Source organism: Pleurodeles waltl, chromosome 2_2 (assembly GCF_031143425.1).
Source record: "Pleurodeles waltl isolate 20211129_DDA chromosome 2_2, aPleWal1.hap1.20221129, whole genome shotgun sequence".
In the NCBI taxonomy this organism is placed as follows: domain Eukaryota; kingdom Metazoa; phylum Chordata; class Amphibia; order Caudata; family Salamandridae; genus Pleurodeles; species Pleurodeles waltl.
Window position 1 is genome coordinate 551527341 of NC_090439.1, and position 72089 is coordinate 551599429.

Consider the following 72089-nt stretch of genomic DNA (forward strand, 5'->3'; position numbering starts at 1 on the left):
TAAACACTGATGTATATACTCTCACACTGTCATGCATACACTGGCACACCCCGGCATACACTGATGAATAAACTAACACACCAAGTTGCACACTGAAGGATACACTAACACATACAGGCACATACTTTTGCATACACTAACACACCCAGACACACACTTACCCGTACAGTAACACACCCAAACACACAATCATGCTTATATCGACATACCCAGGCATACACTTATACATACACTGATACACCCAGACACACACTCATCCATAAACTGACACACCCAGGCACACTCTGATGCATACACACACACACACACAGACACACTCTGATGCATACGATGATATGCCTAGGCACACATTCATGGATACACTGACACACCGTTGTACACACTGATGTGTACACTCACACCCCTAGAAACACTGTGATGCAGATACTGAAACACCCAGAAACATACTGATGCATACACTGATACACCCATGCATACAATTATTATCAACACACATACTAACAGGTGCATACAATGACATACAAACAAAAAACATATAGTTCATCTTTACTTTAATCAGAAAAGGCAATTCTGAAAATATCCTTTTTTCTAGGTTTCAAGAACATTTTTTATTTCATAACTCTTTTGTTGGGTGTTTTTTGTTTTTTAAACTGCAGAAACTGTGTCAAGAAAGCACAAAAACAATCTGCAAAGAACTAGTGCATTTGGATCAAACATAAAAAAAAGAAATTAACACTTTTGGAAATGTTTTGCTGCAAGGATGGCGGAAAATGATTGTTCACCTTATTTCCTATATCTTTTAACTCTGAAATAGTGGCAGGGAAAACACCTGTGCCAGGTACATGAACCTTTTGCTGTGTGCTGTGTTTTTGCTGTGTTGCTGCCACTCACTCTTTTTCTGCATGAAACAAATGTCTTGGGTGAAATACCTGTAGGTGCTTTAACATTGCACCTGCCATGCAACACATTTGCCCTTTTTCACTCATTATATCTGCTCAACAGTGTTCCACCGAAAAATTGTGTCAAGATTATTGTGATACACAAATACTATGTTTTTATTACTATGAGGTCAAATATTTTGTGGGACAGAAGATAACAGGTAAGATTAAAAGTTTCAAATCTTGATGTTAAAAAAACACTGAAAAAAACAAAGGTTACAGGGACATTATAGTTAGCAAATAGAATAAAAAAAACGTAATGAATTCACTGGAAAAATAAAAGGTTACAGGCATGTTATAGTTACTTTACTATGACTTACACCCCACAATGCACTGCTTATGACCTCACATATTACATCACTCATGACATGGTCAGTAACATCACCTATGACAACGCTGATGACATCTCAAATGATATCACTGAGGACATTCCTAAAACCTTTGATTCATACCTCGTGCCCTAAGGTAACTATAACTTGCACCCTCGCCACTCTGCACGCCCCCCTCCCCTGGCCAATCTTGGCCCTGTGGACCCCATTCCCTGGTGCGTGGCTGAATTATTTATTTGGTTTTGGGGAGGGGATGCCACATTCCCTCTTCCCCAGGGTTGATCTAGGCAAGGGAATCAAATCCCCTGGTGCCTGGCCATGTGACCTGTGTGCCCTCCAGGGCAACCAGTCATAATGTTGTGGCCTTTCTTCTCGTCTTTCCGTCTCCTGCTTTCATTTCTCCTTGTGTCTTGCTCTTTCTACGGGTGCTGCATTCTGCAGCACCCATAGAAGGAGCAAATCACAATTAAAGACTGTTTTTGTGTATGAAGTTCTCCCTTCTTGCACAAAAACAATCTCGCCCGCAATGCAGCCATCCTTGCACAATGGTATTCTTTTAAGTATGGCTCATCACTGTGTTTTAGAAGTGACGCAGTGCTGACAATTTTGGTGCAGTGGCTGCGCTGAGCCACTTCTAGTACATATGCCCTAAAATCTGTACATTTTGCATGTGTTTAAGCTATCACACAAAGAGGTGCAAGCTCATAAAGGATCTGAGGAAGAACAGTGGGACTTAACTAGGAGGCCTAAAGTGACGACTTCTGTAGAAAATTGGATGTCAACCTACCTTATTTTTGCAAGTGTCTACTGTGAGCAACATCCTGAATGGGGTCGCTCTTTTCAAATATACACAAGTGGTCTGTTGGGCCCAAATAGATTAGGGAGGTTTAGGATGGTTCAGGTATGATGAGCAGTTCTAGGCTCTGTGGCAATAGACCCAGAAACATAATAGGGCAAAATTGGCAATGAGTTATGGATGCAGTGGCTGCAAATGCGAAGAATGTTCCAGTTTTACACACAGCCAATGGGCTACCTTTACAATACAAGCCCTTTCAGGGACGTACCACCCAATTTGGGGTGGGGAGTTTTGCTATTGGACAGTTTCCCCGAACCGGCTTATGGTGGTCCTTCATATACTCGCCTCCAAAGTAAATTCAAGCACAATTGCTTAAATTGTGGGGGAAAACGGCCATTGGTTCAGTGCCTTGGAGGAGTGCATTGGGCTTGGCAGGGCAACTCTGGAAGAGGTAGAGAGAGGGGCAGTGGTCAAATGCAGCAAGTAGTGTGAAAAAGGCCCTACTCCTATTACAGGGAGTGCAGAATTATTAGGCAAATGAGTATTTTGACCACATCATCCTCTTTATGCATGTTGTCTTACTCCAAGCTGTATAGGCTCGAAAGCCTACTACCAATTAAGCATATTAGGTGATGTGCATCTCTGTAATGAGAAGGGGTGTGGTCTAATGACATCAACACCCTATATCAGGTGTGCATAATTATTAGGCAACTTCCTTTCCTTTGGCAAAATGGGTCAAAAGAAGGACTTGACAGGCTCAGAAAAGTCAAAAATAGTGAGAGATCTTGCAGAGGGATGCAGCACTCTTAAAATTGCAAAGCTTCTGAAGCGTGATCATCGAACAATCAAGCGTTTCATTCAAAATAGTCAACAGGGTCGCAAGAAGCGTGTGGAAAAACCAAGGCGCAAAATAACTGCCCATCAACTGAGAAAAGTCAAGCGTGCAGCTGCCACGATGCCACTTGCCACCAGTTTGGCCATATTTCAGAGCTGCAACATCACTGGAGTGCCCAAAAGCACAAGGTGTGCAATACTCAGAGACATGGCCAAGGTAAGAAAGGCTGAAAGACGACCACCACTGAACAAGACACACAAGCTGTAACGTCAAGACTGGGCCAAGAAATATCTCAAGACTGATTTTTCTAAGGTTTTATGGACTGATGAAATGAGAGTGAGTCTTGATGGGCCAGATGGATGGGCCCGTGGCTGGATTGGTAAAGGGCAGAGAGCTCCAGTCCGACTCAGACGCCAGCAAGGTGGAGGTGGAGTACTGGTTTGGGCTGGTATCATCAAAGATGAGCTTGTGGGGCCTTTTCGGGTTCAGGATGGAGTCAAGCTCAACTCCCAGTCCTACTGCCAGTTCCTGGAAGACACCTTCTTCAAGCAGTGGTACAGGAAGAAGTCTGCATCCTTCAAGAAAAACATGATTTTCATGCAGGACAATGCTCCATCACACGCGTCCAAGTACTCCACAGCGTGGCTGGCAAGAAAGGGTATAAAAGAAGGAAATCTAATGACATGGCCTCCTTGTTCACCTGATCTGAACCCCATTGAGAACCTGTGGTCCATCATCAAATGTGAGATTTACAAGGAGGGAAAACAGTACACCTCTCTGAACAGTGTCTGGGAGGCTGTGGTTGCTGCTGCACGCAATGTTGATGGTGAACAGATCAAAACACTGACAGAATCCATGGATGGCAGGCTTTTGAGTGTCCTTGCAAAGAAAGGTGGCTATATTGGTCACTGATTTGTTTTTGTTTTGTTTTTGAATGTCAGAAATGTATATTTGTGAATGTTGAGATGTTATATTGGTTTCACTGGTAATGATAAATAATTGAAATGGGTATATATTTTTTTTTGTTAAGTTGCCTAATAATTATGCACAGTGATAGTCACCTGAACACACAGATATCCCCCTAACATAGCTAAAACTAAAAACTACTTCCCAAAATATTCAGTTTTGATATTAATGAGTTTTTTGGGTTCATTGAGAACATGGTTGTTGTTCAATAATAAAATTAATCCTCAAAAATACAACTTGCCTAATAATTCTGCACTCCCTGTAAATTAGATATATTGATTTATTGGTCACAGTTGTATCCTCCAGTGGAGGAAGCTAAAACATTTTATATGGGATTTTTTAAAGGTTTTAGGTTGTGCTATCAAGGTCCTAGAGTATGTCGCTGGACAAAAAACCTGAGGCCTGCTTTGTAAAAACCTAAAATGGTAGGACCAAAACTCAAGAAGGAACTGGAACATGGCAGGATTGTAGGTCCATTTGATTTATGGCTATACTGGATTTAACCATTACCCCCTGGAAGTGGTCCCCAAAAAAAAGGAATGAGAATTTAGGCTTATTCCCCATTTGGGGGAGTTGATACATGATTTTATTGCACAGTGGGATTCTATAGTGCATTATGCATCAGTTGATGAAGCCATTACTTTGGTGAGGGCCTGTGGAATAGGTACTGACATGGCAAAGTCTGACATTCAATCTGTATGTCGGCTCTTTCCAATGCATCCTGATGATTTTTGGGTCTACAGTTTGATAATGTCATATACATAAATAGAATGTTGCCAAATGGATGCTCTGTTTAATGTTCCCTTTTTGAAAAATGTAGTTGTTTTTTTACAATGGTACTTTCAATATCAGACAGGTTTTTGTCATGTTACCCATTGCTTAGTTTACTTTTTTCTGGTGGGGCGGAGTGGCTCAATTGAATGTCAGAGAAGCTTGGAGAGCTTTCAGCGAGCCATGAAAGATTTGGGCGGTGTCATTAGCACCTGAAAAAACTGAAGGTCCTACTACTTGTATTACCTTTCTGGGGGTTGAGTTGCATTCTACTAAGATAGAAGGTTGGTTACCGTTGGACAAAGTTGACAAGTTGTTTTCCCTTTTGGAGGAAGCAGTCAGCAAACCCAAGTTTATTGGTTTACTTGATTTTTGCATGTCATGTAGTGAGAGTTGGTCGATCTTTTTGCAGAAGGCTAGGCTTTACAATCAAACCTGAATTGTTGCCACACAATCACATAGGGCTTAAGGCTAGCGTTAAAAGCTGACCTTAGGATGTGGATTTCTTTTCTCAGGGGATTTAATGGAGTGACACTGTTGGCTGATGATGAAGATTGGTTGTGGCAGGTACAACCTTTTTCAGATGCTTCTAGCGCTCATGGCTTCAGTATGTTTTGGGATGGGCCTTGGGCTGCTGAGACTTGGCCACCGTCATGGACGTCAGCATGGGACAATATTGACTTTTTAGAGTTTTTGCCCTGACTTGCTGCATTGGTGTTTGGGGTAATACATTGGCAAAGAGATGTGTGATGTTTAATGTTTATCACCAAACAGTAGTTAATTTGGTAAATTAAAAAAAAAACATGCGAGGAAAAGGTTTTGAAGTTATTGAGGCTCTTTTTGCATAGTTGCTTGAAGTTTAACATTTTGTTCAAGGCCAGATATGTTCTGGGTGTGAATAATGATATCATGTTGTGTAGCCATGATAGTGATGTCTCTGGGCACATTATTTTAGCAACTAGGCCTGCTGCGTGTGCCCTTTTGCCTAGTAACATATTTATTCTGCTTCATTTTATTATTTTAGAATCGGCCAAATTTGTGGTGTTGTTTTCTTTTCTTTACCTAGTTGTTGTTTCTCCTAGGAAAGCATTGCATTTCTTAGCAAGACATTTTTTTCACTTTGTGCCTCCGTCAAGGTTGGAGCGAGATGGGATTGTCGGCATAAGTGGTACACTGCAGCTCTAAACAGAAACAAATGTATCCTTATGTTGGGACATTTCTCAGAATATCAGCTGTATTATTATAAAAAAAAATCCCTGTGCCATGCATGTTGGAGGGAGGTTCCAGCTAGATTACCACAACCTCATGCTCATTGACTTTGTTACAGCTGCATGCTGAGACTACCAGTTCCCTGGCTTACATGGGGATGGTATCTCCATAGACGACAGGCTTCCTTGCAACTGTCATACTCAGATATGAGGAATGATGTCTTCCTAGGGGGTTATTATGAAGGGCAGATTAGGGCTTATCCTTCTGTGTTCTAACATAACTTAGATAGGAATCGCATATATTGTGCATAGTGACAGTATAGTGGGTCTTTTCCTGTCTTTTCCTGTGTTTCACTTTCCTTGTCACCATGTTGCATCTAGAATGTTTTATCATTCTAATTATTGCATTTCATGCCTTCTTATCTAAAAATGCAGCAGGTTCAATAAATCTTATTGAACCATTTTCTGCCTCTCTTTGTCTTTGCATGTGTAAAATTAATATAAATGAGAGAAAAGAATGAGATCTGATCCACCGTGATTTCCCGAGAAGTCATTATGCCATGCACCCGGTTGCCACAAATCATCCCTGCTTTTGAACAGAGATGAGGAACTGCTAGTTGGCCAGAAACGGATTAGGCTGACATTTGTCATACAGTGTGGGATTGGACTCAGGTCTCCACAATTCAGGTGATGCTGCCACCCAAATCCTGCAGCCTCATTTGGATAATGAGAGCCCGCGTAAAAATCGGTCTTATGTTATCTCATTCACAGTGCCTGAGAGTCCGTGGGCTGGCAAGGGACAGACGATGGCTCTGCCACAGATCTGGGAATCTAAAGATCTTACAGTTGATTTGACAGCCCATAGCTCCATCTACTTGCAAGAGTTATGATCAGGCCTGCTCAGAATTCATTCAGTCAGGTGCAGGTAGGAGGGTGAAGTTTGACCATGATCAATGAACATGAAAGTTATTAATAGAGAGTAAAAATGGGGGGGGGCATTGTGGCAACTTTGGGAAGCCAATCATACAGTGATTTACTGATTTCTGTCATTACTTGTGTATGTCAGAAAATGTATGTGGGCTCCACTATTCAACCAGCAAAAGAGAGGTGGGAAGAACATCTTAGGGCTTTCAAAAAACCTGATGACATCTATCCTATGGCTATTTATTTATGCAATGTTGCTGTGACTTTTCCACTGGGCCAGCGGATGGAAACACTCTTACCATTCGCTGGCCCAGCGGAAAAGTCATAATATGGAGCCAGATATACCACCAGCCCTGGCAGTATACTGGCGCCCACAGCTTTGGCTGTCTTTTGGAAAGACCGCCGAAGTTGTATTGAGGGCCTTAGTTATCTGTAGTGAGCACAAAACAATGTTAATTTAAAATAACGTACTATGCACTTATGTTTTTTTTTTTTGCAGTCTACATGTTTGTGTTCCCTCCCACTGTTCAGTGATGAGTATCTACACAACACATTATTTATGGTGTAAAAAGTATAGAAGCTGAGAACAGTGAGGAAGGGAAAGTAAGATGCTTAAACAATATGTGTAAGTAATATACAAAGATGTACATTTCTTATGTTTTATTATTAATATGCATTTTATATTACAGATTATAAAAGAAGACTGGGAAAATTTATAATATGAAACTTTAACTTCTATTAATGCTTTTTTTCTTTTTACTCGGGTTAACTGACTTATATATTCCTGTGCTGTAGTTAACGGATTCCACCTTTATACTTTTATATACACTAACTCATCAAATGAAAGACTCATCTATGTACTAACACACCCTTGCATACACTGATGCATACACTAACACACACAGATTATAGACTAAACAACACACTGATACAGCCACACAAACAGTGGTGCATACACTGAGACACCCAAGTAAACACTAATACGTGCACTGATCCACCAAAGCACACACCGATATCTACACTAACACACCCAGGCACACACTTATACATAGAATGACACACCCAGGCACACACTGAAGTATATGCTGACACACCCAGACAGACACTGATATATACACTGACATTACCAGGAAAACACTGATGCATATACTGACACATTAAATATATACCCATGCATACATTGCCACACCCAGGCACACACCAATCCATATGCTGACATAACCAGACACACACTGATTCATACACTAACACACACAAATTCACACTAATGCACACACTTATACACCTAGACACACACTGATGCATACTGGCACAAACAGACACTGATGAATACACTGACATACCCAGACAAAAACCTATGCATACACTAACGCACCAGGGCACACACACATTCATCGACTGATATACTCAAGTGTACCCTAATGCATACTGTGAGACATCCAGGTAAACACTCATGTATACACTGCTACACTTCATCACACACATGCATACACTAACACACCCAAAAAAGCACTAATGCATAGACTGACACACCCAGGCATAGACTGATACATACACTAACACACACGGACATACACTGATATATACACTGACACACCCAGGTACACACTGATGCATATACTAACACACACACACATACACACTGCTACACATTGATACACCAAGACAGACAAAGGTGCATTTGCTGACATACCCATGCAAACACTGAAGCACACACTGACGCACACAGATACACACTGACATATATTGACACACCCAGGTAAATATAGATGCATACACTAACACACACAGACACACACTGATACACATTGACACACCCAGACAGACACTGATGCATACACTGACATACCAAGGCAAAGACTGATGCACTCACTACCACACTAATACATATGCAAACACAGGCAGTGACACACTGATACATAGGCTGACACCCCCAGACACATACTGATACATACATTAACACACCCAGATACACACTCACCCATACACTGACACACACGTAGATAAATGCTCATGCTTACACTGGCACACCCAGGCACACACTGACACATACAGTTACACCCCCAGGCACACTCATGTATACACTGACACACCCTCCCAGACATCAATACATACACTGTCATACGTAGACATACAATGATGCATATCCTGACAACCCCAGGCACACACTGTTCCACACAATGAGACACCTAGCAACATATTGGGGCATACATTGAAATACCTTGGCACACACTGATGTATACACTGAAACACTGAGGTTTCACACTGAAGTATACACTGGCATACTCGGGCACACAGTGATGCATATATTGCTACACACAGCCAGACAGAGATGCATACACTCACACCCCGTAGCATACTCCAACACATATGCTGACACATTCAGGCACACACTCATACAGATGCTGAAAAACACAGGCACAAACTGATGCATCAACTCATCCAAAAAACCACCACCAGACTCCTCCTGAACCTTCTCCACCAGGAACACATGTCCCAATACCTGAGACTCCTGCATTGGCTCCCGGTGGAGAAGCAAATCAACTTCAAACTACTCACTCACACCTACAAGGACCTTCACCACATCGGACCGGCTTACCTGAATCATCCTACCTCTTTCCATAACCCCGCTAGACCCCTCTGATCTGCCCAGCAGACACTAGCCTCCATTCCACATATCTGGAAAACCACCGCTGGAGGAAGATCTTTCACCGAGCTCACAGCCAAGAGCTGGAACAACCCACCCATGCACCTCAGACAAAACCAATCCCTCACCATCTTCAGGAAGAACCTCAAGACATAGCTCTTTGAATGAGGCCCAGACCCACCACCAGTGCCTTGTGACCCTCATGGGTGAGGAGCTGCGCTTTATAAAATTGATTGATTGATTGATGTATATACTGAGACACCTAGGTAAACACTGATGTATATACTCTCACACTGTCATGCATACACTGGCACACCCCGGCATACACTGATGCATAAACTAACACACCAAGTTACACACTGAAGGATACACTAACACATACAGGCACATACTTTTGCATACACTAACACACCCAGACACACACTTACCCGTACAGTAACACACCCAAACACACAATCATGCTTATATCGACATACCCAGGCATACACTTATACATACACTGATACACCCAGACACACACTCATCCATAAACTGACACACCCAGGCACACGCTGATGCATACACACACACACAGACACACTCTGATGCATACGATGATATGCCTAGGCACACATTCATGCATACACTGACACACCGTTGTACACACTGATCTGTACACTCACACCCCTAGACACACTGTGATGCAGATACTGACACACCCAGAAACATACTGATGCATACACTGATACACCCATGCATACAATTATTATCAACACACATACTAACAGGTGCATACAATGACATACAAACAAAAAACATATAGTTCATCTTTACTTTAATCAGAAAAGGCAATTCTGAAAATATCCTTTTTTCTAGGTTTCAAGAACATTTTTTATTTCATAACTCTTTTGTTGGGTGTTTTTTGTTTTTTAAACTGCAGAAACTGTGTCAAGAAAGCACAAAAACAATCTGCACAGAACTGGTGCATTTGGATCAAACATATAAAAAAGAAATTAACACTTTTGGAAATGTTTTGCTGCAAGGATGGCGGAAAATGATTGTTCACCTTATTTCCTATATCTTTTAACTCTGAAATAGTGGCAGGGAAAACACCTGTGCCAGGTACATGAACCTTTTGCTGTGTGCTGTGTTTTTGCTGTGTTGCTGCCACTCACTCTTTTTCTGCATGAAACAAATGTCTTGGGTGAAATACCTGTAGGTGCTTTAACATTGCACCTGCCATGCAACACATTTGCCCTTTTTCACTCATTATATCGGCTCAACAGTGTTCCACCGAAAAATTGTGTCAAGATTATTGTGATACACAAATACTATGTTTTTATTACTATGAGGTCAAATATATGGTGGGACAGAAGATAACAGGTAAGATTAAAAGTTTCAAATCTTGATGTTAAAAAAACACTGAAAAAAACAAAGGTTACAGGGACATTATAGTTAGCAAATAGAATAAAAAAAACTTAATGAATTCACTGGAAAAATAAAAGGTTACAGGGATGTTATAGTTAAGTTACTATGACTTACACCCCACAATGCACTGCTTATGACCTTACATATTACATCACTCATGACATGGTCAGTAACATCACCTATGACAACGCTGATGACATCTCAAATGATATCACTGAGGACATTCCTAAAACCTTTAATTCATACCTCGTGCCCTAAGGTAACTATAACTTGCACCCTCGCCACTCTGCACGCCCCCCTCCCCTGGCCAATCTTGGCCCTGTGGACCCCATTCCCTGGTGCGTGGCTGAATTATTTATTTGGTTTTGGGGAGGGGATGCCACATTCCCTCCTCCCCAGGGTTGATCTAGGCAAGGGAATCGAATCCCCTGGGGCCTGGCCATGTGACCTGTGTGCCCTCCAGGGCAACCAGTCATAATGTTGGGGACTGGCTTCTCGTCTTTCTGTCTCCTGCTTTCATTTCTCCTTGTGTCTTGCTCTTTCTACGGGTGCTGCATTCTGCAGCACCCATAGAAGGAGCAAATCACAATTAAAGACTGTTTTTGTGTATGAAGTTCTCCCTTCCTGCACAAAAACAATCTCGCCCGCAATGCAGCCATCCTTGCACAATGGTATTCTTTTAAATATGGTGCATTACTGTGTTTTAGAAGTGACGCAGCGCTGACAATTTTGGTGCAGTGGCTGCGCTGAGCCACTTCTAGTACATATGCCCTAAAATCTGTACATTTTGCATGTGTTTAAGCTATCACACAAAGAGGTGAAAGCTCATAAAGGATCTGAGGAAGAACAGTGCGACTTAACTAGGAGGCCTAAAGTGACGACTTCTGTAGAAAATTGGATGTCAACCTACCTTATTTTTGCAAGTGTCTACTGTGAGCAACATCCTGAATGGGGTCGCTCTTTTCAGATATATACAAGTGGTCTGTTGGGCCCAAATGGATTAGGGAGGTTTAGGATGGTTCAGGTATGATGAGCAGTTCCAGGCTCGGTGGCAATAGACCCAGAAACATAATAGGGCAAAATTGGCAATGAGTTATGGATGCAGTGGCTGCAAATGCGAAGAATGTTCCAGTTTTACACACAGCCAATGGGCTACCTTTACAATACAAGCCCTTTCAGGGACGTACCACCCACTTTGGGGTGGTGAGTTTTGCTATTGGACAGTTTCCCCGAACCGGCTTATGGTGGTCTTTCATATACTCGCCTCCAAAGTAAATTCAAGCACAATTGCTTAAATTGTTGGGGAAAACAGACATTGGTTCAGTGCCTTGGAGGAGTGCATTGGGCTTGGCAGGGCAACTCTGGAAGAGGTAGAGAGAGGGGCAGTGGTCAAATGCAGCAAGTAGTGTGAAAAAGGCCCTACTCCTATTAAATTAGATATATTGATTTATTGGTCACAGTTGTATCCTCCAGTGGAGGAAGCTAAAACATTTTATATGGGATTTCTTAAAGGATTTAGGTTGTGCTATCAAGGTCATAGAGTATGTCGCTGGACAAAAAACCTGAGGCCTGCTTTGTAAAAACCTAAAATGGTAGGACCAAAACTCAAGAAGGAACTGGAACATGGCAGGATTGTAGGTCCATTTGATTTGTGGCTATACTGAATTTAACCATTACCCCCTGGAAGTGGTCCCCAAAAAACAGGAAGGAGAATTTAGGCTTATTCCCCATTTGGGGGAGTTGATACATGATTTTATTGCACAGTGGGATTCTATAGTGCATTATGCATCAGTTGATGAAGCCATTACTTTGGTGAGGGCCTGTGGAATAGGTACTGACATGGCAAAGTCTGACATTCAATCTGTATGTCGGCTCTTTCCAATGCATCCTGATGATTTTTGGGTCTACAGTTTGATAATGTCATATACATAAATAGAATGTTGCCAAATGGATGCTCTGTTTAATGTTCCCTTTTTGAAAAATGTAGTTGTTTTTTACAATGGTACCTTCAATATCAGACAGGTTTTTGTCATGTTACCCATTACTTAGTTGACTTTTTTCTGGTGGGGCGGAGTGGCTCAATTGAATGTCAGAGAGGCTTGGAGAGCTTTCAGCGAGCCATGAAAGATTTGGGCGGTGTCATTAGCACCTGAAAAAACTGAAGGTCCTACTACTTGTATTACCTTTCTGGGGGTTGAGTTGCATTCTACTAAGATAGAAGGTTGGTTACCGTTGGACAAAGTTGACAAGTTGATTTCCCTTTTGGAGGAAGCAGTCAGCAAACCCAAGTTTATTGGTTTACTTGATTTTTGCATGTCATGTAGTGAGAGTTGGTCGATCTTTTTGCTGAAGGCTAGGCTTTGCAATCAAACCTGAATTGTTGCCACACAATCACATAGGGCTTAAGGCTAGCGTTAAAAGCTGACCTTAGGATGTGGATTTCTTTTCTCAGGGGATTTAATGGAGTGACAATGTTGGCTGATGATGAAGATTGTTTGTGGCAGGTACAACCTTTTTCAGATGCTTCTAGCGCTCATGGCTTCAGTATGTTTTGGGATGGGCATTGGGCTGCCGAGACTTGGCCACCGTCATGGACGTCAGCATGGGACAATATTGACTTTTTAAAGTTTTTGCCCTGACTTGCTGCATTGGTGTTTGGGGTAATACATTGGCAAAGAGATGTGTGATGTTTAATGTTGATCACCAAACAGTAGTTAATTTGGTAAATTTAAAAAAAAACATGCGAGGAAAAGGTTTTGAAGTTATTGAGGCTCTTTTTGCATAGTTGCTTGAAGTTTAACATTTTGTTCAAGGCCAGATATGTTCTGAGTGTGAATAATGATATCATGTTGTGTAGCCATGTTAGTGATGTCTCTGGGCACATTATTTTAGCAACTAGGCCTGCTGCTTGTGCCCTTTTGCCTAGTAACATATTTATTCTGCTTCATTTTATTATTTTAGAATCGGCCAGATTTGTGGTGTTGTTTTATTTTCTTTACCTAGTTGTTGTTTCTCCTAGGAAAGCATTGCATTTCTTAGCAAGAAATTTTTTTCACTTTGTGCCTCCGTCAAGGATGGAGCGAGATGGGATTGTCGGCATAAGTGGTACACTGCAGCTCTAAACAGAAACAAATGTATCCTTATGTGGGGACATTTCTCAGAATATCAGCTGTATTATTAAAAAAAAATGTCCCTGTGCCATGCATGTTGGAGGGAGGTTCCAGCTAGATTACCACAACCACATGCTCATTGACTTTGTTACAGCTGCATGCTGAGACTAACAGTTCCCTGGCTTACATGGAAATGGTATCTCCATAGACGACAGGCTTCCTTGCAACTGTCATACTCAGATATGAGGAATGATGTCTTCATAGGTGGTTATCATGAAGGGCAGATTAGGGCTTATCCTTCTGTGTTCTAACATAACTTAGATAGGAATCGCATATATTGTGCATAGTGACAGTATAGTGGGTCTTTTCCTGTCTTTTCCTGTGTTTCACTTTCCTTGTCACCATGTTGCATCTAGAATGTTTTATCATTCTAATTATTGCATTTCATGCCATCTTATCTAAAAATGCAGCAGGTTCAATAAATCTTATTGAACCATTTTCTGCCTCTCTTTGTCTTTGCATGTGTAAAATTAATATAAATGAGAGAAAAGAATGAGATCTGATCCACCATGATTTCCCGAGAAGTCATTATGCCATGCACCCGGTTGCCACAAATCATCCCTGCTCTTGAACAGAGATGAGGAACTGCTAGTTGGCCAGAAACGGATTAGGCTGACATTTGTCATACAGTGTGGGATTGGACTCAGGTCTCCACAATTCAGGTGATGCTGCCACCCAAATCCTGCAGCCTCATTTGGATAATGAGAGCCCACGTAAAAATCGGTGTTATGTTATCTCATTCACAGTGCCTGAGAGTCCGTGGGCTGGCAAGGGACAGACGATGGCTCTGCCACAGATCTGGGAATCTAAAGATCTTACAGTTGATTTGACAGCCCATAGCTCCATCTACTTGCAAGAGCTATGATCAGGCCTGCTCAGAATTCATTCAGTCAGGTGCAGGTAGGAGGGTGAAGTTTGACCATGATCAATGAACATGAAAGTTATTATTAGAGAGTAAAAATGGGGGGGGGCATTGTGGCAACTTTGGGAAGCCAATCATACAGTGATTTACTGATTTCTGTAATTACTTGTGTATGTCAGAAAATGTATGTGGGCTCCACTATTCAACCAGCAAATGAGAGGAGGGAAGAACATCTTAGGGCTTTCAGAAAACCTGATGACATCTATCCTATGGCTATTTATTTATGTGATTCCTATGTTTGTCAATGTTTTTTTCACCCCAGATTCTAACTGAACATTTTTCTGTAGTTCAACATATGTGCTTACAATACTAATACCAATCAATTAATTTGGTCCTGGTATGCCTGTATTACTGTAATATTAACCTCACTTCCAGGTTTCAAAGACCATGAACCAGTCAGTCAGAGTTTGACTTAGCTTACATAAGTGAGTCAACATTAGATTTGCCTTGGATGCCTTGGAAGCACTCTGCTTCCTTCCAGTTAATGCTAGAGTCAAAATCTGAAAGCTCTGCATCATTTATAAAGAGTACACTGGTAAAGTGTCAGAATACCCGATGGAACAGTCACTTGCTATGCACATTTCAGAACCCCATGATCAGTATCTGCTTGCCTGAACTACATCAATACATTACATCAATGAACAAGGTGGTTGACCCTTGAACATTAAAGAATCTGGACTGTGGAGTGCCCTCATTTTAATTTGAGATCATTCTGCTGTCACAAAAAAATGACTTCCTTAAAGTACTCTTTGCAAAAAACATTCTTTGTTTCTATCAGCACAAAGAGCCTTAATGAAAACAGCAAAAAAGAAAATCTTTAATCAATTATTGAGCCATAATGCTTGCACTACTCTCTTTCTTAGCCACTTGCATTCACACTCAAGAAGGCCATCCGTTATGAGCTCTCCCTCCTAACTCCCATAAATTCAATCAGGATCATTCAGATTGATACTACTAGTCTTGCTATACCGCTTCAACTGTCAACCAGATGATCTGTCTACAAATACCAGTCTTTTTCTACAGGGACAGACTAGCTTAAATGAACTAGCTGCAAAGAAAGAGAAGTACCCACTGCCCTGGCTACATTACAAAGGGCACTACCTGTGCATCTTCCAGAGACTGCTCTCTCAATACTGCAGAAATCATAAAAGAATACCACCACATCGGAAACTCTTGCCAGACAGCAAAAACAGAATCTACAACTGCACTTTGGTACACCATCAAAGTCTAACTTCAACATTGACATCCAGAGGACAGGACATCAAGGGTGTCACAAGAAGGATTGGTTGAGTACTTTCATTTAACTGAGATCTTGCCTCCTAAGAGCACCCTTACCTTGTCACCACCTGGATCTACTCCCCTTTCGAGTAAGCTAACCCAGTCCAGTTAAATCAGTCCTGATCCTAGGGCAAGCATTAAGCTTGATAAGGTAGGCCTTAGAAATCAATGCATTGAAATGCAAACCTATGAATTAAAAAATAGACCCTGCAACAGTTCTCTGTACATAAAATAAGCTAGAGCCTAACACCCTTGTGCTTCACTCTGCAGTGTATCATTTTACTAATGAGTTGTTGGATCATGGCTCCTCAACTAAATAGCAGCTCATCCTGGCCAACCTTGTAGTGGCCCTCCAGTAACTGTCCATAGTGCTTACCGCATCACAACTGACTGACAGAGGATCTTATTGTCATTTGAATTGCTTCAACACAACACTGTCTAATGCCTTATGATGGCCAACATGATTAGCTCATCTTCCATGCAATAAATTCAAGTGAATACCTCACACAAAATGTGTGAAGCCCAATATGTTCTCCAAGATATTTGCAAAGCTCCTTCAACTAGTGTATGGTGAATAGGTACTTTAGATTTTAAGCTTTTCTGCCATCCTTCAAAATGCGATGGCTGCCACCTGCTAAGAACTCTTCCAACTATCCACTCCAGCAGTTTAGATACAGAAGCATCACTGGCTAACCAAATATGGGTAATTAACCTGACATAATCAGATCCACTCTCTCTCTTTCATGTTCTTATTAAAGCAGTTTTAATGACTTTCAAGCACTTTCCATATACCTTTGCAAGAACATGATTTAAGGGTGGCAAGGGGATGCAGGTGTGAAAGCTAGATTGTCCCTTGTGATCCCTGGCACTGCCTTTGTGATGTGCATTGTTTACAGCTCGAATTGTTACCTGAGGCATTAACCCCTTCTGTGCCCAGGACGTAATGGTTACCTCCTGAGGCACAGTGCTGCTGTGCCCAGGACGTAACCATTACGTCCTGTGCACAGAGCCCAGAGGGAGCGCTCTCGCTCCCTCTGTGGGGTTCCCCCCCACCCCCCCAAGTCAGGGATGGAAGGGGAAGCCCTTCCCCTCCCACCCCGACCCCCCCCAACCCCCCCTGTGACGTCAGCGCGCGAGCGCGCGCTGATTAGTCACAGGGTCTCCCCCATCGCGCTGGAAGCAGAGCTTCCAGCGCGATTGAAAAAGAAATGCTTTTGCATTTCTTTTTCAATCCCATGGGGGAGGCCCCGAGAGGCTTCAAAGGGAAGGAAATGTATTTCCTTCCCTTTGAAGTCTCTCACAGGTTTCAAAAGCCGGATTGCTTGCAATCCGGCTTTTGAAACCCCACTAGACACCAGGGATTTTTTTTTTTTCCTTGAAATTGGCAAAAGGGAGCGACCCCTTGGGCAAGGGTCGCTCCCAGGGGGGCATTTTTTTAGGAAGGCCTTTTCTGCCCCCCTGGGGGCAGATTGGCCTATTATTAGGCCGATCTGCCCCCAGGGGGGGCAGAAACCTCTAGGCACCAGGGACCTTTTTTTTTTTTTTTTTTTTTGTGATGATTTCTTTTTTTTTAGGTGGGGAGCGATCCCTTAGGCAAGGGTCGCTCCCCTACGGGGCAATATATATTTAGGCCATTTCTGCCCCCCTTGGGGGCAGATTGGCCTATTTTGATAAGGCCAATCTTCCCCCAAGGGGGGCAGAAACCATTAGACACCAGGGAGTTTGTTTTTGCGCGCGTATGTCACGCAACAAAGCGACCCCTTTGGCAAGGGTCGCTCCCAGGGGCGGACATTTTTTGGGAAGGCCTTTTCTGCCCCCCCCTGGGGACAGATCGGCCTATTATTAGGCCGATCTGCCCCCAGGGGGGGCAGAAACCTCTAGGCACCAGGGATCTTTTTTTTTTTTTTTCTTTTTGTTATGTTTTCTTTTTTTTTAAGGTGTGGAGCGACCCCTTAGGCAAGGGTTGCTCCCCTAGGGGGCAAATTATATTTAGGCCATTTCTGCCCCCCTTGGGGGCAGATTGGCCTATTTTGATGAGGCCAATCTGCCCCCAAGGGGGACAGAAACCATTAGACACCAGGGAGTTTTTTTTTTTTGCGTGAATTTCACGCAAGGGGAGCGACCCCTTAGGCAAGGGTCGCTCCCTGGGGGGGGGTGGGGGGGGGATTATTTTAGGTTGGGGGCAGAAACCACTAGGCACCAGGGATTTTTTTTTTTTTCTGTTTTACAGATGGGGAGTGACCCCCTTGGACAAGGGTCGCTCCCCTGGAGGGGCAAAATGTATTTAGGCCATTTCTGCCCGCTTTGGGGGCAGATCGGGCGATTTTAGGTCAATCTGCCCCCAAGGGGGGCAGAAACCACTAGGCACCAGGGATCTTTTTTTTGCGCCGTCACACAAGGGGAGCGACCTTGTAGTCAAGGGTCGCTCCCCGGGGGGGGGGTAGGGGTGGGGGGGCAAAATTATTTTAGGCCATCTCTGCCCCCCCTGGGGGCAGATCGGCCTATTGGTATTAGGCCGGTCTACCCCCAGGGGGGGCAGAAACCTCTAGGCGCCAGGGCAAATATTTTTTTTGTGTTTTTTTTATTGGTTTGGTGTTTTTTTTAGAGAAGGGGAGCGACCCATCAGGCAAGGGTCGCTCCCCTGTGGGGCAAATTGTGTTTAGCCCATTTCTGCCCCCCTTGGGGGCAGATTGGTCGATTTTAGGTCAATCTGCCCCAAGGGGGCAGAAACCACTAGGCACCGGGGATTTGTTTTTTGGCGCCAATGTCACGCAGGGGGAGCGACCCCGTAGGCAATGGTTGCTCTGGGGGGGGGGGGGGGGGTTCAGGGGGCAAATTTATTTTAGGCCATTTCTGCCCCCAGGGGAGGCAGAAACCTCTTGTTGCCAGGGCAAAAAAAAAAATTGTGTTTTTTTTTTGTTTGTTTGTTTTTTTTTAGAGATGGGGAGCGGCCCATCAGGCAAGGGTCGCTCCCCTGGGGGGCAAATTGTGTTTAGACCATGTCTGCCCCCCTTGGGGGCAGATTGGTCGATTTTAGGTCAATCTGCCCCAAGGGGGCAGAAACCACTAGGCACCGGGGATTTGTTTTTTGGCGCCAATGTCACGCAGGGAGAGCGACCCCGTAGGCAAGGGTCGCTCCGGGGGGGGGGGGGGGATGGGTGTTCGGGGGGCAAATTTATTTTAGGCCATTTCTGCCCCCCCTGGGGGCAGAAACCTCTTGTTGCCAGGGCAATTTTTTTTTTTGTGTTTTTTTTTTTGTTTGTTCGGTTTTTTTTAGAGATGGGGAGCGACCCATCAGGCAAGGGTCGCTCCCCTGGGGGGCAAATTGTGTTTAGACCATTTCTGCCCCCCTTGGGGGCAGATTGGTAGATTTTAGGTCAATCTGCCCCAAGGGGACAGAAACCACTAGGCACCGGGGATTTGTTTTTTGGCGCCAATGTCACGCAGGGGGAGCGACCCCGTAGGCAAGGGTCCCTCCGGGGGGGGGGGGAGTGGGTGTTCGGGGGGCAAATTTATTTTAGGCCATTTCTGCCCCCCCTGGGGGCAGATCGGCCTTTTATAAGGCCGATCTGCCCCCAGGGGGGGCAGAAACCTCTTGTTGCCAGGGCAAATTTTTTTGTGTGTTTTTTTTTTGTTTGTTTGGTTTTTTTTAGAGATGGGGAGCGACCCATCAGGCAAGGGTCGCTCCCCTGGGGGGCAAATTGTGTTTAGACCATTTCTGCCCCCCTTGGGGGCAGATTGGTAGATTTTAGGTCAATCTGCCCCAAGGGGGCAGAAACCACTAGGCACTGGGGATTTGTTTTTTGGCGCCAATGTCACGCAGGGGGAGCGACCCCATAGACAAGGGTCGCTCCGGGGGCGGGGTGTGGATGTTCGGGGGGCAAATTTATTTTAGGCCATTTCTGCCCCCCCTGGGGGCAGATCGGCCTATTATTAGGCCGATCTGCCACCAGGGGGGGGCAGAAACCTCTAGGCGCCAGGGCAAATATTTTTTGTGTGTTTTTTTTTTTTGTATGTTTGTTTTTTTAGAGATGGGGAGCGACCCATCAGGCAAGGGTCGCTCCCCTGGGGGGCAAACTGTGTTTAGACCATTCCTGCCCCCCTTGGGGCAGATTGGTGGATTTTAGGTCAATCTGCCCCCAAGGGGGCAGAAACCACTAGGCACCGGGAATTTGTTTTTTGGCGCCAATGTCACGCAGGGGTAGCGACCTTGTAGGCAAGGGTCGCACCTGGGCAGGGGGGGTTTGGGGGGGTGGGGGGTCAAATTTATTTTAGGGCATTTCCCCCCCCCCCCGGGGCTGGCTGAGCTAGAGGCCAAAATCCACAGGTAGGCACTTTGCAAAAAACACCTCTGTTTTCTGTGAAAAAATATGTTGTGTTTTGGGCCATTTCCTTTTGTGGGCGCTAGGCCTACCCACACAAGTGAGGTACCATTTTTATGGAGAGACTTAGGGGAACGCTGGGTGGAAGGAAATTTGTGGCTCCTCTCAGATTCCAGAACTTTCTGTCACCGAAATGAGAGGAAAAAGTGTTTTTTAGCCAGATTTTGATGTTTGCAAAGAATTCTGGGTAACAGAACCTGGTCAGAGCCCCGCAAATCACCCCATCTTGGATTCCCCTAGGTCTCTAGTTTTCAAAAATGCGCTGGTTTGCTAGGTTTCCCCAGGTGCCGGCTGAGCTAGAGGCCAAAATCCACACGTAGGCACTGTTTTCTATGAAAAAATGTGATGTGTCCACGTTGTGTTTTGGGCCATTTCCTGTCGCGAGCGCTAGGCCTACCCACACAAGTGAGGTATCATTTTTATCGGGAGACGTGGGGGAACGCTGGGTGGAAGGAAATTTGTGGCTCTTCTCAGATTGTAGAACTTTCTGCCACAGAAATGTGAGGAACATGTGTTTTTTTAGCCATATTTTGAGGTTTGCAAAGGATTCTGGGTAACAGAACCTGGTCCGAGCCACACAAGTCACCCCATCTTGGATTCCCCTAGGTCTCTAGTTTTCAGAAATGCACAGGTTTGGTAGGTTTCCCTAGGTGGCGGCTGAGCTACAGGCCAAAATCTACAGGTAGGCACTTCGCAAAAAACACCTCTGTTTTTTTCCAAAATTTAGGATGTGTCCACGTTGCGCTTTGGGGTGTTTCCTGTCTCCGGCGCTAGGCCTACCCACGCAAGTGAGGTATCATTTTTATCGGGAGACTTGGGGGAACGCTGGGTGGAAGGAAATTTGTAGCTCCTCTCAGATTCCAGAACTTTCTGCCACAAAAATGTGAGGGACATGTGTTTTTTTAGCCAAATTTTGAGGTTTGCAAAGGATTCTGGGTAATAGAACCTGGTCCGAGCCCTGCAAGTCACCCCTCCTTGGATTCCCCTAGGTCTCTAGTTTTCAGAAATGCACTGGTTTGGTAGGTTTCCCTAGGTGCCGGCTGAGCTAGAGGCCAAAATCTACAGGTAGGCACTTCGCAAAAAACACCTCTGTTTTTTTCCAAAATTTAGGATGTGTCCACGTTGCGCTTTGGGGGGTTTCCTGTCGCCGGCGCTAGGCCTACCCACGTAAGTGAGGTATCATTTTTATCGGGAGACTTGGGGGAACGCTGGGTGGAAAGAAATTTGTAGCTCCTCTCAGATTCTAGAACTTTCTGCCACAGAAATGTGAGGGACATGTGTTTTTTTAGCCAAATTTTGAGGTTTGCAAAGGATTCTGGGTAACAGAACCTGGTCCGAGCCCCGCAAGTCACCCCTCCTTGGATTCCCCTAGGTCTCTAGTTTTCAGAAATGCACAGGTTTGGTAGGTTTCCCTAGGTGCCGGCTGAGCTAGAGGCCAAAATCTACAGGTAGGCACTTCGCAAAAAACACCTCTGTTTTTTTCCAAAATTTAGGATGTGTCCACGTTGCGCTTTGGGGTGTTTCCTGTCACCGGCGCTAGGCCTACCCACGCAAGTGAGGTGTCATTTTTATCGGGAGACTTGGGGGAAGGCTGGGTGGAAGGAAATTTGTAGCTCCTCTCAGATTCCAGAACTTTCTGCCACAGAAATGTGAGGGACATGTGTTTTTTTAGCCAAATTTTGAGGTTTGCAAAGGATTCTGGGTAACAGAACCTGGTCCGAGCCCCGCAAGTCACCCCTCCTTAGATTCCTCTAGGTCTCTAGTTTTCAGAAATGCACAGGTTTGGTAGGTTTCCCTAGGTGCCGGCTGAGCTAGAGGCCAAAATCTACAGGTAGGCACTTCGCAAAAAACACCTCTGTTTTTTTCCAAAATTTAGGATGTGTCCACGTTGCGCTTTGGGGTGTTTCCTGTCGCCGGCGCTAGGCCTACCCACGCAAGTGAGGTATCATTTTTATCGGGAGACTTGGGGAACGCTGGGCGGAAGGAAATTTGTAGCTCCTCTCAGATTCCAGAACTTTCTGCCACAAAAATGTGAGGGACATGTGTTTTTTTAGCCAAATTTTGAGGTTTGCAAAGGATTCTGGGTAACAGAACCTGGTCCGAGCCCCGCAAGTCACCCCTCCTTGGATTCCCCTAGGTCTCTAGTTTTCAGAAATGCACAGGTTTGGTAGGTTTCCCTAGGTGCCGGCTGAGCTAGAGGCCAAAATCTACAGGTAGGCACTTCGCAAAAAACACCTCTGTTTTTTTCCAAAATTTAGGATGTGTCCACGTTGCGCTTTGGGGTGTTTCCTGTCGCCGGCGCTAGGCCTACCCACGCAAGTGAGGTATCATTTTTATCGGGAGACTTGGGGGAACGCTGGGTGGAAGGAAATTTGTAGCTCCTCTCAGATTCCAGAACTTTCTGCCACAGAAATGTGAGGAACATGTGTTTTTTTAGCCAAATTTTGAGGTTTGCAAAGGATTCTGGGTAACAGAACCTGGTCCGAGCCACACAAGTCACCCCATCTTGGATTCCTCTAGGTCTCTAGTTTTCAGAAATGCACAGGTTTGGTAGGTTTCCCTAGGTGCCGGCTGAGCTAGAGGCCAAAATCTACAGGTAGGCACTTCGCAAAAAACACCTCTGTTTTTTTCCAAAATTTAGGATGTGTCCACGTTGCGCTTTGGGGTGTTTCCTGTCGCCGGCGCTAGGCCTACCCACGCAAGTGAGGTATCATTTTTATCGGGAGACTTGGGGAACGCTGGGCGGAAGGAAATTTGTAGCTCCTCTCAGATTCCAGAACTTTCTGCCACAAAAATGTGAGGGACATGTGTTTTTTTAGCCAAATTTTGAGGTTTGCAAAGGATTCTGGGTAACAGAACCTGGTCCGAGCCCCGCAAGTCACCCCTCCTTGGATTCCCCTAGGTCTCTAGTTTTCAGAAATGCACAGGTTTGGTAGGTTTCCCTAGGTGCCGGCTGAGCTAGAGGCCAAAATCTACAGGAAGGCACTTCGCAAAAAACACCTCTGTTTTTTTCCAAAATTTAGGATGTGTCCACGTTGCGCTTTGGGGTGTTTCCTGTCGCCGGCGCTAGGCCTACCCACGCAAGTGAGGTATCATTTTTATCGGGAGACTTGGGGGAACGCTGGGTGGAAGGAAATTTGTAGCTCCTCTCAGATTCCAGAACTTTCTGCCACAGAAATGTGAGGAACATGTGTTTTTTTAGCCAAATTTTGAGGTTTGCAAAGGATTCTGGGTAACAGAACCTGGTCCGAGCCCCGCAAGTCACCCCTCCTTGGATTCCCCTAGGTCTTTAGTTTTCAGAAATGCACAGGTTTGGTAGGTTTCCATAGGTGCCGGCTGAGCTAGAGGCCAAAATCTACAGGTAGGCACTTCGCAAAAAACACCTCTGTTTTCTTCCAAAAATGTGGATGTGTCCACGTTGCGCTTTGGGGCGTTTCCTGTCGCGGGCGCTAGGCCTACCCACACAAGTGAGGTATCTTTTTTATCGGGAGACTTGGGGGAACATAGATTAGCAAAACAAGTGTTATTGCCCCTTGTCTTTCTCTACATTTTTTCCTTCCAAATATAGGAGAGTGTGTAAAAAAGACATCTATTTGAGAAATGCCCTGTAATTCACATGCTAGTTTGGTCACCCCGGAATTCAGATATGTGCAAATAACCACTGCTCCTCAACACCTTATCTTGTGCCCTTTTTGGAAATAGAAAGGTTTTCTTGATAGCAGTTTTTTACTCTTTATATTTCAGCAAATGAATTGCTTTATACCCGGTATAGATTGAAAACGCACGTCAGGGTGCAGCTCATTTATTGGCTCTGGGTTCCTTGGGTTCTTGATGAACCTACAAGCCCTATATATCCCCGCAACCAGAGGAGTCCAGCAGACGTAACGGTATATTGCTTTCGATAATCTGACATTGCAGGGAAAAGTTACAGAGTAAAACGTAGAGAAACATTTATGTTTTTTTCACCTCAATTTCAATATTTTTCTTTTTCAGTTGTTATTTTCTGTAGGAAACCCTTGTAGGATCTACACAAATGACCCCTTGCTGAATTCAGAATTTTGTCTACTTTTCAGAAATGTTTAGGTTTCTGGGATCCAGCATTGGTTTCATGCCCATTTCTGTCACAGACTGGAAGGAGGCTGAAAGCACAAAAAACTGCAAAAATGGGGTATGCCCCAGTAAAATGCCAAAATTGTGTTGAAAAATTGGGTTTTCTGATTCAAGTCTGCCTGTTCCTGAAAGCTGGGAAGCTGCTGAGTTTAGCACCGCAAACCCTTTGTTGATGCCATTTTCAGGGGAAAAACCTCAAGCCTTTTTCTGCAGCCACTTTTTCCAATTTTTTTGAAAAAAACGAAATTTTCACTGTATTTTGGCCAATTTCTTGGCCTACTTCAAGGGAACCCACAAAGTCTGGGTACCTCTAGAATCCCTAGGATGTTGGAAAAAAAGGACGCAAATTTGGCTTGGTTAGCTTATGTGGACAAAAAGTTATGAGGGCCTAAGCGCGAATTGCCCCAAATAGGCAAAAAAAGGCCCAGCACAGGAGGGGGAAAAGGCCTGGCAGCGAAGGGGTTAAACTATCTATTCTGTAAAACGAACTACAGCAGTGCAAGTTAATAAAATAAGAAACATAAATGAAACATACACTTTTTTTAAACACAGTGTGATATGTTTGAATAAAAACACACCTGTGCATTTTCAATGAGCAATTAACAATGCTAAGAATAATTTATGTCAATAACATTGTTCACGTTCAGTATATGGCCCACATCAAATAACACAGGTGGACAAAACCAGTATTTTTTTAAATCTTTTTGTTTGTCTTTCTGTAATTTCTCAGTACATTTCATGCTTTGTGTATACACTAGGGAACCACTAAATCATGACAGTGTTATAAATAATGTGGCTTCTCAGTGTTTGGGTGTTCTTTGTTCTTCATCTCCCAACAAACAAATAATTTTGATCACAGTAAAAAAAAAGAAATGTGTAATGTTCCTATCATGTTAAGTTCATATTTAACATGTAGGTCATATCTGAAATGAAAATGTATCTATTTTAGTAACTGTTGTATTATTAAATAATTGCACTCCTAATAGCCTCTCAGCCGTGTTAGTTGCAGTACCTTTTCAGAAATCCATTCCACACCAGATACTTAAGCTGTGGAAAGAGCCAGGAGGAAATATGTTTTTGCTAAGCTAAGCTAAAGATCCACCAGGACCTGTAGGGTTCAAATGTGAGCCAAATGGAATTAGATTGTTTTTTCTTAATAAATTATAACAAACACTACCAGATTTTGAAAAGCTAAATTAGATGTGGTTGGAGACTGCGATGTCACTGTTGACCCTATACTGGGCAGATCAGGCAGACCTGATTTTGGTAATGATAAAGACACAAACATCAAAAAATGTAGTAGGCGACCACTCCCTGCTGGATATTTGGAAACTCTTACACCCCTGAGGGTGGGCACATACATTTCTGTCAGTATACACAGAACGAGTATGGGTACAACTTGTTTTTTACTGTCCCATATCATGCTGTCCAACTTGACTTCTTGTGATATTTTAGAGGGTGGCATTTAGGATCATGTCCTAATGGTTTTGTGATTGGAAGTAAGCTTGCTGGTACCGCCACCCAAAATTTGGATAATTGCAACAGATAGATCTAAAATGTTGATGGAAAAGCAGCTTCTGCAACAGCTTTTAAGTAACTACTTATCTAACAATAAGGGCTTGGTCTTTGCAGCACAGGTTGGGCAGAGTGTATTTAACCTCCTAATGTGATGAGAGATGCTGCACTAAGATGCTTGCAGGGAGGCCCAAATAAAATCTGGAGTCCAAAATCATCATACTCACATTGTCATAAATGTCATGTGTTTATTCCCCTTGAGATGAAAGGGTCTTGTGACAATCACTGTTTGAATGTTTATCCTGAATGTCTTCAACAAACTTCAGAATAATATTATATAAACTGCACATAGAGAGCTAAAAGTCAAAGATGTTCATCAGGCCAGGTGACAGAAAGACAGACACTATGGCACACCCGCCTAAACTTAAGCAGGGAGATTGCCTTCACTTGGAGTCTCGGCCAGTTGATTTGCTGGCTGTGTTCATCATTTTTACACATCAGTCTTTGTGAGCTGAAAAGGGAATTTATCATTATGGAATCAAATATGCAGGTGTGAACCTTCTTTGAAACTCAGAATAGGCTTTTATTTACTAAAGTGCTAAAACTGGCATTGCAGTTAGTAGTAGTAAATGGGGGTGCTAGTGCCACAGAATTGATAGCAATAATGTTTGAGTACTTTTACTGTTCATCTTACTCATAAACTTTCTGGGTGCCTTAATGTTTATCTTTATTGTGGTATAAACTCATATAGGGTGCACTTAATTAGGGCTTCAGTTTTAAAATAATATTTTAAAGTATATATTCTGTTCTCTAGTAAACCTGTAGTGTATTATTAATAAATAAAAGTGGAGTTTCTGCTCCACCAATAGTCCCCGTAAGGTCTCATGGTCTGAAGGTTGCATGACACACACACATTAGGCGATCTTTGCTTAGTGGGCAGAGTATGGGTTGCAGTCCAACTGCTTTTCTGATTCTGATTGGCACAGTGGCCACAGTGTCAGTGGGTCTGAAATCAAAACCCCTCAACTCTAGAAGATTCTAGCAAATGTAACAGCAATTAGGTGTAATACTGTGCCAATGAAGGACATGCTGAGTGAGCGCACAACATCCTGATTTGTCCTAAATACTTGCTTTTCAACACTGGCTGAATGTCTGCGGTCACACATTAAATGGAAACAATATGAACACAGAAATAAAACGACCCCATTGTTTGCTATGCAGCTGCGAAACCTGGAAGTTAACTGACCCATCCCAACAATTAAGTTTGAGGATAGAACACTTTTTACATATCACCTAGATAGTGGCTGAAATCTGAGGAATATTTCAGAAAGCTTTAGAGCTCACAACATAATTGCACAGGTCACTTGGAGGAGAATTTCCTTGCTTCTGTAAATCTCCCCAAAGTAGCTAGGCATATGAAAGAGGCCCTTGATGGGGTGATAGGTCTACAGAAGATATAAACATAGATAGAAGAAATAAACCTTGCAAATCTAAAACCCATGGATTTCCTACAGAATTTTACAACATTAATAAATCACTGACAACCTTAATGATCTAGGCTGTGTTCACGAAGTCAGAAAAGACTTGGGGGCATATTTATACTCTGTTTGCGCCGGAATTGCGTCGTTTTTTTTTACGCAATTTCGACGCAAAACTAACTCCATATTTATACTTTGGCGTTAGACGCGTCTAGCGCCAAAGTCCATGGAGTTTGCGTCATTTTTTTGCGTGGACACCTACTTTGCGTTAATGAGATGCAAGGTAGGCGTTCCCGTCTAAAAAATTGACTCCGAGGCATGTGCGCCGTATTTACACTCCCGGGCAAAATTCACGGCCGGGAGTAGGCGGGTCAAAAAAAATGACGTACGGCCGCTTTTGCTCCGTTTTTTAGCGCCTGGAAAAGGCAGGCGTTAAGGGACCTGTGGGCTTTGAAGGAGCCCAGAGGTGCCCTCCCATGCCCCCAGGGACACCCCCTGTCACCCTTGCCCACCCCAGGAGGACACCCAAGGCTGGAGGGACCCATCCCAGGGACATTAAGGTAAGTTCAGGTAGGTATTTTTTTTTTTTTTTTTGTGGCATAGGGGGCCTGATTTGTGCCCCCCTACATGCCACTATGCCCAATGACCATGCCCAGGGGACATAAGTCCCCTGGGCATGGCCATTGGGCAAGGGGGCATGACTCCTGTCTTTGCTAAGACAGGAGTCATTTCCATGGGGTTTGGGAGTCGGAAAAAATGGCGCAAATCGGGTTGAGGTGAAAAATTTGCCTCAGCCTGACTTGCCCCATTTTTTGGCGCCCAAGCTCCATATCCCCCTACGCCGGCGCTGCCTAGTGTACATCGTTTTTTTCCACGCACACCAGGCAGCGCCGGCGGCTAACGCCGGCTAACGTCATTGATTAAATACGGCGCCCGCATGGCGCTTCAGAATGGCGTTAGCCGGCGCTAATTTTTTTGACGCAAAACTGCGTTAGCGCAGTTTTGCGTCAAAAAGTATAAATATGGCTCTTGATGTTTCATCCAGATATCAACTGAGCTCTAACTACAGTACACCCAAGCCTGGAAACAATTCCCTACATCGTTCTAGTTATAGACCAGTTTACATACACCAAAATGTTTGCAAAGGTCTTAGCCAACAGGATGGAAAATATGTATTGCCCATCTAATCCACCCTGCCCAGGTGTGGTTTGTCCTAGGAATCTCATCTAGTGACAAGATAAAAACAATATCCCACAAACTGTTGCAAGTGTGTCATGAACCAGCCTGCTGGATGCAGAAAAACCTTTTGAAAACATAAAATGAGGTTCTTTGCTAAGGGTTTATGTCCACATTTGAAATCAGACCACCATTTGACAAGTGTCCAACGGTTATATGTTACCAACAACTAGGATCAGTTGCAGAGGGATATTGTTGGAAACATTTCCAATACAACAATCCAGCAAATATAGTTGTCCCTTGTCCCTGTTATTGTTTAATTTGTCAAATTAGACACTTACAACAGCTATGAGACAGAATGCAACAATGGAGGGCATTATTTTTGTGACACAACCTCCTAATCAACTGGTCAAAAAGTTAAATCCTACCATTCACATCACACACTGGAAATCGCTGCATAGAGAATTGCCTTTTATTTTTGTTAGCAAAAACTTAAAACATCTAGGTATTATGATAACTAACGGTTACATAATATAATACAAGACACAGTGAGGCCTCTTCTGAATACATTGACTAGGAATATCGACAAATAAGGCTACCTTTCTTTTTTAGATAGACCTTAAGTTGTGTCGATGAATGTGGCACCACTTTTCAATTTTATTTTCAGCATGATGACAATGATGGTACACATACCCCTACTGAGAGAAACTGCACCACAATAAAGAGATCTGTTTGGCATGGAGGATGAATAGACACAGAAATCAAAAAAGTCTAATCAACCCCTAAGATGAGGGGCTTGTGAACAGATATACGTACTCATATTTCCCATGTGGGAAAGTCATCCTTTTTGCCCTGATCAGCTCTAAACGTTTGACTGATACTAGTGGTTACAGTCTCTAACTGTGCCCTGGGCACTGCTAACCAGTCCCAGGGCCAGTGGTCTGTGTAAAATTGTATATGCAAATTAAACCTAATAATAATTGGCACAGACATCCTACCTATAAGTCCCTAGTATATGGTAGGGCATGTAGGTTTAGGGAGCCCAAGGAAGATAGGCCACCCCTGGTTGCACTGCTGTGGTCCCTGGTGTCATCGTAAAGGCAGGTCTCACTTGCTGGCTGCTTTTAAGTTAAAATTAACCACAAATTCGACTTCGGAATTCAAAGTACTTCCAATGTTTTAACCCACCTTATTTTTGCATATAAAACACCCCTGAGGTCTGCCATATCTGCCCCCAGGGTTGGGTGCAGGGTAAATATAAGCAGCTACCTTATAAAATATATTTTATAGGCCCTGGTGAGGGAAAAACAGCCTAAATTGTTTTTCCCCATTTTAATCAATGAGATCCAAAGGCTAACAATGGGAGACTTTATTTTAAAATGATAAAGTCTTATTTTCAACAGAAATGAGTTAAATATGAGAAGTCTGGTACCAAATTACATGTTATAATAAATCCAACAAGTTGCCAATGCTGAACTATTTCTGAAAGCAACCCAATTCAGCCCTGTAGTACCTTTTCCTGTTTGGTCAGCCTTTGGCAGCCTGAGCCAGGCTATCTTAATGAGGTGTGATGTGGCCTGGGCTAACACAACGGAAGCATCTGGTGGGTGGCGAACTGCTGAAGCAGATGCAGAGCAGGATGGGGGAAGAGTAGCCAAAGTGGTCTTTAAAGGAAGGAAAGCCACTTGGGACAGAAACTTGTTGTAGTAGTCCCAACAGTACAGACACTCAGTAGAGGCAGCTTGGGTTATTAAGGTAAGTATTTATTTGTTATTTCAAATAAATGATGTATAGGATTCTGTAAAGTGGTTTAAAGATGATTTCTTCATTGGGTGGTGAGCTTCGTCTTCCTAACGTGCTTCTCTTCCTCTTTTCCTTTTAGGTGGCGCTTGGAGTCTTCCTCATGTGATCCCGGGTAGCATACAGGGGAAAAAAGGATAAATACCGATGGTGAGTGGAATGAAGGCCGTTACATACGTCCTTTACTTAACTGCAATACTGGGGAATGGGTTCAGGAAGGGGGTGTGCCAGTGAGGACGGTGGGCTGTGTCTCTGTTTCCTTATCTCCTAAACGTGCTTACTTTTGGTGGTGCTTGTTACGTGCCCCCTTTTTGGTGCCCTCTGACTCCCTCCCTGTCCTCCCCTCACCCTGCCTCCCTCCCTTCCCCAGCTTGTTTCCCTTTAAGGTGCCCCTCTGTTTGTCCACAAGGACCGTACCTTCCAGAGCCACGACCCTCCAGGGCCGTGGCTGGCTCTATGGAGGTCCCCTCGTTGGTCTCTGGTCCCGCTGTCGTCTGGTCCGTTCCCCTCGGGCTCCGGTACCACTCTGTTTTCCCTGGCGTCGTCTCCACAAGTTCCCGGCCAGCGGGACCGCCCTCCGTCCTCGGGGTTGCCTTCCGGACTGTGTGGCTGTCCTCTCCGACCGCTGCCGCCGCCTTTCTCCTCGCTCGTCGCTCCTCCGTCCTCCTTCGCCGCTCCTCCGTTCTCGTTCGCCGCTTCTCCCTCCTCGTTCGCCGCTCCTCTCTCCTCGTTCGCCGCTCCTCTTTCCTCGTTCGCCGCTCCTCTCCCCTCCTGGGGAATCCCAGGTCTTTGGCCTCCCGCTGGCCAATCCGCTGTTCCCTCGTCATCGGAGGTTGTCGAGGCAACCTCCGAATGCCGGCCCCGCCGTGAAAGCGTTCCCATGGCAACATGGGAACGCACAAACAACTCTTGTCCTGCTGGTGCCTTGCTTACGATCGGGCTGACCCGGTCACACACCCTTCCCCAAGAACTGTCCTGCTCTAGGACAGTGGTAGACAGGGGAAACCGAGACAGATAATCCGCGGGGGCCTGGCAAGATCCGGGCACGTGGCGCACCTGAAAAGAGAAGGGTTGGAGTTCAAGGAACCAGCGGAGTATCCTGGAGTTCGAGTCCTTATGTGCAGCTAACCACGTAAGGGGAGCGTGATCCGTGAATAATATAAAAGGTCGGCCCAGGAGGTAGTATTGTAGACAGTCTATGGCCCATTTGATAGCCAAACATTCCCTCTCAATAATTGGGTAATTACGCTCCCGAGGAAATAACTTCCTGCTGATGTAGACTACGGGGTGGTCATGCCCTTCTGCATCAGGTTGCGTTAGAACCCCTCCAAGCCCAACATCCGAGGCATCGGTGTAAAGGTGGAAGGGTTTTGTAAAATCCGGGCAGCGTAGGATGGGGTTGGAGGTTAAGGAGTCCCTTAGTTGTTCAAAACTCGCATTTTGCGTCTCCGAAAAAGGCAAAAGCCGATTGGGATGGTGTTTAGCGAGGAGGTCCGTAAGGGGGGCTGCTATGGAGGAATAATGCGGAATGAAACGTCGATAATAGCCCACTAATCCTAAAAATGAACGTAAATCCTTTTTAGTGTGTGGAAGAGGGGCATGCAAGATAGCCTCCACTTTTGGGTTTTGAGGTTGTAGGGTACCCTGATTAATCCGATAACCCAGGTATGAGATGTCTGTCTTACCTACGATACACTTCTTGGGATTGGCTGTCAAGCCGGCTGATTTGAGGGCGTGGAATATCTTCTGTAGGTGTACCAAATGTTCTTCCCATGATTCGCTAAAAACGACTACATCGTCTAGGTATGCGGCAGAGAATATAGGAAAGGGTTTTAAAATCCTATCCATCAACCTCTGAAAGGTTGCGGGTGCCCCGTGAAGCCTAAAAGGCAGTACGGTGAACTGATACAACCCTGACTGGGTGGAAAAGGCTGTTTTCTCCTTATCCTGAGCGGCTAGGGGAATCTGCCAATATCCTTTTGTTAAGTCGATAGTGGACATGTATTTTGCTCTTCCTAGTTTTTCGAGAACGTCGTCTACTCTCGGGATGGGGTAAGTGTCAAAGAGGGAGCTTGTGTTAAGTTTGCGGAAATCGATACAAAACCTGACACTACCGTCAGGTTTTGGTACTAGGACTACCGGTGAACACCAGGGACTATTGGAGGGTTCGATGACTCCTAAGGATAACATCTTTTTGATTTCTTCCTCAATTATTTGTTTTCTAGCTTCTGGAATGCGATATGGACGGTCTCTAGTGATTGTACCAGGATTTGTTCGTATGTTGTGGTGGATTAGGGAAGTTTTTCCTGGCTTCTCTGAAAACAGCGGTTGCCACTGTTTAGATATTGTATGTGCTTGTTGTTTTTGCCCCTCAGATAAATTATCGTTCACCGAGGGTAAAATAACCTCCGTGGATGGGGTGGTGGGGTAGAACTCGATATCTAGTGTCTTGTTGGGACACATGAAGTGACCCATTTCTATGGTTTGGTTAGGCTGTTCGGGTGTTTCCCATTTTTTTAGCAAGTTTACATGGTATATTTGTGTTTTTCTCGGATGGGAGGATATTTCAATAAGGTAGGTGACAGGGGAAACTGCTTTGATAATGCGATATGGCCCTTGCCATTTGGCGAGGAGTTTGTGTTCAGAGGTGGGCCTCATTATTAGGACCTGGTCTTCGGGTTGGAAAACCCGTAGTTTGCTTCCTTTGTCATATTGGAGTTTCTGAGTTCGTTGGGCCTCTTCCATGTTTGCATGCACGTCAGCCCATAAGCTGTGTAGGTGTTTTCTCAATTTTTTTGCATATTCTAATAATGGAGTCCCCCCTTCCTCCGCCTCAGCCTCCCAGGCTTCTACCGCCATGTCTAGTAGGGAGCGAGGTTGGCGTCCAAACACCAACTCAAATGGGCTATGCCCCGTGGATGCTTGTTCGTGGGTTCGTAGGGCGTACAGAACCAGTGGGAGCTTTTGATCCCAATCTTTCCCTGTCTCATTGATAATCTTTCTAAATAGCGTTTTAATGGTTCGGTTATATCGTTCTACCAGTCCGTCTGTTTGAGGATGGTAAACGGATGTTCTGATCTGAGCTATCCCCAACGTTTTGCACACTTGTTTCATTAGGGTGGACATAAAAGGGGTACCCTGGTCTGTAAGAATTTCATGGGGAAACCCAAGTCGAGCAAAGATATTAATCATGGCTTGGGCAACTGCTTTGGTCGTCATACTCGTCAGGGGAATAGCCTCTGGGTATCGGGTGGCGTAGTCCACAATGACCAGGATGTAGGTATGTCCTTTTGATGAAGGAATTAAGGGCCCGACCAAGTCCATCCCTATTCTTTTAAAGGGAATATCTATAATGGGAAGGGGTAAAAGAGGTGCCTTCCTAGGCCTACCAGGTTCGGTTAACTGACATCGGGGACATTGGGCGCAATACCTTCGTATGTGGGCGTATACCCCAGGCCAGTAAAATTTTCTGAGCAAATATTCTTCGGTTTTCTCTCTCCCCAAGTGTCCTCCCACTGGGTGATTATGTGCTAGTGCAAGAACATGATCGCGATAATCGGTAGGTACTAGAAGTTGGTGTTTACGTATACCCAACCGTGTGGTAGTTACTCGATACAATAAGTTTTTTTGTACTACAAAGTAGGGACCCACCTCCTCAGTCTCTTCTGATACGGCTGACCTCCAAGCGTGGGTAAGGGAGGGGTCCTCTCTTTGTTGTTGGCTAAAACTACTAGGAGCTTCTTGAAGTTCTGCCACTATTTCTCCGCACGATTTTTCACCTGCAGTCTTCCGATATTCCTCCCTCTCATGTAGTTTTTCCTTTCGTGACAATTTTCTACGATCAGCTGGACACTCAATACAACTCTCTGCAAAAGGAGCCTCTCTCCACCAATCTTTGACTACCTTGTTATCTCTGACGTGATCCAACAACTCTTGGAAGTGGATATAGTCTGTCCCAATGATACACTCCTCGATTAATTGGGGCATTATTCCTACGGGTAGGAAATCCTGATAGGGTCCCCACACGATTGGGAGCATCTTTATAGGATACTGGGCCTTGTCTCCGTGTATACAACATATGGTTACCCATTGTTTCTCTTCTGCGTCGTCATGCGTCAAGTCTTTTCTAATTACCGATTGGCTACAGCCAGAATCAACCAGGGCATACACCCTTTTCCCGTTAACGGTTATCATTAGTTTAAATTTGAGAGCACCCTTTCCTGTACATAGTACCCTCCTCCTTGTCATTCCTATCTCCATTGGTTCCCCGGTATCCTGTTTTTGCGGGCACATACGTGCGATGTGTCCCCATTCGCCACAATTATAACATTGGGGTCCCATTGTAGGTGGGCCTTCCGGAAATCTTCGTGGTACTAGGTGGTCGGGTGGACTTTTTACCAAGGTCTTTGGGTTCGGAAGGATCGGTTTAAGGATGTTTCGTGTCGGAGGGTTCCTAACATCGGTAGACCGGTGAAAAGCACAGGCGAGATCAATGGCCGTCTCAGTGTCCACTTTTGGGTGTTGCCTGATCCAGTGTTTTGTAGACGGTGGCAGACCGTCTAGGTATTGTTCTAGTATGATGGTCTTGAGAACCTCCTCCCGACTATTTCCTACATGGCCTAACCACTTCAATGCCAAATCTTTTACTCGAAAATAAAAGGTTCTAGGATCTTCATTGACTCCCCATTTGATTTTACGAAATTTAACTCGGTAATATTCTGCATCGTGGCCCACCCTTTCCAGTATACTAGTTTTTATGTCTTGATAAGGGGTGTCACCACCCGGGTTGGCGGCTTGATACGCTGATTGTAGGATACCTGTGAGCAAGGGAGCAACGTACTGTCCCCACTTATCTTCCGGCCACAGGGCGGAGGAAGCCACTCTATCAAAATTGGTAAAAAAGGACTCTGGATCCTCTCCCTCCTGATATTTCTGTAGTACCGAACTAGGTACGTTCGGATGTACCTTACTAGCGGCAATAGTTTCAGTTAGTTTTTTCATCGCGCTTTCATGGACTAGCTGATTATTAGCCAGTATGGTCGCCTGACTCTTCAGAGCAGATTGTAGGGCCTCCCGATCCTCTTTAGCTTCTCGCTGTTGGGCTTCCCATAACAGCTGTAAATGTCTTTGCCCCTCCGCTAGCTGCTTGACCATGGTCTCTAAGGACGGACTTTCGCTCATTGTGTATACTGTTTGGACTGCCAGGAAGAGGGGTTTAAAATCCCACTTCTGACACCACTGTAGTAGTCCCAACAGTACAGACACTCAGTAGAGGCAGCTTGGGTTATTAAGGTAAGTATTTATTTGTTATTTCAAATAAATGATGTATAGGATTCTGTAAAGTGGTTTAAAGATTATTTCTTCATTGGGTGGTGAGCTTCGTCTTCCTAACGTGCTTCTCTTCCTCTTTTCCTTTTAAGTGGCGCTTGGAGTCTTCCTCATGTGATCCCGGGTAGCATACAGGGGAAAAAAGGATAAATACCGATGGTGAGTGGAATGAAGGCCGTTGCATACATCCTTTACTTAACTGCAATACTGGGGAATGGGTTCAGGAAGGGGGTGTGCCAGTGAGGAAGGTGAGCTGTGTCTCTGTTTCCTTATCTCCTAAACATGCTTACTTTTGGTGGTGCTTGTTACGTGCCCCCTTTTTGGTGCCCTCTGACTCCCTCCCTGTCCTCCCCTCACCCTGCCTCCCTCCCTTCCCCAGCTTGTTTCCCTTTAAGGTGCCCCTCTGTTTGTCCACAAGGACCGTACCTTCCAGAGCCACGACCCTCCGGGCCGTGGCTGGCTCTATGAGGTCCCCTCGTTGGTCTCTGGTCCCGCTGTCGTCTGGTCTGGTCCCCTCGGGCTCCGGTACCACTCTGTTTTCCCTGGCGTCGTCTCCACAAGTTCCCGGCCAGCGGGACCGCCCTCCATCCTCGGGGTTGCCTTCCGGACTGTGTGGCTGTCCTCTCCGACCGCTGCCGCCGCCTTTCTCCTCGCTCGTCGCTCCTCCGTCCTCCTTCGCCGCTCCTCCGTTCTCGTTCGCCGCTTCTCCCTCCTCGTTCGCCGCTCCTCTCTCCTCGTTCGCCGCTCCTCTCTCCTCGTTCGCCGCTCCTCTCTCCTCGTTCGCCGCTCCTCTCCCCTCCTGGGGAATCCCAGGTATTTGGCCTACCGCTGGCCAATCCGCTGTTCCCTCGTCATCGGAGGTTGTCGAGGCAACCTCCGAATGCCGGCCCCGCCGTGAAAGCGTTCCCATGGCAACATGGGAACGCACAAACAACTCTTGTCCTGCTGGTGCCTTGCTTACGATCGGGCTGACCCGGTCACACTTGTCCTCCGCATTCCCTGCACCCAAGGCAGATGGGATCACCTCTGATTAGTTTAGGAGAGGGACTGGAAGGGGTGTGTTAAGATGGACAGCCATACCAGTGGGTAGACTCAGCCAGATCTAACCTCTAAGGATTAATTTTTGCCATCTTGGATTTTTAGAGAATGTTGCTGCCTGGGATTGATTTTTGCCACAATTCACAGGAAGTGGTCACCCCAGAGGGTGGTGGCCTGGCCCCATTGGACAGGAGCACCCCCTGCCTCCTACCTCCAAGATAAAGGATAAATGTGGCAGAGCTAACCACAATTCAGATCCCTGCTGGAAGAAGATACTGGAGAAGAAGGACTGCCCTGCTAAACACCTGGCCTGCACCTGCATACTGCACTCACAAGTACTGCACCAGCTGTACACTTTGGGGTTCAACAAGCTAAGGACTTTGCCTTGTTTCTGCAACCCCAGGAGTGGACTCCCTGTAAGCTACAGGTATAACAGAACTGACCAAAATCCCCTGAATCAAATCCTGCAAGAATAGCCTAACTGACCAGCATCCAGTGGCCATTTGAGGATTCTGCCCAGGTGCATTCTGGGAACTGTAATCCTAACTTCCAAGGAACAACACAGAGCTTCTGGAACCTTGGAGTATGTTTGTGAATACTTTGAGGACCCAAAAATGACTTCTGGAGGAAGATTCAGAAGTTTGGATAAGTCTGGAGGACCTTTGGAAAAAAGCTCCATAAGTGGACCGACCTGATGTCAAGTCAAGCCGGCTACCTTCAGCTGCGACCCGACCTGAATTTCAGGTTCATCCCACTAAAAGCTCCAGAGCTCCAGACTTCCAGGAATTCACCAGGGGCTTGCGGAAAGGCACACTGATGATGTTGCATCGAAATAGGCTTTCTGAGGAGGACCACATAACGTTGTGGAAGAAAAGCTCCAGAAAAGTTTGTAAATGTGAAGGTAGAACTTTGAATGAGGCCTCCCACTCAGTGTATCCAAGCAGAGCTCCATCATGGTCGATCACAGCTTTTGCCTCTTCCCCGGTCGAGTGCGACCAGATGTCCCCAGTGGGCAGTTTTTATTTTTAGGTGCTAAAAAGCATAGGCGCTCATTACAACCCTGGTGGTCGGTGATAAAGCAGTGGTAATTCTGCCAACAGGCCGGTGGTAAACAAAATGGAATCACGACCATGGCGGAAACCGCTACCACAGACAGCCACCTTAACACTCTGACCGCCAAGGCGGTAGCAACAAACACCGTGGCGATAACCGCCAACCGGCAAGCGGAACACAATGTACCGCCCACACTATTACAAGGCACCAACTCCGCCAGCTTTTCTGGGGCGGTACCAACGCCATCAAAAGCACGGCAGAAACAGCCTGCGGAACGGAAACCACTCACCTCTCGACACCCAACGAGGAACCAGGACGCCATGGAGCCCGAGTTACAGATGTTACCAAAAGTTGGTTTACCTCCTCTTCTACCAGGAACATCAAAGACGGCAGCGATGACCACGGTGAGTACTACACCTAGCATACAGGGGAGGGGGGAGAAAAAAGAGAGTGCCACACACACGCAACACGCAACACCCCCACCCCTACACCCACAACAACAGACACACGAACACATGAATCAACATTACATTTACACCCCGTAACCCCTTGGAAGAATGCAAGGACCAAATGAAATGATTGTAACAAGTGTAATCATCGAAAATCCAGATAGGCCAACATAACATTAAAAGATCAGAAATATAAAAATATTTACGGCAAGTACACAAGTCTGTATACTCTTCCATTACATGTCCGTGGACCAGTGGTCCCAAAAAGCATGGGCGAAGCCCACACATGACACCTGCCTCAAAATGGAGAGAACACTGCTTGGACATGAGGTCGAAAAAAACAGGCAACTCAGGTGGAAGGGGAGGGGGGCACCTCAGCCGGATGACAGGACGATGTCACTGCTTCACGAGGGGGCTCCATGCCCACTGCTTGGTCCTGGGGAGTGCAAACCCACAGTCTCTGGAGTGGATGCAGTTCTCCACTGGTTCTGGAGTGGGCTTGGTGCTCAGAGTGCTTCACCCTGACAAGGACTGGGGTAGTGTATGCTTTCTCTACTGGTTCTGAAGGGGGCTTGGTGCCCAGAGTGCTTCATCCAGTCAAGGACTGGGGTAGTGGATGCTGTTCTCCACTGGTTCTGGAGGGGGCTTGGTGCCCAGAGTGCTTCATCCTGCCAAGGACTGGGGTAGTGGATGCTTTCTCCACTGGTTCTGGAGGGAGCTTGGTGCCCAGAGTGCTTCATACTGCCAAGGACTTGGTTAGTGGATGCTTTTCTCCACTGGTTCTGGAGGGGGCTTGGTGCCCAGAGTGCTTCATCCAGTCAAGGACTGGGGTAGTGGATGCTGTTATCCACTGGTTCTGGAGGGGGCTTGGTGCCCAGAGTGCTTCATCCTGCCAAGGACTGGGGTAGTGGATGCAGTTCTCCACTGGTTCTGGAGGGGGCTTTGTGCCCAGAGTGCTTCCACCCTGCCAAGGACTGGGGTAGTGGATGCTTGCTCAGCTGGTTCTGGAGGGGGTTTGGTGCCCAGAGTGCTTCATCCTGCCAAGGACTGGGTTAGTGGATGCAGTTCTTCGCTTGTTCTGGAGGGGGCTTGGTACCCAGAGTGCTGCACCTGGGCGGTGGCCATTCCCCTTCCCTCACCTGGGTGCCTGAGCCACGAGATTGTCTGGGAACAGGTAGTATGATACTCCATGGAGGCAGAGACACACTCCACCCTGCGGCGACTTAGCCTGCCAACTGCTGGTAGTGCCAGGAATGAACAGGTGTACAGAACCAGTAAAAGCTACCATTCCATGAATGTGCAGATGGTGTGTTTGGCAAACCAGTACATCTCCCACCTGAATGCCAAGTATCCTGGCTCAGTGCATGACACTTACATTTTGAGGAATAGCAGCATCCCTTATGTAATGGGCCAACTCCAGAGGCACTTTGTGTGGCTAATAGGTGAGCCCAAGTTCCCCACACAGTTTGAATAGGTGTCTGGGTATGAGAGAGTCTCTAAGGGTTGGTGTGTGTCTAACAGATACCCCTCGATATTTGCAGGTGACTCTGGTTACCCCAACCTGTCATGGCTACTGACCCCAGTGAGGAATCCCAGGAAAAGGGCAGAGGAACGCTACAATGAGGCACATGTGCAAACTAGGAGGATAATAGAGCGGAGTTTTGGCCTCCTGAAGGTCAGGTTCCAGTGCCTCCATCTGACAGGTGGCTTCCTATACTACTCACTGAAGAAGGTGTGCCAGATAATTGTGGCATGCCATATGTTGCACAACCTGGCTTTGCAACGCTAGATGCCTTTTCTGCAGGAGGATGGGCCTGATGTTGGTCTTGTGGCAGCTGTGGAGCCTGTGGACAGTGAAGAAGAGGAGGCAGAAGAAGAAGATATAGACAACCAAAACAACATCATCATCCAATACTTCCAGTGAGACACAGGTAAGAGACTGCCACTGCTCCTCTCATTTCATACTACTGTAGGATTGCATGATTCTGCCTTTTTACCTCTGTGTATGGACCCTGAAAGTTCACTTTGCCTTTCCATTTCACAGATCTGGGTACCACTTTCCGCCTTCTGCTATGTTGACTGCTGCCCAACAACTGTCAAACATTGGTATGTGAAAATGAACATTGACATTGATATTTGTCGGAGAGGCTGTAATAACACACTTGTGAAAGTACAGACTGACTCCAGATCGTTTTGTGATTCAAGGGTGTTTATTTAAATGCTATTCAGTGGAGGGGTGTGTGCAGTGGGCTAGGGTGATGGTGGATAATGTCCATGGTGGAGTCCAGTCTCTTTCTATCACAGGTGCGTTGTCCAAGAGGGCATAGGAAGTGGAGTAATGGCAGTTCAAGGCTGTCAGGGTGACATAGTGGGACAGAAGGGTGACAATCAGGAGAGTCTTATTTCCTGGCGGGGTCTTGGCAATGTTCTCTATCTTGTGCCAGGATCTCAGGGACCATTTGCGTGTGGTTCTCCTTCTGCAGGGGGTGGGGTGCTGGTGGCCTGTTGGTCCTATGGGGTGACCTCCTGTCCACTAGCGCCAGCGTACGTGGAGGGCTGATCATCATTGAGGCTAGTGTCAGGGGCCCGTTGGTGTGCCACTGTCTCCTTCATGGTGTTGGCCATGTCTGCCAGCACCCCTGCAATGGTGACCAGGGTGGTGTTAATGGACTTCAAGTCCTCCCTGATCCCCAGGTGCTGTTCCCCCTGCAGCCGCTGGGTCTCCTGAAACTTGGCCAGTACCGTGCCCATGGTCTCCTGGGAATGGTGGTATGCTCCCATGATGTTGGAGAGTGCCTTGTGGAGAGTGGGTTCCCTGGGCCTGTCCTCCCCCTGTTGCACACCAGTCCTTCCAGTTTCCCTGTTGTCCTGTGCCTCTGTCCCCTGAACCGTGTGCCCACTGCCACTGACCCCAGGTCCCTGATTGTCTTGGGTTAGAGGGGTTGCCTGGGGACCCTGTAGTGGTGGACACACTGCTGATTGACGTGTCCTGGGGATAGATGAATGGGCCCACTGGGTGTGTGCTGTAGTGGTGTTTCCTGAGGGGGGAGGTTCAGTGGTGGTTTGGGACTGTGGCAGGGGAACCGACTGTCCAGAGTACCTGATGGGCCGGGCTGGTCATCTTGATCCAGGCATGCAGAGCTGCTGTTGTCACTGTGGGCCTCTTCTGTGGGGGGACTGGATATGGCTGGCACCTCCTGTCCGGTGACGTTGGGTAGTGGTCCTGTTGGGGTGTAAATGCATTGTTATTGTATCTGTGTGCGCCATCTTGTGCAATGGTTGCGTTACCCTCTACTCCTGTGCTTGCATTATTGCCTTGGACCTTGTGTGATTGGTGATTTGGGATCCTGGGTGAGTCTCTCTACTGGACATGCTTTGGTGATGGTGTCGTAGTTTGGACTCTTGCTTTGAACAGGACTGCTGGTCTCAGGATGACAGTACTTTCGTTTGTAGGTGACTAGGGGGGTCATTCTGACCTCGGCAGTAGCAGTAAAAGGCGCTTACCGCCGGTCAGAAGACCGCCATAAAACCGCTGCGGCCACGGAAAGCCGCCACGGTCATTCTGACCCACAACGGCCAAACCTCCAAAAATCCGACCTCCACTGCAGCCCGCCACATCAGCGGGCAGCGATAAACTGGAGATGACCAAACCTCCACCGTCACGCCAACAGAAAAACGCCCATGCCATTACGACCCACGAATCAACGCGGCGGGCTTTCCAACGCGGTATTCCATTGGCGGTACACACCGCCCCGGTCAAAATACACACACAGCACCAAAACACAGGCACATTGGACAATTACAAATACACACACCTGATACACATACACAACCCACTCCCACACAATCAATCAACTATAAAACACACCCCCACATCACCCACAAACCCCTACGACCACAATTACTGAGAGAAGGAGAGAGAGACACAGCAGACAATCCACACTGAGGCACACTACACCATCACACACACCACATAGTAGCACAAAGCACCACACACCAACATACTCATCATCACATACACCACCCCACACCTCACCCACACCACCCCATGGCACCCCAAAGGCACCCACGCTTTTCGGACCAAGAACTCCGGGTCATGGTGGAGGAAATCCTAAGAGTGGAACCCCAGCTCTTCGGCTCACAGGTGCAGCACACCAGTATAGCTAGGAAGGCGGAGCTATGGCAGCGGATCGTGGACAGGGTCAACGCGGTGGGACAGCATCCCAGGAATAGGGAGGACATCCGCAAACGATGGAACGACCTACGGGGGAAGGTCCGATCGATGGTCTCCAGGCACAACATCGCGGTCCAGAAGACTGGCGGCGGACCCCCACCCACCCCTCCCGAATTTACATCATGGGAGCAAGAGGTCTTCAACATCCTGCATCCTCAGGGCCTCGCAGGAGTAGCCGGAGGAATGGACTCTGGTAAGTCCAATCTAAACTACTAGATCCCCCCCACCCCACCAGCATGCAAACCCACACCCCCACCCTCACCCCCAACCCCCCAGCACACATCCTCCCTGACAATGTCTCACCAGCACAACCCACCCATCCCAACACCAACTCCTGCATGCCAACACAATCCATGGACACCCATCACCCAAGCATGACCACTGCACTTACCCCCCCCCCACTAACTACCCTCACAACACCTCCCTCAAGGGAATGCCTGCACTGGGGGACGAGGGCACCCATAACATGCACGCTATTGCACACACAGAAACAATAACCAAACTCTCTTACCCCATGCAGGACCCGAACGCCAAAACACCAGCCAGGAGGGTCCAGAAATGTCCATCCCACCCCCGGAACAGGCCCACAGTGAGGACAGCAGCTCTGTCGACACTGAAGCTGATGACCAGCCCGGACCATCGGGGACCTCTGGGCAGTCGGTTCCCCTCACCCAGACACAGGCCACACCAGACCCGACCCCCTCTGCCAACACCAGCACAGCTCCCACCCAGCGGGCCCATGCCTCTGTCTCTAGGACACGTCAATCAGCGGTGTGTCTGCCACTACAGGGCACCCAGGCTAACCCAACACCCCAACAACAACAGGGACCTGGGGGCAGTGGGAGCGGGCACACCGTCCAGGAGACAGAGGCCGGGGGAAACCGGGCAGCTCGCAGGGCTGCTGTGCGACAGGGGGGGAGGAGAGGCCCAGGGAACCCACTCTCCAAGAGGCCCTCACCACCATCATGGGGGCCTACCACCACTCCCAAGAGACGATGGCGAAGGTACTGGCCAGGTTCACGGAGATCCAGGCACAGCAGGAGGAACGCTACATGGGGTTCAGGGAGGAGCTGAGAATCATCGGGACCGCAATGGGGACCATCGTCCTGGCCCTGAACAGGATAGAAGACGCGTTGCGGGACCATGTGGCACCACACAGGGCCCCTGTCACTAGCCCGGACCAGGAACAGCCTACCACCTCCGCCGGCGCTAGTGGACAGGAGGCCCCAACACCATGGCAGGCCACCAGAACCCCACCTCCTGCTGAAGAACAACCACCCCGTAAGAGGAGCCTGAGATCCAAAAAAAAGACAGAGTAGGATGTCAAGACCCCCGCCAGCAGGACATACCCCCTGAACTCTTCCCACTGTCCCACATTGCCACCCTGTCCAACCATGAACTGCCTCTGCTCCATCTTTCCACAGGCAAAAGGACAATGCACCTGTGAGACTGAGAACTGGACTCTGCCATGGACATTACTCTACCCCCACCCATCACCCTTATAATCACATGTACCAATATCTAGCCCTGTAAATAAATCACATATTGCACACAAATCAGTTTGGAGTCATGCTGTATTATTAGCAAATGTATTACATATTACTGTTCAATATCTGTTCTGTCAATTAGTGATGACAACATACCAATGTCAATACGCTGTAGTTCATGGGCAAACCAAGCAGAAGTCAGGCACTGAGTCATACAGCACTGAGAAGGGAAGGGAAAAACAAAAATTACCCAAAAAGATCTGGTGGGAACTACAGAAAGTACAGATGCAGGAGGCTAGAAGCAATTGTGAAATGGCGTGGGTGATTCTTACCTGGGTGTTACTGGAAATACTGTTGTATCACTCTGTCCCTATTGTCTGTGTCGTCCTCTGAGTCTTCCTCCTCTTCACTCTCCACAGGCTCCACGGCTTCTACAACACCACCATCTGGACCATCCTCCTGCAGGAAAGGCACCTGGCGTCGCAAAGCCAGGTTGTGAAGCATACAGCACGCCACGATGATATGGCACACCTTCTTTGGTGAGTACATTAGGGATCCACCTGTCATATGCAGGCACCTAAACCTGGCCTTCAGGAGGCCAAAGGTTCGCTCAATCACCCTCCTAGTACGCCCATGGGCCTCATTGTACCGTTCCTCTGCCATTGTCCGGGGATTCCTCACTGGGGTCAGTAGCCACGGCAGGTTGGGGTAACCAGAGTCACCTATTAGCCACACACGTTGTCTCTGTAGCTGCTCCATCACATAGGGGATGCTGCTATTTCGCATCACATACGCGTCATGCACTGACCCTGGGAACTTGGCATTTACATGGGAGATGTACTGGTCAGCCAAACAGACCACCTGGACATTCATCGAATGATAACTTTTTCTGTTTCGGTACACCTGCTCATCGTCTTTTGGGGGTACCAAAGCCACATGGGTCCCATCAATGGCACCAATGATGTTGGGGATATGTCCAAGGGCATAGAAATCACCCTTCACTGTAGGCAAGTCACCCTCCTCTGGGAAAATGATGTAGCTCCGCATGAGTTTCATCAGGGCAGACAACACTCTGCTCAAAATCTTAGAAAACATAGGCTGAGACATTCCAGATGACATGGCCACTGTGGTCTGGAATGACCCACTGGCCAAAAAATGGAGGACTGACAAAACCTGCACCAGAGGGGGAATCCCTGTGGGTTGGCGGATGGGGGACATCAGGGCTGGCTCCAGCTGGGCACACAGTTCATGGATAGTGGCACGGTCAAGTCTGTATCGAAGTAATATATGGCGTTCTTCCATTGTCGACAGGTCCACCAGCGGTCGGTACACGCGAGGATTCCTCCTTCTCATCGCAAGTTCCAGCGGACGGTGCCTAGGAAGGACAACATGGAGCACAGAGTCAGCCAAACCACAGGTACGTACAGACAGCTTGCACAGTTAAAGAATGGCAATGGGTTGAAAGGCGTGTATGTGTGGCAATGCAAGGCCTAGGCCTGTGTGTCGCAGTCAAAATTAAGCCATGTCGGCCCTTGAAATGGCGGCTGCCTGACCTGTGAAGTGGGACAATGGGATGTGAGGTCAATGCGCTGGCAGGGCACACCGTGGCGGTAGGCGGTCGAAGACCGCGGCGCAAAGCCGCTTTGGTTAACATTGAAGCCTATGGGTTTCAGGAGCCAATGACGAAGTGCGCCGGCGGTCGCGGTACGCACCGCCGCGGTACGAACCGCCGCGGGCGTGACCACCATTTTCTATCTGCTTAATCACTCGAGACCTGATCATCCACAGGAGAGGACCTATACTGCAAGTGCTGCTATGACCTCGGTCTGGAAGATACAATGGCTGCTGCGACTGGGGAAAGGGCCCCTGCCTTCACGTCTGAAGAGTTGGAGAAGCTCGTGGATGGGGTCCTCCCCCAGTATGCGCTACTCTACGGTCCTCCATACCAACAAGTGAGTACACCGGGTGCACATGGAATGGGCTATGCCTGTGTGGATTGGGGTGGATGTAAGTTGGTGGGGTGGGGGGCGAATGAGGAGTGCAACGCCCGACAGATGAGAGCATGTGCCATATGGCAAAGTTGGTGGGGGGGGCCAATCACATCTAACATGCAGGTCATTCATGATTTCCTCCTTTCCACCCTGTACATGTCAAATAGGTCAGCGCCCATCAGAAGATCGAGATTTGGCGTGCCATCGCCAAGGAAGTCCGGAACTTGGGGGTCCACAACAGACGGGGCACCCACTGCCGCAAGAGGTGGGAGGACATCCGCCGTGGAACAAGGAAGACCGCAGAAACACTGCTGGGGATGGCCTCCCAACCTAGGAGGGGTGCCAGTCGCACCATGACCCCCCTGATGTCCCGGATCCTGGCGGTGGCCTACCCTGAATTGGATGGGCGCTTTAAGACATCACAGCAGACACAAGGGGGTGAGTATCAGCACATTCTCCTATCTTTCTGCGCAGTGGAGGCATCTGGGTGGGGGAGGAGGGCTGTGGGTGACATTAGGCCAGGGCGCTTTCTGTAGTGTAGTCCTCTCCCTTAGGCATGGCCCTGTGCCCCCGGCCCCCACCTCGGTAGGGTGACAAGTACAGCCATTGAAGGTCCAGCATCTCCCATGTGCGCGTTTGACGTCTCTTGGCCTGTTGTCTTAGTCAGTAGTACTGAGTAGTGTACCCCGAATGCGCGGCTTAGTGCATTAGGCACCTGTGTCTGTCCTCTCCGCCAACGGTGTTGACATTGCATGCACTCAACCTGGTCTTCTTTTTTCTCCCCCCACCCTTTCTCTTCATCTTCTTGTGCATGTGTGCATTAGCATCATCAGGCGGAGGAGATTTGGCATCGGAGCACGAGGGAGCTGCAGGACACAAGGCCCCGGTGGGCCCAGGAACAGACACCGAGGGCACCAGTGATCCGGAGGGCGAGGGGAGCACCACGACGGGGACCGCTGGTGAGAGCAGCGAAAGCGACACGTCCTCGGATGGGAGCTCCCTAGGGGTGGCGGCAACATCCGTGCCCCCGCCTCTACAGGTACAGCCGCCACCCAGCGCACCAGCCCCGCCCTCCCAGCAGCCCCTCAGTCTTCGCTCCGTGCCGGTTCGCCCAGGAAGGCGCGCGTCTCCTTCGCCCCAGGCACCTCAGCCCCTGCCCCTGTTGCCCCTGCTGCCCTCAGTGCGGAGCTCATTGACCTGGTAAGGACGCTCATTGTTGGGCAGACAACCCTTTTGAATGCCATCCAGGGTGTGCAAAGGGAGGTGCAACAGAGCAATGCGTACCTGGAGGGCATTCATTCGGGTCAGGCTGCCCATCAACGAGCGTTCACTGCTCTGGCCTCAGCACTGACGGCAGCCATTGTCCCTGTTTCCAGCCTCCATCTTCTTACTGCCTCCAGCCTTTCTCTGTCTCCTGTTCCTCAGCCTATCCCATCCACACCATCAGACCAGCCTGCACACACCTCAACACCCAAGAGCAGCTCATCCAAACACAAGCACCACAGATCCCACAAACACTCACCCAAGCAACACCCAGATGCAGACATGCCAACAGCCACTGCCACCCCTGTGTCCCCCTCCTCCTCGTCTCCCTCTTCCCTCCCTGTGACGTCTACACTCACACCTGCATTCACCCCAACATCAGCCAGTGCTTCCATCACTACCTCACCCTCCAGTACAGTCCACACTCGTGCAGTCACCACCCCCACTGCCATTTACACGTCCCCTGTGTCCTCTCCCACTGTGTCTGTCACCCCCTCTTCCAAGACACACAAACGCAGGCAGACACCCACCCAACAGCCATCCACCTCACGACAGCCTACAGCACCAGCACCTTCACCCAATGACAGCACACCTGACTCTCCTACAACCACCTCCTCTACCTCCACTTCCATCTCCACTTCTCCTACCCTTTACCTTGGCCCTAAAAAACTTTTCCTGGCTAACCTTAACCTCTTTCCCCCCGATGAGCTCCCCCATCCATCTTCAAAGAGTCCCAAGAGCACCGCAGCCACCACCAGCCCAGCTTCGGGTGTCACTGTTGTGCCTGGGTTCTGGAGCCCACCCTTTGCCAGCAGTGACACATCGATCAGCAGCAAGGACACGTCCAGCCCCCCCCCCGGCAAGAGGACCCGCAAAAACAAGGGCCGCCGTGCGAGGACCGACGGGGCTGCCCCCAAGGAGCAATGTGCGGCCACTTCACCACCCACACCATCTAGGGGAGGCAAGGGCCCGAGAGCCCCATCAAAGGAGCGGAAGGGCAGCAGGAGCGCGGAGAAGGTGGACCCCACATGCCACATCCCAGCTGGGAAGGAGGACACTAAGGAGGCCAGGAGTCCGTCCCCGAAGGGTCCAGAAACGTCACGGTCCGAGGGCGACTGAGCAGGGAGTCCAGGCCAGGTCTGGCTCCCTTGACCTGCTGGATGAGCACCGCTGAACAGGGCCCGCGGTGCAGAAGAGCACCGCTGAACAGGGCCCCGCCGTGGAGATAGGCACCGCTGAACTGGGCCCGCGGTGCAGAAGAGCACCGCTGAACAGGGCCCGCCGTGGAGATAGGCACCGCTGAACAGGGCCCGCGGTGAAGAAGAGCACTGCTGAACAGGGCCCGCCGTGGAGAAGAGCACCGCTGAACAGGGCCCGCGGTGCAGAAGAGCACCGCTGAACAGGGCCCCGCCGTGGAGAAGAGCACCGCTGAACAGGGCCCCGCCGTGGAGAAGAGCACCGCTGAACAGGGCCCCGCCGTGGAGATAGGCACCGCTGAACAGGGCCCGCGGTGTAGAAGAGCACCGCTGAACAGGGCCCCGCCGTGGAGATATGCACCGCTGAACCGGGCCCGCGGTGCAGAAGAGCACTGCTGAACAGGGCCCCGCCGTGGAGAAGAGCACCGCTGAACAGGGCCCGCGGTGCAGAAGAGCACCGCTGAACAGGGCCCCGCCGTGGAGAAGAGCACCGCTGAACAGGGCCCCGCCGTGGAGAAGAGCACCGCTGAACAGGACCCCGCCGTGGAGATAGGCACCGCTGAACAGGGCCCGCGGTGCAAAAGAGCACCGCTGAACAGGGCCCTTCCTCTCAAGCACCGCTACGCTGGGCAACGCCGTCTCAAGCACCGCTCCGCTGGGCCCTTCATCTCAAGCACCGCTCCGCTGGGCCCTTCCTCTCAAGCACCGCTCCGCTGGGCCCTTCATCTCAAGCACCGCTCCGCTGGGCCCTTCCTTTCAAGCACCGCTCCGCTGGGCACCGCCATCTCAAGCACCGCTCCGCTGGGCCCTTCCTCTCAAGCACCGCTCCGCTGGGCACCGCCGTCTCAAGCACCGCTCCGCTGGGCCCTTCATCTCAAGCACCGCTCCGCTGGGCCCTTCATCTCAAGCACCGCTCCGCTGGGCCCTTCATCTCAAGCACCGCTCCGCTGGGCCCTTCCTCTCAAGCACCGCTCCGCTGGGCACCGCCGTCTCAAGCACCGCTCCGCTGGGCCCTTCCTCTCAAGCACCGCTCCGCTGGGCACCGCCGTCTCAAGCACCGCTCCGCTGGGCCCTTCCTCTCAAGCACCGCTCCGCTGGGCCCTTCCTTTCAAGCACCGCTCCGCTGGGCCATTCATCTCAAGCACCGCTCCGCTGGGCCCTTCATCTCAAGCACCGCTACGCTGGGCACCGCCGTCTCAAGCACTGCTCCGCTGGGCCCTTCATCTCAAGCACCGCTACGCTGGGCACCGCCATCTCAAGCACCGCTCCGCTGGGCCCTTCATCTCAAGCACCGCTCCGCTGGTCCCTTCATCTCAAGCACCGCTCCGCTGGGCCCTTCATCTCAAGCACCGCTCCGCTGGGCCCTTCCTCTCAAGCACCGCTACGCTGGGCCCTTCCTCTCAAGCACCGCTCCGCTGGGCACCGCCATCTCAAGCACCGCTCCGCTGGGCACCGCCGTCTCAAGCACCGTTTATGGTTCACTGTGCCCACCATGCCTCCTCCTTGACCAGTGGAGACTGTCATCCACCTGATGGACTGTGGCTTTGCACTCCCCAGGATGGTCCAGTGGGCAGCCCACCCACTGAAGAGACATTGAGAGACTGTGGCTTTGCACTCCCCAGGATGGTCCAGTGGGCAGCCCACCCACTGTAGAGACATTGAGAGACTGTGGCTTTGCACTCCCCAGGATGGTCCAGTGGGCAGCCCACCCACTGTAGAGACATTGAGAGACTGTGGCTTTGCACTCCCCAGGATGGTCCAGTGGGCATGGTGGCTCCTCGTGGATCTGGCGTCGTGGACTCATGTGGCTGTGGTGCCCCCCCCTTCCCTTCCCCCTGAGGTGCCTGTAGTTTTTACATCTGATGCCCCTGCAGTGTTCTCTCCAAAGGACTCAGGTCTCCTGTGTGGGCTTTGCCCTTATTTCTCAAGACTTTGGCCCACGGACATGCTGAATTCGTAGGATGTGCAGGACTTGGTACTTCAGTTATACACTGATGTGTATGTCATTAGTTTTGTTGTGAATATCTTTCATGGTTGTACGATAATTTTCTGGAGCTTTTTGGTACATAAATATTTATTCCAAATTTGATTATGTCCTAGCATTTTTCAGGGGTGTTTGGGTGGTGTCACTGTGACTTGGTGCTCTGCATTGGTGAGTACATAGTTGTGGGGGGGGGGTCGCATATGTGTGTGCCCGTAACCTTTCGTCCTCCCCCTCCCGTGTGTCGTAGGTGCAGTACTCACCGTTGTCGTCTGCGCCGGACTTCGTACTCGTGGTAGATGAGAAGGTAGACGAGAGCAGGTAGGATGTTTAATTCGGGTTCCATGCTGTCCTCCTTCCTCCTGGAGTGCGTAGTGGTGAGCGTTTTCCCGTCCGTAGTCTGTTTCCGCCGTGTTTTTATCGGCGGTGCTCCCGCCCCGGAAAAGGTGGCGTATTGGTGAGTTGGAATAGTGTGGGCGGTACATTGTCTGCCGCCTGTCTGTTGGCGGTGACCGCCGCGCTGTTTGTTTGTACCGCCGTGGCGGTCGGAGTGTTAAGGTGGCTGTCTGTGTTGGCGGTTCTCGCCAGGCTCAGAATCCCATTTTTTTTACCGCCAGCCTGTTGGCGGGTTGGCCGCCGCTTTAACACCGACCGCCAGGGTTAGAATCACCCCCTAGGTCTCTTCCTACAACTATTTGTAACTGTTGTCCAAACCTTACCGGCTTACTAGCAGTACCTCACCGAAAACACAATAGTAAAAGGTGATTTGTAGCAGTCGCCTACGCATGGACTCAAAATACAATATCTCAGGGTTGTCGTGGTTAAACGGAAATTACCCTTTTCTCACAGATTTATAATGTCTCATACAAACAAAGGCAATAACACAGATGCAGTAAAGTTATAATAGTTTTTATTCAACATAACTGCAATTTGTGATAAGTTGCATGAACTGCAATGATTAGGATAATGAATATACCAAGCAACAGTGTAGTAAAGAGGAGAGTCATTGTTATAAAGACCCCCACCATTATGCAATATAAGATACAAATATATGTATATGTAAAAAATGGAATAAGCCCTAATACCCTAAGGAGAGTAGGTCTAACCTTCTTCCTAAAAAGGAAGAGCTGGGTTCGTTAAACCTAATCTGCCAAAACCGTGTCCATGAGAGGAGCCCCCAACCCTCGTTACCTTGGAATGAGGTCTCTATCTCAGACTCCGCAGGGACACGAAGACTGGATCAGTGTCAAGATGACTGCAGCATCGGTATCAGCGATGGTGGCGATGCCCTCTGGTCAGAAACCCTCTGATTATCTGTCTAAAAGTGTGTTGTATTTATACAGATCTACAAGGTGCCCTGTCATAAGTGTTATTCATAACAATAGATAACAGGCATGCTTGGGACGGCAATTAATATCAACAATCCCTCGAAAGTATAGAGAGGGAAAATCCCTAAGTGTGAATGCCTACTGTATGTTTGTCTTTCGTGCTTGATCTTGACGCCTTGGCGCAGTGACACTGATAATAAAACCCATAACAAGTGGCCTAACTATAAACAAGGCCGCCATTTAAAAGGAAATAAATAATTAAATGGACTAAGCCAGAGCAAGCTAAGTAGGTTAAAAGTCACTGGGTGACGGGGGCACGAGTTTACAAGCCTATGGCTAAGCTAGCTCCTGTTAACCCGTTAAAACAAACTAGGATTCACTACAATGGTTGTCTATGCATTGGTGTTACATGCAGGGCTTGGTGTTGGGATATGTGGGTTGTGATAGTGGGGTATCTGTGAGGTGTTGGGGTGATGGGTGTGAGGGTAGGGGTAGGAGTTTGTGATGGCATGCAGGTAGGGTGGTGGGGATATAATAGTAAATATTTGCCTTACCGGAGTCCAGTCCTCCCGCTACTCCTGCTAGGCCCTCACGATGCAGTATTGCCAAGACTTGCTCCTCCCATGCTGTTAGTTGTGGGGGAGGAGGTGTGGGTCCACCGCCAGTCCTCTGTATGGCTACCTGGTGTCTTGATACCACGGAACGCACCTTCCCCCGTAGGTCATTCCATCTCTTCCTGATGTCATCCTGTGTTCTTGGATGCTGTCCCACTGCGCTGACCCTGTCGACAATTCTATGCCATAGCTCCATCTTCCTTGCAATGGACGTCTGCTGCACCTGTGAACCGAATAGCTGTGGCTCTACCCAGATGATTTCCTCCTCCTCAGAAAACCTGGGGTGTCTTTGAGGTGCCATAATGTGGTGTGGGTGATGTGTGAGGTGATGTTTGTTGTGCTGTGCGAAATGTTGTGTTGGTGTGTGTTCTTTGAGGTGCGTGGATGTTGTATGAGTGATGGTGTTGTGTGCCTGTGGATGCTGGTTTTGTGTTTGCTATTCTCTCTCTCTCTGCTTTTTGATGCAAATGTCATTGTAAGGGGCTGTGGGTAATGTGGGTGTGTGTTTTATAGTGGAGTGAGTGTGTGGGAGTGGTGTGTGTATGTGTATCAGGTGTGTGTATTTTTAATTGTCCAATGTGGTTGTGTTTTGTCAGTGTGTGTGTATTTTGAGCATGGCGGCGTGTACCGCCAATGGATTACCGCGGTTGAATGACCGTCTCATTGATTCGTGGGTCGTGATAGTGTGGGCGTATTCCTGTTGGCGTGACAGTGTTGGTTTTGCTATCGCCAGTTTATCACTGGCCTTTGGTGTGGAAGACTTGTGTGGGTGTCTGTATTGTGGCAGATTACGAGATGTGGGTCGTAATACCTGTAGTGGATTTCTGCCGCGGCCACGGTATCTTGGCGGCTGTCAGCACGGCAGTAAGCGGGATTTACCGCCAGAGTTGTAATGAGGGCCTTAGTCTTTTAAAATTCATATATCCAGGTCCCTACATAGTTTTTTTGACATTTTTATGTCATTATTAAGATAAAAATAGTTCCTAAATTTATAAATTGGTGTTGGATTTTTATTGTGTGTTGTGCTTTACTTATTTACTGTTTGTTGATATTGTTGTTGATATTAAATGCTTTGCAAACCTGTCTCCTAAATTGAGCCTAATTGCTCCTGGGCAAAGCTACCAAGGGTTGAGTAAGGATTAATTTACCAAGACCTTGACTGGACCTACTGGGGGTTGTGGCCTATTGATGTAGGTACCTACCTGTCCTTACTAATAATCCACTTTCCAAAAGCCTAGTACACAGAGTGCACACCCAGCCTCAGCATCTTACCTGACATCCCGACTGATACCTGAGATTAGTGTTGTGCATTCTTATTCTTTAAAGCATTGGCTTAGAGAATGTTATTGAAAACAATACAGGAAGGCTCATCTCCAGACCCAGTGTAATAGATTGCCATAACCAGCAGGATATGTTAACAGATGTGCTAAAGCTTATCATTTGTGGATTGTACTGTTTCTATTTGTATATTCTGTCTCAAAAAAGAAAGTAAAACATGTTAAAAAGAGCTGATTGTAGCTATTCTTGTATAGTAGATAATAAAAGCGGAGGAAGTGTGATGTGTACACATTTGAACAGCTGCCAAGAATAATTTGGGAAATCTGGAAATATCTCCCTATTTGCATGACTTTGCTTTCCTGCAAATACACAAGAACGAGCAAGAATGGCACTGTATGTGATGCTACTAGTGCTGGGAAAGACGAGATCCGCCATAATTGGATCTTTTCCACAACCCCGGCTTTTTAATGGATACCATTTTGCAATGCAAGCTGCAGAAGAGGAGGCCCGCCCAGCCCCTGCAGTTAGCAGTCAATTCCCCAATCAATAATTGTGTATCTCGTTAAAGTATTCTGCTTTGTTCGGGCAGTGGTGCTATAAATCTCAGGGACTGACAGAACATTAAATGAATTTCAATAAATTTCAGGGGGCTGCATTCTGCTAGGAATGGAAACAATGCAGTGTTTGAAACCTCAGCCTTTTGAGGGAAACAGATTGTAAATTATAAACAAGGCGACAGAGCGCTGAGCACGCGCGTGTTGGTGCTAGATATACAAATGACAGGCAGCTTGTTCGACCGTGCCTCCTCTAAATCTCAAACCATCTGAGGAGAAATGATGTGGTAATTATTATTGTGAAAATAATAGCTATTCAGCTTTGCAAATGGTAGCCGGGGCCCACTGTGATGTATTAATAGTCATATTACTATCATGCTGGACATTCGACTCTTTTTAATGGATTCTGCTACTTTGTTCTGTGTGTGTTTCTTGCCGAAATGTCTTATCTGAATGAATGCTTGTTATTTAAATTGCTTATCCCATTTTTACGAGATGGTGAGGTTGTTTTGTGTAAAGTAATATCACTAAGAAGTAATACATGTTGCACAACTATCAAAGAGCCAGTTATACATACTTTTTCTAATATCTCAAAATTTACTAAGGGAGTGACAGAGGACGTTGACTGGTAAAATTATCAGGTAAAATTATGGACAAACTACCCGCGATTTGGGGCCGTATTACACGAAAACTCCCAAAGGTGTGCTGAAGCAGATATGCTAATTAAGAATATTAATAATGATATATGTGCGTTTACTAACGAGAAAAATGTGTAGAGAAAATAATAATAGAAAATAATGCGCACGTTTGAAAATGTGCCCTGGGGTGTAATCACCATGTATACTAAAATGATTGAAAAATTTGCAAAATAATGAAAATATATGAGAAAAATGTACTAGTATCTCATAATGAGATGTATAACCTATGTTTTACATTAATTCATAGTCTTAAGTTAGCTGAACTAAAGGCCTAGTTCCACTGGGCCTTGCTCACTCTGAAGCATGAAGAAATCGGACGCCTTGCAAAGGGCTGGTAACCAGGGACTGCAGCCTTGAACCGCTCAAAGTTCAACTTTCTTAGCTAGAACATTCTCTAATGTACCGACGGATAGGAAATGATGAAGACAATTTGATACAATTATGTTTAGAGCAGGCTAAATCAACTTTCCCAGGACTTGAATAATAGAGGCACTGATTAGAGAGTCATATGCAACAATTTTGATACCTGACGAGCCGGAAGATAAGGGAATCGCAAGAAGAACCAATCCGTTTCGTGTCATTTGAAATGTATGAAAATTAGGAGATTTGGTAAACAAAAACTATAGGTTAAAGTCATATCTGCTGACTGACTGACCAATTGGCAATTAGTGGGGTGGACTGGGAGACCCTAATGAAAAGTCATGACAAAGGGCTGAGACTTCAGAGAATTTAGGAGAATTGCGGGAAGAAATTGATGACGTCAGGAGACGCTGCCCGAGGTGCTGATATTGGGTTCATACTCAGTGAGTCTGATCCGTAGCTGATTAATTGATGACCTGAAGACGAAGACTGACTTGTTGCTGATCCATCCCGGATAGGTGGCTATGAAAAATGGGACTGATGATTTTTGTGCTTTTTCTTCTAGGTACCAACTGCGCTGTTTATAGAGATTCACATTTAGGTAGATTTTTCCAAATTAATGTTTTTCCTAAATTGTTTTCGCATGAAGACCTCCATGCTATAGCTAATCTGGGTTAGGTAGGATGTTAGGGGTGATGCTGACAGTGACAAAGGACTGACAAACTAAATTGCTGAATTGTATTATTGATGCTGGTATTAATAGTTTATGGTATTACATTGTCGCATGAGTTTCTCGAGAAGTAATGTCTCTTATTAATGAATTAATACAGTTTGATTTTAATAAAGTGTGAACTAACGGATTAATTAGAATTGTAATCAATGGGGAATAAACATTGTTAAACTTTCCTTGTGTAGTGGTTGTTTTTGCTTACTATAGTTTATATAGTTTTATAGTTGTTTTTCATAAAAATGGTTATTGATTCAATGGTTACTGCATGACTAGAATACTCCATGCGATTCAAAAGATTCATCGACCTATACGTGTCTCCTTGTAAGCTTACTTACTAAGGACCAGGTGCGCTAACAGGTGCAATGGGTGTTTGTATCCCCCTTTTGCACCCTGGGATGCTTTTGCACCCTGGGATGCCTTTGCATTATGAAAGGGTTTCACAGGCACTTGCGCAGTCCTTCTGAAATATGGATTAGGATGGTTCAAAAGTGCTCTAGCCTGATCCGAAGAGTGTGTTACTCATTTTGATACGGGAAGGGGCTTAGAGAATTAACAACATGGCTTTGCGCTTGTTATAGTGCTATTCAACAGGCACGGGTGCAAGGAAAACATGCCACTGAGAGGTGCACTACTGTTAGAAACTGGGGGCCATGAGTACAACAAAGTGGCGCATCACTTTTCTTGCGTCCCCCTTGCGTCCCCTAACGCCACCATGGTAGCGCCATATTCACAACATGGTGCACCATGGTACATGTTAGGTGCAATAGCATCATTTTGTTGATGTTATTGTAACGCTATACTGGATGGAATGGAAGACTCAATGGAAGCTTCATTTTAATGCCTGCTTTTAGCAGGCATTAAAAATGACACTAGATATGGCGCAATGGAATCTTGTAGATTTTAGGTCTCTAGTTGGCAGAGGTATGCACCCTGTTCAAGTAGGGACCACAGCTCTAGTCAGTGCAAGTCACTGACACATCATAAATTAGGCTGTGCTCACTCTCTGGTAGCTTGGCGCAGAGCAGGCAGGCCTATCTTAGTAGGAAATTTGTAAAGTACTTGTGCTACAAACAAAATAATCATACGAGGTACACCATAGAGAAAGAGTTCACATGGGTACATAGAAAACTGGAGCTCTTTTACCTGGATATTTTTAAGTTTAATAAGATGCAGAAATTCTTAGCTTTGTAGGCCAAAGGTTGTAAAAAGAAAAGATCAATAAGTCAAAACGATGGTGCCGGTGACTCTTCGGCACTAGTGTCCAATACCTGTGGTGAAGCTCCTACCATGAGCGGTGTTAGGCTATTCAAGGCTAGAGCTACCTGGGTTAAAATTGATGAGGTGTTTGCAGTGAAGCTGTGCAGAAGCCGCTCGGGTGAAGTTGAAGAGGAGCGAGCAGCAAAGTGGGGCAAGAGGATTATTGGGTGAAGCTGAAGAGAAGTGAGCTGCGAAGAAGGGCAGAAGTTGCTCAGGAGAAATTTGAAGCATTGTGATAAGAGTGGCAAAGCAAGACAAGAGGCTGCTTGAGTGAAGTTGAAGGGGTGTGAGCGGCAAAGCAGGACAGGGGCCGCTTGGGTGAAAGTTGAATTGAGAGAAGCAATGCTTGGCAGAAGCAGTTTGAATGAAAGTTGCAGGGTTGTGAACAACAAAGCTTGGCAGAAGCCGTTCAAGTGTAGTTGAAATGATGTGAACGGTGAAGCAGGGCAGAAGCCGTTCAGATAAAGTTGACGCAGTGAGCGAAGTAAAGCAGGTTGGAAGCTGCTTGATGGAGGTTGTTGCGATTCAAGCAGCAAGGCAGGTCCGAAGTCTCACAGGAAAGGTTGATGCAATGCTAGTGGCAAAGCAGGTTGGAAGTGGCTCGCATGAGATTCTTGCAATGCAAGTGTCAAAGCAGGTCCAAATCCGCTTGGTTGAGGTTGATGTGGTTTGAGCGGAAAAGCAGGGCAGAAGGCGCTGGTGTGAAGTTGATGGGATGAGAGTGGCAAAGCAGGGCAGATGCTGCTCGGGTGAGAGTCAAAGAGTTACGATGCAAGCGGTGAGGGAAAGCAGGACCACTCAGATTCACACTGGGCTTGGAGGCTGAGTTTTGGGTTGCAGGGCAGACATCAACAGGCAGCAGGGCAGCACAACCAAGCCGGGTGGCAGTTCCTGAGAGCAGTCAGTCCTGGCAGAGTGGCAATCCTGGCACACAGCAGTCTTTACTTCAGTAGCATGTCTTGAGTACAGAAGTGCACTGTCTTGAGTGGGCCATGTGCCCAATACTTATATCAAAAAGTGCCTTTGATGTGTGGAGTGACTGCCAAGAGTTCTTGTGAAGTGCACAGGTCCCCCTTTCAGATTAGCCTTGGGCCCAGGCAATTGGTGGGAGATTATCAGTCCCTTTGTGTGGACTACAACCACTACCCTTCTGAGGTGTAAGTGTGAGCCCTCCTCCCTATGCAGGTCCATCAGTAAGCAGAGGCAGTTGAGTATCCTGTGACGTGGGTGTCTGAAGGGAATGCACAAGTGTAGTTGTCACCTAGCACATGCCAGACGTGTATTGGAGATAGGCTGTGGGCACACAGGGCAGTGAGTGCAGAGAAATAGCTAATTTCTAAAAGTGGCATTTCTAAAATGGTAATGTAAAACCCGACCATACTAGGAGAGAGAATGTATTTATTACTATTCCAATGGTACTAAACATGATGGAGCTACTCCTTTCCAATCAGGTATCATAGCTTAAATGTAATAGAAGGAATTCCCAATGCTGGCCTATGAGGGGGCAGGCCTCACTGTAATGATAAATGACTTTGGGAAGTTTTTCATTACCAGGACATAAGAACTTAAAATACATGTCTTACATTTTGCTTACATATCATCCTGCCCTACACATAAACATAAACATAGTCTCCTACGCTGACGATACCCAGCTGATCCTCTCCCTGTCTGATGACTCTGAAAAGGCCAAGAGAAATTTCCACAACTTGATGAAAGCGGTCGCCGCCTAGATGGAAGCTAGCTGCCTCAATCTCAACTCGGACAAGACAGAGATCCTCATAATCAGCTCCACCCCTTCTGCCTGGAACGACTTCTGGTGGCCCACTGCACTGGGAAATTCCTCCGTTCCCAGGGACCACACACGCAATCCGGGCATCATCCTGGAGTCCTCTCTATCCATGATCCAACAAGTCATTGCTGCCTCATGCTTCCACACCCTGCAAACGATTTTGAAGTGGATCCCCTCCGACACAAGAAAGACAGTCACCCACGCACTTATCCCTAGCAAACTGGACTATGGTAACACACTCTATGCCGGCATTACCAAGACACTACAATCAAGACTGCAAAGAATCCAGAATGCAGCAGCCAGGCTCATCCTGGACATTTCCCAACACAGAGACATCTTCTCCCACCTCAGAGACCGACACCAGCTCCCAGTCAACAAGCGCATCACATATAAACTCCTGATCCAAACCTAAAAGGCACTACACAATATAGGACCAGCATAAATCAACCACCGCCTTGCCTTCTACGTACCCAAAAGACATCTGCGTTCTTCCCAGATCACTCTTTCATCCATTCCCAAAATCCGGAAAAGCACAGCAGGAGGAAGATCCTTGTCCTACATCGCAGCCCAGACATGGAACATGCTACATCTCAAGCTCAGGCAGACCGTATCACTAAAGCAGTTCAGGAAGGACCTCCAGACCTGCATCTTCAATTAAGCAGCATGTCCAGAAACAGCGCCTTAAGACCCTATGGGTGATTATCTGGGCTTTAAAAATCACTGATTGATTGATTCACTGAGCTATGGGCCTACTGGGGCCTAACATAGGGGTACTTTAAATGTAGGAAAGAGGAGATTAATCTTTGAAGAGGATTTAAATCCCAAGTTAGGGTGGCTGTTAGACTGCACAAACAGGGTCTGCGGTGGCAGACATGAGACATGTTTACAGGGCTAGTTAGGAGGGTGGCACAATCAGTGCTGCATGCTCACTAGTAACATTTAATTTACATACCCTGGGTACATGGTGTACCACTCTACAATGGACTTTTAGGCAAATTTAATATGCCAACTTTTGGATACACCAATGTCACCATGTTTTAGAGGAGAAGCACATGCACTTTAGCACTGATCAAAAGTGGTATATTGCTCAGAATGCTAAGGCCAACAAAAACATAGAGCAACAAAGCAGTAGGTGAAGGCACAGAGTTTGGGAATAACCCTGCAGGAGGGCCATTTCCAACAACTACTCATGAGATGATGTTCAGTCAGTGCACCGCAAAGGCACCCCTACAAGAGGGGAACAAGTGCCACAGGCAACCTTGCAATTACAACCCAGCAACTAGTTTTGTTTCACACTGCACTCACCTTCGGGTGATACTTGTCCTTTTCAAATCAAGTAGACACTTCTGTCATTGAGACATTGAGTCACAGTTCCAAACAAGAGCCATTCCCTTCACTGCTTTGCAGCATTAGAGAGAGAACATTGTTATTAATAAACGAGTGCACAGTCATGGTCTTAGCGGGGCACACCAGATGAAGGTGTCCTGAGTGCAGAAAATGACAGTTCATTTGGTTAGTGTAATCCAGCATCTTCTGACCTCAAGGGAGTCCTCAAGGGAGACAAAGAGTGGCAACATATGCCTTTAAGGGATAGTATTTGGGCTTAAAAAGAAATGGCTTTGGTGCCCTGGTGGATGGTAACAACCACTCTGGAAGAATATATGATGGTTGGTGGTGGGACAAAAACCAACATCATACATGAACGCATGTAGGACCTACATCCTGGTCAGCATTGTTAAGAAAGGCCTCCATGTGAATCTCAAGATAGTGTAATATTGAGAAAAATATGTGGTTGACTGGGTGCCATAATCTGGAAATTTCAAATGCAGATGGAATTTGAGGGCAAGAGTATGTCTATACAAATGCCACTGTTCTCCAACAAAATGGAGAGACAACTACTGTAGCAGACACACACACACATACTCAACATAGCTTATTTTATCAGTTATTTAAAACCATTACAAAATTAACATTGCCTCTGCCCTCACCTTTATGAGCCTAAAATTATAATAATCAGAGGGGAAAGTGCAGCAGGACACAAAACAAGGCATCAGAAAACCACTTAAAATTATGAACTTGCAAGAACCTGACAATTTCAATGAAATATTACTGTGCATGTATCCTCAGAAATCTTGTTACACCATGTCCCCAACTTGTTGCATGCATTTAGTAAGCCTAAGCATTAGTTAAGAAATTCCGGATTTCAAATTTAGAATGACATATTGAATCCAAATTAAATAATTTACTCACATTACTTTACAATGGTAGTTCTTCCTTTCTGTGATAATTATGCACCCTTGTAGGAAGGGCCAATTATTTGTGATGTCTTGCTGCTTTGTAACTTCATAAGTCTCTGGTCACTTGTGTATTTCATGAAGCATTTACATTTGCCCACAAGCAATTTATCAACTGACAATCTGGTCCTTTTGTGCTCCTTTGTTTTCGTTTGCCTGCATCTGCTGTCTCAATGCAGAGATGGCACAGCTGGAGGAGACTGTCTATGTGCAAGGTCTTTGCGTATGATGGCTGCAACAGTGGAGAACACCCACAAATACCAAGATACACACATTTAGTGTGTGGTTGAAAGGGTGTTGTTTTTGTTTTGAGTGTATGAGGAAAGTGGTTTCATGTGGTGCATGATGACCATCAATGGTACTTTTATTGTGTTATGGGAAGCAGTGCCTCGAGGGGTGTGATGGAGGAGGGTATGTGAGATGTAGACATTCAAAATATAATTGTGTTAAAAGGTAGGCATCTATACAGCATCATCCTAACCATGGGGCAGCAGGTTGATACATGCATCTGGGAGAGAGTGGAGACCTACAAAATTATCTTGTAACCATCTCCACTATTCACTGAACCCCGAGGTGATAAACCTTGGCAACAAGTGAGAAGGGAAGAAGCTGCACTTTAAAAACATTCACTTATGACAATATCCAATTACATTTACTTTCATGAGTCAATAATGAGAGTTTAGTTCTAGTTTGAAGTGTTTTATTAATCATTAGTTCATAAACATTTCTTTATTTTCAATTCAATACAAATTACAGAACATAGCATAACGCATGTCCCACATTGATCTGATCCCTATTCAAATTCACTAAATAAGGAAAATATATTTAGCTGAATAACTCATAAAGAGTTCTCTCATGTGGCAGTTCTGGAAAATTCAGCAACATAGAATAGTCTGAGTCAGAGAGTTATCAAAGAATAAAATATAAAATTGCAAAAAGAAACAAACGTCTGAGAGTCTATCTAGCCGCTAAGGTTGTTGATTGTCTCTAAGAGAGAATGCGCATGGCAAGGTCTAAGCTGAAGAGCGAGATCATTAAAACTCTAGGGGACCAAATTAGAACATACTATCTCTTTCCCTGAGACACATTTATACATTCTTACAACATTACAAAAATTGACAATTGTTCAGATTTAATTCTTGTTCCACCCAATGGATATGTGAGTTTTCTGTGTGACTGGAACAGTTTCCATCAATTTGGTAACTTCTAACAAAGAGCATTCTAAACATGTGATACATTTAACTAAATGTTCACCTACATTGCAAAATCTAGCTAGATTCCCTTCCGCATTGAGTTTCTGAAAGAGCGAACAATCATGTAAGATTCACGTATAAGCACATTTCGTCATTCTTATTCTTACACATCTTCACACTAGAAATCTGTTCATAAAGAAATTATTGTTAAGATTAGTCAAGCAGAGCAGCAATTTCTTAGCAGGTCAAGCAGTCAAATACAAAGGAAGCAATATTCTTCTTTGTCAGCATAGGACATTTCCATCATGAAATGTTATGCAAATGGCCATGACTGGAGTCAGAATAAACAATTTCAGCTGAGCTAAAGCTGTTAGGAATTTGCCAACATTAGCATTTTCTATCAAGTGCATGCCATGCAGATTTAGAAAGAAAAACTCACATTTAATATGCAGCATTTTGTTAGGCCTATATCCACTCATATGGGTTAATATATTAATGTATTTATTTCTATTAAATCTCTAGGAAATTCCCTCATGTGATGGTTTAGAACCATTACAAAATATCAGTCACAAATGTATGTCAAAGTTTACTTTCATCTTATTATGAATCTATCCTTTAAGTGTTCCCTTTTTTACAGTCTTTCATACTCTTCATTACACTTTCATTTAAATCCAAACCTCTCTTCATTCCTTTGTTCATTTCTCTATTTATCTTCCTTATTAAACACTTTTTTATTGCCTTGTAAACTGCTAATGTAGAAAGTAAGCAAGCTTCTACTATTAATACAGAAACTAAACTAGTCTTAATGATTCCTCCTCCTTTTGCCTTCAACCAAACATCTATGGTAGAAATCCCTTTTGGAAAACTTTGTACTATGTTAGTAGTTTCAAAAACGTTCTAGATCAAGCTTCAGATCAGAAATATTCTTTGCATAATCAATTATCTTCTTGCTGTCATCAGGCAGCATATACATACAACACTTTTCTATCTTCAGCACCTTGTAGTCTCCTCCTTTTTCTGCTAAGAATATGTCTAAAGCATAGCAACACTGTAATAACATGGATCTAATAGCTATGAACTCTGTGTTCTCCACTAATAAAGCTCAAGTACTAGCTGCTAATCTATCTACTACTGTTGAAAGCTAGCTGATTTTCTTATCATTCAACACTACTCCCAGAGTAGTTATAATTGTTCCAAATATATCTTTCACTGTTTGCCTTCCCTCATTTGCACTATGTGCATACCTATGAGGAGGTGTCCTTGTTAAGATATCTTTGGAAAAAGTAAGCCTAAATAACAAATCCCCTCCCAATCAGTAAGCAATCTGAAATAAGCATTCTCTCCACAGATTCAATAAACTCCAGGGATAGTTGGATCATCCTGTTGTAAAATCTGCCATGATCCTCCAGACAACACAGTTTACTATTTCCTATTGGTGTCTTCTCCCACTGATTCTTCTTTTAAACACACATACATGCCATTTGTGTGTCTTATCAAAATATTTTCTAGGACCATATATTTTCTTTCTAAACTCATATTCTTCTTTGCTCCACACATCCTTTTGAACATCTTCCTTTTTAGATGCACTTTTAACTGTTAATTTCTCTCTTCTAACAGTAAAACAAAAGCTTTTTCTAGTTGATTCATTATGCATGCCAGGCTGTTTTCATGAACCTTAACAGTATTAACAGTAAAAAATAGTCTGAAGTACTTGTTCCTGACCTGCAGACTAGGGACCCATGGGGATTCTGAAGCACCTCCTAAGGGAGTACATCACTGCTTAGAAAATTAATGAATATTAACAGATTAAGAAAGTGTACATAAATAAAATGTCAAGGAATTTGAAGCTGGAGGCTAAAAGTTAAATTAGTATCCTCATATTGAGTCATGGGAGCACTGTAGGTGCATCAAACAGAATATAGCAAGGACAATGTGTGACTTCAATTGAATTTAGAAACACTTCAACCTTCCTATTAAAATTACGTTTGTTATTTTTTTTTTTTACAAATTAGTTGAAATCTGTTATCATTAATGTATATGTTTGATCGAATGCTTGTTTCTGTATTTTGATTTGTAATGTTTTATATTTCAAATCATCAACAACGTTTAGGCCTGCGTTCCCGGCTTCCAGGAATAACTCTGTGGGGTTTCCTCAGAGTCCAGTAATGTTTCAGCTGGGGTCCCGGTGTTTGAGAAAGGATAAAGTTGGGGTCCACAGATGTCGAAATGTTCAGAAACACTGGTCCAAAGTTATGCCATGCAGTCTCCATTATTCTAGCTTGAGGGTACAACTTCATACGTTTCATTAGAGGAATCTTTGAAAGTACCATGTCAACGTTTGAAAAATAGTATTCAAAATGTTGTTTTGTATTCATTGAACTAAGGAATATTCTACATGAGATATCATCTAGATAAAGATGAAATGTGTTCATAAACATAGCAATCCGTTACATTAATAGCCCTAGTGTATTCTTGTATTATCTGGAAAAAACATTTGTTGAGTAATCTTCATTCATGTAATCTACAAATTATGCTTTTAAATCATCTTCTTTAGTTTTTGGTCTACATGTTGCTTTAATAAATTCAGTTACTATTTCTCTGTATCTGGTGCAAAGTGCATAACTAATAATATTGTTACTCCTACAAAATATATGAGTAACTGAAATCACTATACAAATTGTACGTTGATTTCTATTTAAGGTACACATGTTTTTCTACAATTAGACCTACTTCCAGCCAATGAGTGTCAATGTCTTTCTTCTTATATTAGTTGAACTTGGATTCATTTTTTGTTCAAGTTCATTTCCTTCAGGCTTTAATTGCAGCAATCTTCCTATAGTCTTCCTTAACCCTTCTCCGTGTTCTTCTAAAATGTTATCCCTAGTCTTCTACTGCTCCCTCTGACGTAGGTAATCTTCTTATCTTCTTTTTTTCAAATTTATATTAATCTGTTATTAATTCCACAGTTCATGAAATTGATTTGCCTAGTTTTTGTTCCTTAATTCTCAATATTTCTTTAACCAAACTTCTTTTCCTTTACTTTCAAGGAGATTTAGGCAATACTTTATTCCAATCAAGCAGATCTGAAATTGGAATGTTCATAATTTGACTCATATTGTATGTCCATTCAGGGTCTGAATATCTTCAACAAGGTACTCTATCTCTTCTAGGTCTTCTGAGTGTTTTTTGTTCTTCTTCTGTATCTCTTATACCACTTGATCCTGCTTCTTCTTTGGTAGTCAGTGGTATGGATTCAAGTGAAACACTTGACTTCAGCTTCTTTTGACTGTGTGCCTTTGGCCATTTAGCATCATGAGCATCCTTTCTTGCTCTTAATCCAGAACGTGTACCTTTTTCTGGATTTCATTGCTGTTCTGTGGGACATCCAACTGTCACTTCAATTTGATTTATTGTTTCTTCTTCTCCTCTACCCAGAGTTCCAGTGCCACTTTGTGAGACGTTCGGCAATTGTACTTCTTCGCCTGTCTGGTGTTCTTCAGCCCTTTCTTCCTGCTGGCTCTACTAACAGACTTTTCTTCTGTGAATCTGAGTTTGTATGATTTGCAGTGGTACATTTACCAGTGTTCTCAGTTCTGGTTCATAGCACAATATTTATTCATAAGGAACTCTTGCTCCCTGGGTTTGTGATGTATGCACCCAATTAGCAGCTGTTTTCATGATCAAAATAAATTGGATGGGGCCTTTCTACTGTGACTCTAGACAGGATTTTCACTTTTTTTTTTATTGAAACCTAGGCCCATATATAAGAAAAATGATGTTCAACTGTACTAGTGCAGTTGTGAGTAAAAATATTGAAAGCCACACCACGAATTCCCTTTGCGCCATGTGTGTGCCATATCTCTAAAATAGGCACTGTGACGCTAATAAAAGGTTACCGCAAAAACAAATGATGATAACCTTTGTGACATGTTGTAAGGAAAAATTATACTAATGCTGTAATAGTGGTACTAGCACGTTTTGCTGCACATTTCTTGCTGCTAAATGTGCTTGCACCATTTTAGTGTCAAAAGCATAAAAAGCCCACTAAAATGCAACACAAGCCAGGAGGACCCATGGTGGAGAATGCAGGATAGGAGAGATCCCAGAGAAACCCCTGTGAGCCCTGTACAAGCCAGGATGGGCAGACAGACTCACAGGAGAAGCGTAAAAGGAAGAGGAAGTGTTGCTTCAGTGAGGAGGAGAACAACCTCTTGATCACAGAGGTGACAGAGCACCAACACTAGCTCTTTGTCACCTCTAAATTATCAATGGGTAGGAAGGAGACCATATGGCAGTCAATAGTAGATAAAATCAATAGTGTGGCAGAGGTGAAGAGGTCTGTTTCTGATTGTAAAAAGTGCTGGCATGTTTGCAACCACAAAACTAAAGATAATCTGGCCAGCAACTGAAAGGCAGCACTGCAGACTGGAGGTGGAAATCCAACCCCGTAGGGCCATCTGGGTGAGCTGGAGGAGATGGTCGCAGTGGTCATCCCGGAGGAGTTGGTGATAGGAGTCCCAGGACAGGCCAGTGCAGCGTATCAAGAACTACCACAAATTCAGGGTAAGTTGCAGCAGGGAGCAATCTGGTAAAGAACAAATGGCAGAAGAGGGATGCACATACATAAAACGGTTGCATGGGGGCAAAATAATGGCTAAACATGTAATTGGCACTGATTCCCTCCACCGATATGCACAGACCAGTTCACAACCCTCACATCACTCCCTTCACTGTGGCAACTTTATCATCTGCCCATGTGTAACACCCATTGGGCATTATGCACAAGGCCTGTTGCGCAGGGTAGGGTGGCAAGAACTGGGATATGCCTCCCTTGCCCATTGTGAATGAGCACAAATGTGATACATACACAAAATATGGGGCATGTCTGTTATTACCATCGGTGCTGCTGTACAAGTTGCTGCCATGTACCCATGCTGCAAGGGTGCCTGTGTATTGGATATGGTTGGGGTTGTGTAGAAACGGATACCTTCCTGCATAACATTAGCCACAAGTGGTCTTTCCATCTCACCCAGGGCCATTTTTACAAGGCCTTAGCACCACACTAGCATCTTTTACATTGATGCTAGTGTGCGCTTGAAATGCCCATTCCCCTTTTGCCAAATGAACAAAGTGGTGCAATGCATGTATAGTTCCACATTGTAAATACTTGGGCCACAGTATGGCTGTGCCAAATATGATGTATGCAAGGGGGACGTTTCCACATGGTGAGGGCTGTAAAAATGGCACAGTAAATTCTGCAAAATTTATTTGTGCCATCTTTTGATGTCATTTGTACTGCTTGCCAAAGGCAGATGTTCAAGTGATGCACCCATGGTAATTAGTGGACCTCCCTGTGCTTTGCTGCACCAGAAACATAATCTATGGTGCTGATGCAGTAAAACACCACAATAGTGGCATAACTCATGAGACTCCTGTAGAAATGCACGCCATGGTGTGCTACATTGAGTAAAAGTTGCTACCATGGTGTTGTTAGATGTGACAAGGGGGGTTGCAAGAAGAGCGGTGCATCTGGAGCAATGCAGAATTGTCTGGTATATTGTGCCCTATGCGTGATGCACAATGCAACACAAATGAACAACTGAATTACCCGGACATACCAAAATCTCACACACCTTCTTGTCACTGCCACCCCAGCCCTGAGTTGTAGGTTAAACCTTAAGCAAACCTGTATGTGAAAACATTGGAATGCATTAGAAGCAGGGTGGGTAACACATGTGTTTCCTGGGAATACCCCAGAAATACATATGGAATGCCAACTACATACAGTGCCAGGTGTGATAGAGTCACATAATCACCAGGTCATGATAAGGCATACAAGGTGCCTTACCTTGGCATGGTAAATATGACCTAGTACACTTCACCACTGGAGTGTAATGTGAATAATATGCACTGGCAGGGCACTATGATGTTAGCGTCTGGGAAATGTGGGGCATAACCATGTATGATAAAATGATGCAGTGCAATGCAGCAGCTTTGTGTGCTGTGCAGCATCATTCATAATGTGCAGGGATGTGTAGTTGTCACAGACATACAAAGGATGCCTTTACTGCCCTTGGTGATGGGCCAATAAATGATGGGTTACACCAACATAGTCACACATTCTGCATGGTGTAGGAGTGCCTCTGTTGCAGGTCCAAGTGCACGTGTGCGGGAAGAGACACATCCTGCAACATCAACTAACAGAAATGCTGTCTGCCACTTACAATGACCATTAATGAGTGAAACACCAATAGAAAGATGCAAAAATTAGGCCAACAGCAATGTCAGTCCTTTGTAGCACTACTACAATATCACCCCTGAGGTGACATAGCAGCCTGATGCATCCACACATAAACAAGTTTGAAAATGGTGCTCAGTGCGCATGCCACCACACTTGTGTTGTAAGAGTGAAGGAAGGGGATGAGCTGTCACCGTACATCCTCCTTGTCACCTTGAGTCATGTGTTCTGCATCCTGCAATACCCATTGTAAGGATCAACCTCCACTCGTGTATGTGTTCAGACAGGAAGGCACAATAACACTCATCCTTGCAACGCAAGTCTCTTCGCAGCATGGGATCCAAGGATGCCTGCATTTCTGGACCGAGTGTTTTGTGCAGGAAGGGAGACCTTCCTGTCTGATCACATACACAAGTGGTGGAAGATCCTTACAATGAGTGTGTAAGGATGCAGAACACATGACTCAAGGTGACAAGGAGGATGTATAGGGAGAGCCCACCCCCTCCCATCACACTTACAAGACCCATGGGGTTTCTGAAGATTCAGACACTTACTCAAGATGCATGAGCAATTAATTTCTAATTCTGTATGCTTCAATTGGTGTTGCATTGAGAATTCCAAAACAACTCCCATGACATGGACATGTCACACATTTTACTTAATGATAGGGGAACATATGCAGAAGCCCATGACAAGTGAAACATGGTGGGTGTAACAGACTGGGAAATGGGGACTGGCAGATTGTGCCAATGGAGTGTTAAAATAAAATAACGCTCTGGTGGGACAGTGTGCCACTAGGGTGCCATAAATGAGTGCCTTGATGTGTGGCCTTGCACCATGTAACTAAGGCACCTGGATCAAGAACCTGATGACATGTCAATAGCTACTACATTTCAAAATTGACATTTCACAATCCATTGCAGAGGATGATGCTATCAGGCCTACAAACCCGAATATGCTCCAGAACACACATCTGGTGTTTAGCAAAGCATTCCCCTAAAGCAAATCGCCTGCCTTTGCATGGACCAATGATTGTTCTTGCCTTTGAGAAATGCTTACTTGAGCAAATAATTTTTTTAAAACTTGTGCAGGAATCTAAGGCATATGTCAAATTGTTGCCTGAGCTGGTGGCATCCTCATGAATGGGTGTGTCCAGGTACAGCTGCCTCATGACTAAGACTGGGTGTGGCCAGGCGACTCAGACTGGGTTTGGCAAGGTGCAGCAGGTATTTAAAGCCACATCAGTCTTCAGGTGATTGTTTGCTGTCAGAGGTCTTCAGATGATGAGTGGGATTCTCTGCTCCTCATCTCTTGTTCCTGGATCATTCATTCAACAGCCCAACCTCATGGATGCCGATCCTAGAAATGAAGAGATCAAGAAGATTAGCATCATAAAAGGCAGAAATGCGCTGCAACTGCTTAAAAAGCTTCTTACCGGTTACCTTCAATAGTTGATTGCCGGATGTTCAGATGGGGAGAGCGCACTAGAAGGTCTTGTTATCAGTGTTCTTAGTTACTTGAATACTTGCCGCCTGCTGAATAATAACACTCATTGTTGTTCGCTTGCAATGACAGCACAGATTTGAGTGTGTGTTGGACAATTGTTATTTTAACGATGTACTATGAACCAGTTTGTTATAGTTGAGTTTTATGTAGCATTTTTGTGACACTAATCACTGCCTATGATAAAGAACAGTCAGTGCTTGGCACATGCGAGTTTCAAAACATGAATCAAGGGTCTGTTATTTCCATGTTCAATTGTTACTGTGATGTAACAGTGATGCCACCAATTACATACAAAAGTGAGCTTTAGTATACTAACCCTATGCTCTCAGTCTGGTTAAAACACTGAACTGTGTTCTTTCCAATGATAACACTCTGCGCTGTTTAATCCTGGAATATTTAAAAAATAGAAATACCCAAAAATTTATTTTCATTCTTTGTTGTCTGTTATATTCCTATGATTGCGAGTGTTTTAGAAAGTCTCATCAAGACCCAACGATCATGATATACACCGAATTTCTGGAACACTTTAGGTAGGTCTTCCAGTGGGGCCACATTGACTTGGGAACAAGGTGGGATTACATGTAGATAGCATAGAAGGCTAAACATTGTATCTTGTTTCAGGCTCAACACTGTTTCGTGAAGTTCCCTAAAGAGAGGGGAAGCATTAAAAGAGGGAAATGGGACCCTGACAGGTACACCTAGTTTGTGTGAATTCGCAAAGAGTAGTTTTAGTGTATTGGTTACATGAAAAGTGTCATTTGACTAATGTTTAATTCATCAATGGAGATATCTGCTCTTCATAGACCGCTACTAGCCATCCTGATCCTACCAGGCAATGTCAGTGTTTCTCTCTCTCATCCACCCCTTCCTCCCAGAATGTTCTGTTCTGATAACGTACACATAAATGGGAGGCATGCAACATGTAGGTGGAGTTGGGAACAAGCAACTTGGGTCAGCAGTAGGTGTCCTTGGGACAAAGAGGTTAGAGCTTGACAGATGCTTTACCTCCTGCAGAGCTTCCTGTCCTGGATTTCCTAAATGAATTGGATGACCAGCTGCAGACTATCAATGTCGACACTCTCCAGGACATCCTGGGTGCCATCCAGACACTATCTCCAGTCACAGGGAGGACATGCAGCATTGCAGGATCTCCACAAGACACACTCAACAGACAACACACACAACTGGCCAGCCCAGACACAGCCCTGGACTTCAATGACTCAGACATCATCTTCTAGAAAACAGCCAGCACTGTGTTCTTAAACAAAAAAATTATTTCACTATGTGCTTTTCTCAGGGCTGCAGTAAGATAGGTTGCCGGTAAACGTGGTAAATGTTTTGTCTCTGGTACTTGTAGAAACATACGCATCCTTACGTAGAGGCATTTTCTCAGAGCATCAGCTGTTTTATTATAAAAACACTTACCTGTCCCATACACGTTAGAGGGCAATTCTAGCCAGATGACCACAACTGCACACCATAGAAGCATTGTCCTATGTAGATGATATCTATCTCACGGATGATGAATTACAGCAACATTTAAGATGGGTATCCCACATTGTTGTGGGATTTGCAAAA